The sequence below is a fragment of the Mytilus galloprovincialis genome, chromosome 6 (genome assembly GCF_965363235.1).
Source record: "Mytilus galloprovincialis chromosome 6, xbMytGall1.hap1.1, whole genome shotgun sequence".
Lineage (NCBI taxonomy): Eukaryota > Metazoa > Mollusca > Bivalvia > Mytilida > Mytilidae > Mytilus > Mytilus galloprovincialis.
Genome location: NC_134843.1, coordinates 14,851,429 through 14,917,441, shown reverse-complemented (window position 1 = coordinate 14,917,441; position 66,013 = coordinate 14,851,429). Strand labels below are relative to the sequence as shown.

The 66,013-nt window shown below is 33.3% G+C and overlaps 2 protein-coding genes across 7 annotated transcripts in view; one reads left to right on the top strand and one right to left on the bottom strand.

Moving 5' to 3' along the window:
• Positions 1-1,370, bottom strand: part of LOC143079025 (cytochrome P450 2D20-like) — an 11,369-nt gene extending 9,999 nt beyond the window's left edge. The window contains exon 1 of the mRNA XM_076254134.1: positions 1,224-1,370. The gene's annotated coding sequence lies outside the window, so the exon portion shown is untranslated. The remainder of the gene's footprint in view (positions 1-1,223) is intronic.
• A 35,748-nt stretch (positions 1,371-37,118) lies between these two features.
• On the top strand, positions 37,119-62,156 carry LOC143079023 (muscle-specific protein 20-like). 6 transcript variants are annotated; one of them, XM_076254128.1, is made up of 6 exons: positions 37,119-37,408; positions 38,551-38,612; positions 42,235-42,365; positions 43,336-43,438; positions 44,392-44,529; positions 60,368-62,156. In XM_076254128.1, the coding sequence occupies exons 2-6, from the start codon at positions 38,607-38,609 to the stop codon at positions 61,427-61,429; spliced, it is 1,440 nt and encodes a 479-aa protein (XP_076110243.1). In that variant the 5' UTR covers positions 37,119-37,408; positions 38,551-38,606; the 3' UTR covers positions 61,430-62,156. The 6 variants fall into 6 exon arrangements, with proteins under 6 accessions (XP_076110243.1, XP_076110241.1, XP_076110240.1 ...); XM_076254126.1 differs by having other exon boundaries at positions 38,547-38,612; XM_076254125.1 differs by lacking the exon at positions 38,551-38,612 and adding an exon at positions 39,121-39,204 and having other exon boundaries at positions 37,120-37,408.
• The last annotated feature ends 3,857 nt before the right edge of the window (positions 62,157-66,013 follow it).

The following is a 66,013-nucleotide window of genomic DNA, read 5'->3' as shown; positions in this document are numbered from 1 at the left end:
CCCGTATAGAACTGTCAGGTATAGAACTGTCAGGATCAGTTCTACGTAGAACTGTCTAAATCAGTTCTAGGTAGAACTGACAAAATCAGTTTTAGGTAAGAACGGTACTAACTAGAACTGTCTAAAAGGTTACAGGATGACAGTTCTACTCACTGTCATAAAACAGCTGTCCTGACAGATTCTGACAGATTTGATGAGAGGTTAGAAGTGATCTCCACTGTATATATTTAGCTAATTCATATACACAGGGATCTTCCTGCAGTCTTTCGAATACAAACAAAGTAAAAGACCAAAATATTCATTCTGTAATAGTAACTCGACAACTTGACCTGCAAGCTAACTTATGGATGTCGAAATCTACCGATCGTTACTAATTGTTAAACAATCAACACAGGATCATGGAACATGTGACAAATAAGTGAGATGATAGAGCGAGATGTATTTGTTAATTATGTTTCCAACGTTTTCAAATTCATTAACTAAAGGTGTTCCCTTGATTTTGCTATGTGCGATTGCCAATTTTCGAGCGATAGTGTCATGGTTATAGTTTATACCAATCTAATTAAAAACCGATATCTCATTGCTCCCGTGTTCTGATATGTCGCGTGGAAAATGGGAATTTATACTGCATACGGAAAAGCTGTCGGCGAATAATAAAACGGGAAGACAATAATTCAATAGCAGTACATGAAGACTAATCAAATAAAGAATGTCTTCTTATGGGATGATTTAAGCACTATAGATTACTGAAATGTTATGTTGATCTCTCGATGTTTATTTTAGACAACATACCAGTGGCACATCCAGAAATGTTAGGGGGCCTATTGACTGCAGAAGATGTGCCCGCTCCAGTCATGCTTCAGTTATGACCTATATATTAAACCAAATGTTTCCAGCTAAAAAAAAGGGGGCGGGCTAAATCCGCCTTTGCATAGACACTTTTGTTAGATAAATGTCTACTGTCTCAGTGGTATAATTTACCATCCCCTTTCCACACGAATAAATTTTCGCTGAAGTGGATTCCCTGCTTTCTTCGCGATGTAATATTACAACAAACCTTAGAAAAAAGTGACTCCGGACGAATCGAAAAAAAGTGTATGTTGTTTTTGTTTTTGTTTTTGTTGTTTCATAAAAGTTGTTATATTAAAAATGCCAAAACCTTGAAGTATTTCGCTCTATTAGTATAGTACTACATATAAATATATGGTTTAAAGAATGCATACCCTTTTAGTTGTCTGAAAGTGATATTCCCTTCTCTGCGATATCACTAGATTAAACAAATTTTTAAGACGTTCGAGACAATGCCTTCTACTAATATAGTTGGATTGATCTGTAAACTGCAATATACAAAATATCCAAATCATATAACCATCGTAGTTCACGGTAGCTGAAACACTTATACACAATTGATATTATGTAACACAGGAAGAAGGTTATCAAAGTTGTAAGATATGTCAGATATGTTATTTTTATTGTCGATTGTCGACTGTTTTAAATTATTTGAAGTTAACGTCATATTATATTTCAAATGTGGCAAAAACAATAAACAGTATACAGGATGGTGATGGGAGCCACCACTTGGGTGGCATCTCCAGTAAACAAGTATAAATTGTAATGTTTTATTCTATTCAAACATATGTACTCCCATCGATTTCTGATTCACCATGAATTTGCCCCCAAATACAAGTGGTTTTAAAGTTTAGAGAGATGAAACAACTTTTTTAAATATGCACTGGGATGGCTGAGTTGAACTAAGTTTCTATCCTTGACTTTCAGTGTATGGTTTTCTTCCTTGTATACTTGAAAAATCTTTAAGTAATAATCTTGCCGAGTTTCATTACCAAAATCCAAGGGGATTTGAAGTTTGAGATCGGAAATGGTTTGTACATATGCACAATGGTGCACGAATAAGTTGAACTAATAGTTTTTGGCCATGACCTTCACTTGAGGGGGTTTTTCCTAGTACCCCAGCCAGGATTCAAGTGGATGTATATAAATATGCCAAGTTGCTTTACAAATTCCAAAGAAGTTTAAAATTTAAGCACGGAAGCGATTTGTGGCGGACGGATGAATGAATACACTAGGATTATCTTGTTTGTCCATACATCGAGCCTGTCTTCCTTGTTCGTATACTAGGCTGACTAATAAAAAATAAAAAAGAAGATGTGGTATGATTGCCAATAAGACAACTCTTCAAAAGAGATAAAATGACACAAAAATTAACAATTTAGGTCACCGTAGGACCTTCAACAATGAACAAAGCCCATACGCATAGTCAGCTATAAAAGGCCCCGAACTGACAATGTAAAACAATTTAACGAAAAACAAATATGTAATTACAGGCTTCTGACTTTGGACACTCACAAACATATAGTATGTCGCGGGGTTAAACATGTTAGCGGGACCCTAACCCTCCTTTTAAACTGGGAGAGTGGTGTTACAGTACAACATAAGAACGAACTATAAAAATTAATGAAAGAGGCTTAAGTCATCAGATGGATACAAATATAAATACTACACAGAGTGGACGTGACAGCGTACTTGTATATCCCAACAACAAAAAGACAATAAGTACAGATCTGAGAGTACTCGAACTTATTAACAGCTAGTTCAAAGCCCAATACAACTAATAAAACAAATCATGCAGCTAATAGATATAGGACGATGTGGTGTGAGTGCCAATGAGACAACTCTCTCATCCAAATAACAATTTAAAAAAAGAAAACCATTATAGCTAAGACTAAATTTGCTTTGCTTGTCTTTACCCTTAAATCAGCCACTTTACATATAAAAAAAATGAGGAAGTCGATTGCCAATGAAACAACTCTCCACAAGATACCAAATGACACAGAAATTAATAGGTCACTGTACGGCCCTCAACAATGAACAAAGCCAATACCGCATAGTCAGCTATAAAAGGCCCCGAAATGACAATGTAAAACTATAACTTGACCTGAAACATTTGTACACAACTTTTGAAAATTTTAAATCATAATAAGCATACTGTACTATGTCAAGTGGACATTTAGACATTAAAATAGTTCCATACAACCAAATATAGAAAAAACTATTGCATTTGGTATCTGAGATTTCGCCTAAACCACGAACGCTTAACCTTGTTCAATGATCCATAAAATGAGGCCATGGTCAAGTGAAAACTGTTTTCCTAATTTTGGGCGCACATCATATTTGTTTGGTGCGAACAGTATATCATATTGTGCGCACAATATATTTAAAATGTGCGCACAAAATATTTAAACTGTGTGCACAATATATTATTTTGTGCGCATAATATATTTAAGTTGTGCGCACAATATATTATTTTGTGCGCACAATTTGTTCAAGTTGTGCGTACAATATTTTTCTTTTCTTTGCATGTCCCTAGCGGGGCTCCGTATAAATTTCACAGTATCCTATAAAAAAATTCTGAAATCAGAACCACTGCACTAAGAATTGATTGTTAATTCATTCTACATAATTAGTGACACTCCACACAACAGAACATTATACTGCTATGTAAAGCCAAGGATTTCTATAGTAAATCTTGCCATTGAAGTATTATATTTTTTTTATTCTCATAGTCTGACTAAACAAATCAGTGTTTACTTATCTCATTATTTTAAATATTGATCTCATACAGTTTTATAATTAAAACTTAACACGCTTCGTGAAACACCAATTATCTTGTTAGCTATACTTATCTTTTTGTATTTGATTATTATTTAAAAAATGCATTTATTAAGATTACTTTATACGGGGGATAATAACCAAAATGCACTTTTTATCTTGAAAACAAATAAAAATCCAATACCGCATAGTCAGCTATAAAAGGCCGTACATATCTTTTTTTCTTGTCTGATATTTCTTTCTTTTTAATAGCCCTTAATCGAACTGATTTTGGAAACGATGTCGTTATTATTGTCTTTTTAGCTTGAAAACAAATAAAAAATAAATTTCTACTAGGAGTATACTAGTAATTATAGATGCAATACAAGGAAACTTTAAGTATCACGTTATTTTAACTAAACCATCATTATTTGTTTACTTTTATCCCCTTTTGATTTATGTAGTATACCGTAGTATAACGAAATCAGAGATGTATATGAGACACATCTCAATCCAAGTCACAATTTGTAAAATTTAAATCATTTAAGGTCAAAGTATGACGTTCAACACGGAGCTTTGGCTCACACCGAAAAGCAAGCTATAAAGGACCCCAAAAATGACTAGTGTAAAACCATTCAAACAGGAAAACCAACGGTCTAATCTATATAAAAAACGAGAACCACTATAGCTTATGAAGCACATCATCACACAACAACCACCGAACAACATGTTATCTTGTTCATATCTTACAAAAGATACTCTCATTTGAGCGCAATCACCCTAAAAAGAGAGTGACAATCTACTTACTTAAATTTGTTCGAAAATCTTGCCTTGCTGATCATTTTTGAAATTTAAAGCTTCTATTTTTTATCATATAAAAGCAAAGCGAAAAACATGGTAAAAATTAACATTAAAGGACAACATTTACAATAAGGAGCCGTCGGACAATTTCCTCCTTTAAGTTATTGTAGATCTGATCGTGTCTTTCTGATTATTTTTAGTTGTTCAAGTTTCTTTCTTATCTATTAATTAAGATTTTATTATACAAGACAAAAAACGAAAAAAAAGTGAAAACGTCTTTAAACCTTTGGTAATTTGCAATTGAAAGTTTCTCTGTAACTATCATTTTTTTAAGATAATAGGCAAACATGATGAAAAATGGTAAAATTAAGCCACATCATCTTTCAGTTTTATATTTACTGTAGGATTTGTCACTCGTGCTGTGTGGATGCAGTAGAATGCGTCGCCGTGCCTATAGTGTACGCCCTTATACTTTTACAGTTCGGGTGTTTTGCTTGGACGTGAAAGAGCAGTCTACATATTCATTATATTATGTTTGTGTCATTTGGTCTTTGCTCAGATTTGTCTCATTGGCAATCATACCACAACTTCTTATTTTTATATTCTAAATATTAGACAAAATTTACTTTTAACACCTATGTTCTATTTTAAGCCATGTCGGCATCTTGGTTGGCAGGCAGGGTCATCAGACACATTTTATTTAAACTATAGATACTGTACCTTAATGATGATTGTTGTCAAGTTTGGATAAATTTGGAGCATTTGTTTCTTCAGAGATGATTTTTTGAAGAGTTCATGAACGACGACGACGGAAGACAGACAATAGACGCCAGACCTTGAAGTTATAAAACTTTCGAGTCAGTTTCTTGTACTCATACCCCAAAATCAACCAATCAAAATGCTGGATTTCATGTTTCAAGCATGATTTTTGTCGTCCGAGTACTGAGCAAAGTTTTATGACTTCAACCCCAGGTAATGAGAAAAGCTTACTTGGCCCTTTGGACCAGACGATCTTTCATACACGAAAAGAAAAGAAAAAGACGACCAATTATAACAGTGTTTGATTCACTGTCAGGGTCAAAATCGAAATGTTACTGTAACCTAAAGTGTTTTATCATATATTCTATATAGCACGATGATATACTTCCACTTGACCTTCATTGCCAAATGGTTAATCAGATTTGAGGTGTACTAAAAAGGGCACAGATGAATTTTATGACGTCACATTAAAAGCACATTAAAAGTCTACCTTGTAAAAATTTTAAGTAGTACAAAAAATTTTGAATAAGCATACGCTCATGGTACACATTCCTAAGGAGATGACACAGATTTTATTCTGGACATATATTCGAAAACAATAATCATAAAGATGTTATGATTTTTAAGCTACTTAAGTGCAAAGATTACAATTTTTGTCAAAGCTTGAACCAAAGGGACTTCTTAAACAAAATGAAATAATATGTATCTGAAAGGCTATACAATGCTTGATTACAGACAGATACATTTGTGGTCTAATATATGTTTAATTTGGCAGAATTTTGAGTACAATGAATATTTTGTTCAACCTTGGGGTTCATTCAGGATTTTTTTTTATCCGGAATTGTCTTGAATTGGTTGCATGGTAAACTATAACGGATCATTGTGATACGCGATTTACCTCTTCGTGCAAGAAATAGCTATATATAGATAACAGGCCTAAGCCATAAGAGAGTGCAATTTATATTCGTTATATCTGGATATGAAACTAATATTATAGACTTTGAAATTCGTTTTTATAGATTTAAGTTGTTGTTAAATGTTTTAATGCGATGTAAATTCGTAACACGAATTTTCTCAATTTTGTAAAAATAAATTAATATCTCTGATACAATAGACATGTATAATTCTTCTACTACATGTACCAATTGAAATCTAATCATATAACGTAAAAGAGAGAGAGAGGTCCATTGCGAAATATTTTTTATAGATGTTGAATACAGAACAAATACAAATGACAAGATCAGAATGGATAGTAACTTCCTCCTATGACAACAACATACTTACTGTCTTTCCCTTTCCTGTAATTAGTAAAGTCCTTGACCTCATCCGGAGTTGTAAATAAAATATATATATTTTTTCATAATTTGTCCTTATGTTATTTTTGGTAATATCACTGTCAAAGGTTAAGGTGTTTTCGGGGGGGGGGGGGGGTTAATTCAATTGATTTCCGCCTTTTTTGTATCTTGTTTATTGTTTCAAAAACAAATCAGGTTGATGGTTTTTGTCATATCAGGGCTTATTATATTAAGCTTGTATAGCTTATTATGATATATAGGTTTTGCTCATTGTTAAAAGCTAAACAGTACCCTCTATTTCTGTCTCGTAATTTTGCTGCTGGTGGAAAGTTGTCTTATTATCATTAATACCACATCTCCTTATTTTAGTATAGATATAAAAATAGGCTACCTAGTTATGTTTTTCATTTATCGCTTCTTTATCACATGTATTTATTTTTTTAGCATGAATCTGTTTCTTATGTTTACAAACTATGCCTTTTTAATTTCGTTGACCCTTAATTAGTCATTGGAAATTGATAATTGATAAACATGTACAATGGATTTAGTGAGTAACTTTACAAAACAAAAAAACAAAAAACAAAAATAAGAAAACAACGCACAACCATTAGCAACTAAAACCCCCCAAAAAGTTCAAAGACCGAGCAGAAACATGATTTCAAGGTCACATTGAACATGTTGAACCCTCCTTGAGTTTTCAAGCTACTACGCAGTTCTCGACGCAGTTTGGTAAATGATCCAATACAGAATCCAATTAGTTTAGGAAACGTATCGTCAAGGTAAATAAGAAATATACAATTTGGCTAATCTCCTTGTTATAATCTAACAGCCTCACACAATACTTTCTATTAATAAATACACATCTCGACATTAATAGAAACTACTATACAAATTAACAGACAATAAGGTATGCATGCTACAAGAGTTGAATAGTTGCAATTTAGAAAGATTTTAAACAATTAAAAAACTAAGGGCAAATACTGTTTTTCCGTTTTTCTCTTTCTTATCATAATCATTAAGCTAATGACATGATACTGAACTAGATTGATGTTAAGTGGATACATTATTCGATTCTTTAAAAAAAAAATATTTGTTTCAGAAATGAAGAGGAAAAGCTCGGCATGTGCCTGCTCCATTTTCACGAGTCTGTAATTCAGGGGTTGTCTTTTGTTTTTGTAAATCATATCTGTCGTGGAGAGTTGTCTCATTTGCAATCATACCACAACTTCGTATTTTTATATTATCTAATTTCGCAACATCTATTTGACGTACAGACAAAACCTTGCAGCATTCTTGATATTAAATCATCTTGTCGCCGAGGATCTTAGACACCGTTTACGATTTAAGAAGATTCCACCAGATCCATAGATATTATAAAATGATCGGTCTTTTAAACAATCGATTTTTCTTCAAATGTAAAAAAAAAATCGAATCATTGATCGCGTTTTAGTGAAATTGATATATTCATATGTGAGGTTAGTAATAGGGATCACCGATATCGTGCACAACGTCGATACCTTCATGAAATCGATCTGGGTATAAAGTAAATGCAATCTGGATTGGGTTCAATATCGTAACGGCTACGTAGTGGTACGTAGATTTTGACTATTGAACGCGTAGCTACTTACTAATTGTTACATAAATATTGATAGCAGCTACGTAGCCGCAACGATATTGAACTCAACCCTGGTCTGTTTAAACTCGATCAAAATAAAGATATAAGGTTCAATGTCATACAAATGTAAACTGGGTCATATTTTAAAGACTTTAATGGGTGGTTTTTGTGATAATCACATCAACACTTTTATAAATATCAGATTTAATCTTTAAAAGTAATTATTCCACTTATCTATATTGAGATTTATTCGTTTTAATAAATGTCATCGTTAATATGATATATCTACCAGTTATATACTATTCGAAATTGAATAACTGGAGTAATATTCTGTAATTAAAATGAAAAGTTGCGGTACACAACTTGTTCTTATTTTAGTATTATGGTTAAATGCAATTGCGACAGAACTGCCTGAAAATGCAGTACTAAAACTGACGCCGGGTGTTGTAATTACTGTTGGCGAGTACATTGGAGTGGGGAGTGTTGTTGGTATAGTTCAAGTCAACTCCGAGGATGGGTCAGTGATATGTTCCACGGGCAACGAGAAATTCTCATTTGTTAGAGTTACATCCAATCATTACAAGATAACACCCGAGTTCCACTTGATAGAGAAAGTAGAAGTTCACACGTCGTAGTTGTAGCATGTGAGGATCAGTTAACACCCCCTTTCTAATTCGGTCAGTGTGACAGTTACAGTGGGGGATGAAAACGCTCCTAAGATCTCCTTAGTTCGAGACATTGAGTTATGACTTCACGATAAAAGAAGGAACTGCAGTTGCAGTGGCGGATACAGGGGGTCCGGGGGTTGGAACCCCCCTTTTTTTGGACGATTAATGCATTTGAATGGGAACATGAGATTGGACTCCCCCCCCCTTTTGTCCTGGGTTGGGACCCCCCTTTTTAAAATGGCTAGATCCGCCCCTGAGTTGGTACCTTTATATTCAATGCCGTTGCTACTGACCTTGATATAAAAGAAAAAGGGGAGATTAGTTATTGCATATCGCCACCAAATAGTGGATTCAGAATTGATCCCGTATCTGGGGAGGTTTTTACTTAAGAACTAAATGCTTCTTTTTGTAACTTCATTGGGGTGTAAAAGCGTTGGAACCCCCCTTTTTTGGACGATCAAAACATTTGAATGGGAACGTGTGGTTGGAAACCCCCCCTTTTGTCCTTGGTTGGGACCCCCCTTTTTAAAATGGCTGGATCCGCCCCTGGGTTGGTACCTTTATAGTCAATGCCGTAGCTACTGACCTTGATATAAAAGAAAACGGGGAGATTAGTTATTTTATATCGCCACCAAATAGTGGATTCAGAATTGATCCCGTATCTGGGGAGGTTTTTACTTATTGGGATGTAAAAGCGTTGACCGAAGTACATTTTGTATGAAGCGCGGAAAAGCGCTTCATTCTAAAAAATGTGCGCACGGGCAACACTTTTACAGCCCTATGAAGTTACAAAATGAAGCATTCAATGCTTAAAATTACATTTTTTAGCTATGATCATGAAAACAAGAATTTTATATTTTTTTTTAGTTTAATTCACCAGTGCACTTTATTGAGGGTCCACGTGTTATCATGAATGATAAGTTTTATTGAGTGATGCAATTGCTTAAGGAATATCACGTGATCTGCAGTAAGCCAATCAGAATAAAGTATTATAATGAAGCATACATCTAATGTAATCATTACAGTAGGACAAGACAGGGAACAAATGTCGCAAGTTACATTTGACGTTATTGCTCAGGATGGCGGTATTCCCACGATGAGGACAACTGCTTCTGTTACCATAAATATAACTGACATAAATGACAACTCCCCAGTTTTTCCAGTGCCCGATTTTTTCAGATTTTATGTTTCAAAACGTTCTCCAGTTGGAACTATCATTGGATACGTATTTGCGTTTGATGTCGACGAAGGTCCCAATGGCCACGTGACTTACTCTTATTCACAAAAAGGAGGAAATCTATTCATTGTAGATTCAAATGGCTCGATACAAACCAGTGCCAAGATAAACAAAGTGGTAGGAGACCAGTTTAATCTGGTAATTGTGACTTCAGACCATGGTGAACCTTCACTCTCCACGCAAGCGATTGTGAAAATTTTGGTTTTTGACACCAGTGATTGATACAAGATATTCCCTTTACAAACATTAGTCATATATCTTTATATGGAAAAAACTAACGATGTAGTTCTAGTGCCATTGCATTTTTTTTTGTCTTCTTGGCGAGTCAAATTTATTAGTAGTGTCAAAATTTATTTGACAATTTTATCAACGTTACCTTTATTAATTCACAATCAAACTGTACTATATATTGCATCTGCAACTAGGCTGAATTTCTTTTTTTCAAATAATTTGAGCATTTTTTTTTAGCAAAACTCTTTGTCCCAGGTCAAGTGGAGGGTTGACACCTTCAAACTAGTTTGACTCGCTACATTCTGTATATAATTATATGTGCCTGTCCCAAGTCAGGAGCCTGTTATTTAGTAGTTGTCCTTTGTTGTTGCGTATCCTGGCTATTTGTATTTCGTACATAATTTTGTATACATGTAAATTAGGCCGTTAGTTTTCTCGTTTGATTTGTTTTTCATTTGACATTTTGGGCCTTATAAAGCTGACTATGCTGCATGGGCTTGCAATGGTGAAGGCCGTACAATGACCATTATTTGTTATGCCCCACCTACATAGTAGAGGGGCATTATATTTTCTGGTCTGTGGGTCCGTTGTACCATTTGTTTATCCGTCCGTCCGTTCGTCTGCTTCAGGTTAAGGTTTTTGGTCAAGGTAGTTTTTGATGAAGTTGAAGTCCAATCAACTTGAAAGTTAGTACACATGTTTCCCATGATATGATCTTTCTAATTTTTATGCCAAATTAAGTCTTGACCCCAATTTTACGGTCCACTGAACATAGAAAATGATAGTGTGAAGTTTAGGTTAAAGTTTTGGTTAAAGTTTTTGGTCAAGGTAGTTTTTGGTGAAGTTGAAGTCGCAGCAACTTGAAACTTAGTACACATGTTCCCTATGATATGATCTTTCTAATTTTAATTCCAAATTAAAATTTTGACCCCAATTTCACGGTCCACTGAACATCGAAAATGATAGTGCGAGTGGGACATCCGTGTACTATGGACACATTCTTGTTATTTCATGTGTCATAAAGTCTCCTGTGTAGAGTTGTCTCATCGACAGTCATACCATTATTTTTTTCATATGGCAGATGGTGTCTGCATGGATTGGTCCAACCGACTCCTTTGTCAATTTCAAGTATATATATAACCCTTCTCCTAACCTGGTGTATGAGAGGCCGATCATGTCAAAAACCCGATAAAGTAACGCGTTAAAATTTAACGCGATAAAATCACATTTAACGCGATAAATACAGTTTTAACGCGTTAAAAGAAGATTTTAACGCGAAAAGAAATCAATATATTTAACGCGTTAAACTTTGCAATTATCAAGTTTGGGATTTATCCCGTAGTTGAAAATAGACGTTTATCGCGATAAAATGTCCGTCGCACTGGCCACATGTGTCATAATAAATCACATTAACGCGTTAAATTCAACACAATAACGTTGCTACGATACATTATTTTAACGCGTTAAAACATCATTTAACGCGTTAAAATGTCATTTAACGTGTTAAAATATCATTTAACGCGTTAAAACTTCATTTTACGCGTTAAAACTTCACTTAACGCGTTAAAAACATCGTTTAACGCGATAAAACATCGTTTCACACGACAAAACATCGTTGGTTGGAGTTAAGGAATAATGTTGCTAACGAATACTATGATCTGTTCGCAGTTTTTGGAGTAGCGTGTTGTCCTGGACATTTCAGACGAGGAGGATAATGAAGATATTACATTTCGTCTTCCTCTCACGATTAAACCATTCTCCTTAACAAACCAGATTTCAAAATACTGAAAACCATACATGTTCTAATGTCCTATTTGTAACAGGTATCTTGAACAACATACTATCAAAAACAAGTGCTGCAAACAAATGAAAACATACCACCACAAACACAAGAAGATGACACCAATGAAGACGATAACAATTTAGCACAATCAGTAATGAATTACAGCCTTCACTGTATAGTCTTGGCTCACACTGAACAGCAAGGTACAAAGAGCCTTGAAAAGACTAGTGTAAAATCATTCAAACAGGAAAGCCAACTGTCTAATATATAAACACAAATGGAAACACTTATGAAGCACATCAAAAAACGACAACTACGGTACCAGGTACCTGACTTAGGACAGGTGCAAACAAATGCAGTGGGTTTAAACGTTTAAATAGGCACTAACACCTATCCAACTTGAAACAATAGTGTAATATCACAACGTAGAAAGACACACTTTAAAATATCAACTGAAATGGTTTTACTCAATCAAATGACATAATAAAACAAGAATGTGTCCAAAGTACACGGATGCCCCACTCCCACTATCATTTTCCATGTTCAGTGGACCGTGAAATTGGATAAAAAATATAATTAGGCATTAAAATTAGAAAGATAATATCATAGGGAACATGTGTACTAACTTTCAAGTTGATTGGACTTCAACTTCATCAAAAACTACCTTGACCAAAAACTTTAACCTGAAACATGCACTTTCATTTTCTATGTTCAGTGGACCGTGAAATTGGGGTCAAAAATTTAATTTGGCTTTAAAATTAGAAAGATCATATCATAAGGAACATGTGTACTAAGTTTCAAGTTGATTGGACTTCAACTTCATCAAAAACTACCTTGACCAAAAACTTTAACCTGAAGCGGGACAGACGGACGAACGAACGGACGAACGAACGGTACGACAGACGGACGAACGGACACACAGACCAGAAAACATAATGCCCCTCTACTATCATAGGTGGGGCATAAAAACTAATGAAGATACACTGAACTAATAAATGTGATCTATGACTCCATGTAAATACAAAATAAAACAATGGGGTTAGAGTCAAACAATATCAGAAAGAAAATCATAACCTTGAAAAAAATTCAGGACTAATAACGGACGGACAGAGAGACAGTGTCTTTCAGCCTTTACAGGTAGGGCATTGATAATAGCGCCCATTTTAGGGGGATAAATAATCTGTTCTGATCTCCGTACATGCCATATTACAAAACAACGCAGTATTTAGAGGTTAACATGTCGAAAATGAAAAATTGCGCGGCGAAAAAAAACCCGACTTAGTAAGTAGTAAAAATAAAGAATAACATCCTCCTTCCACAATGGATATCAAATGGTCATCCTCTTACTTTTGGCACAGATTCATTACATTATTGGGCATGCCTTACTAGATGCTCGATGCACGCTCTTAAGGGCCTCTTGTTTTAAATATGTTCACACACGATTGCTAGCTGATAAATTCATAATAGATACCAGGATTGAAAATTTTGTATTTGCGCTAAACGAACGTTTCGTCTACATAAGACTCATCAATGACGCTCGAATGAAAAAATGAATAAAAAAGCCTCGGTTATCTGACTGATAGCCGTGTAACAATATCCGATTGTAATGTTTAACTGAGGCATGGTCGATAGATATAGTAAAGATATGTCATGTATTCACCATCTGCAGAAAAAAAACTTCACCTGTAGAGACTTATGTAAGTATACGTCAAACTACCTATGGTAAACCATAATGTTAGATACAGACATCACTTAATGCAAAAAGACGAAGTAAAGTATCTGAAAAACCTGACATATAAATAAAAATGTATTCAAGACGAAGCGTAAAGACAGGTTGACAAATGTAAATCTAAATAGCCTTTTAATTAGCATGATCAGTCAATATATGTATAGACATATGTAAAGTAAGCTTTAATTAAATCAAACATTGCTTAATTAAAACACGTAACAGTAGCTTTTAACGCTGTAAAATTGCAGTTTACGTGTTAAAGATGCATTTAACGCGTTAAAGTAGTGTTTAACGCACTAAAACAGTTTTTAACCTGTTAAAATAACGTTTAACGCGTTAAAATTGCATTTAACGCGTTAACATTGCATTTAACGCGTTAACATTGCATTTAACGCGTTAAAGTTGCATTATACGCGTTAAAAGTGCATTTAACGCGTTAAAGCTGCTTTTAACGCGTTAAAGTTGCATTTTACGCGTTAAAGTTGCATTCAACGCGTTAAAGTTGCATTTAACGCGTTAAAGTTGCATTTTACGCGTTAAAAGTGCATTTAACGCGTTAAAGCTGCTTTTAACGCGTTAAAGTTGCATTTTACGCGTTAAAGTTGCATTTTACGCGTTAAAGCTGCTTTTAACGCGTTAAAGTTGCATTTTACGCGTTAAAGTGGCATTTTACGCGTTAAAAGTGCATTTAACGTATTAAAGCTGCAAATAGCAATGTAAATTGTCAGACATTTCGGGATTAATATGAATGTTGAATGCTTTTCTCAAAGTTTTACTATAACGTAACTATTTTTGATTGAACACATCGAAAGAAGACGAGTAAAAGGGTTTTGCTCAATCGTTGCTAATTATCCATAATTCTTATATCACTTGCATATCTGTAAATACTCGAATTGGATTGGTTGTGAAGAATCTCTTAGTTTGGCCAGCCGCCAATAGTTCAGTTCGACTTCGTTGTAAACCAGGATACCATATCCCCCTTTTAAACCTCTGCTGACAAACTCGTATGCGTCTAAGATATAAGTGCTATGAATCATTTTAAAAGAAATAAGTACCTCTACCTCTACCTCTGGTGTGGAGAATCTCTTAGTTTGGCCAGCCGGCAATAGTTCATTTCGAATTTGTGATATACCAGGGTACTCACCTTACCCTTTCCTGACTAACTCGTACGGGTCTAGGGGATAAGTGCTATGGGCCATTTTAGAGGCAATAATATGAACTGGTAATGTTGAGATTAATGACTCTGATTGGTCTCCGTAATTTTGAAGAATTATATGTCATTGAAATAGTAATTGACAGTTTTTATTTTTCTGTTGTTTTTATTTCTTCAATTAACTATGTTTCTTGTTTTTCTGATCAGTTTAAATGCAACATACTATCGTATGTATTGTATGTTTTAGTTTCATGATTGGACTATATTTGTAAGACAACGAACATATTATGGAAGGCCCCTTATCATATGATAATTAATTCTCTCTAATTCCTAAATTTCTATATTAATCATCTTTTTTATTTATTGTAGTTGATTCATTGATTCAATAATCACAAAATTTTAATAAGAACGGTTCTTTTCTTTATTTGTTTGTTGTAATGTCAAGTTAAATTTCTATATTTAATCATATTTTTTTTAATTTGTTATTGCTTCAGTTTACATTATTTCTCTTATAACAGAATGTTAATAGACCATTACTTTGTTTTTATATTTATGGAAGCATTAACATTGTTTTTATTACATTTACAATGTTGTTTAAAGACGCAGACCTTGCAGAAGACCCAAAGTTGATTAAGTAAACGCGGACCTTGAAGAAGACACCCATTGACATGTCTGTTTGAAGCAATATCAAATATAAGTAAGAACGTTATTTAATCATAATGATCGTTCATAGTTTCTTACAACACTTCTTCGAACGCAAGTCATCTCATGAATATTATTGACGGCTCATGAATATTCTTGAAGGCTGGCCTCATGAATATTAACGCTGGCTGCTATCGACGGCTAGCTTCACACTAGTGGAAAATCATCAAAATTAGCAGATATTTTTACATTATCAAGATTTTCTATTTTGTTGGTCAACAGAACTTTTTTTTAAATTGATATACGAATCCATCGGTGCAAAGAAAGTCCCTAGCAACCGTGCTAGTTTTTACGATACTCCATGTTGTTTTTTTGGCCGGAAAATTGCAAGTTTGTAATTAAATTTACCGCAAATGAAAGAAAGTTACCGTAGATTTTATTCTTTTCTATATATAAGGGGTTTCCACACCTTTTTTAATGCTTGCATGGATTGTAACTTTTTTAAGAATCAGTTTGTCCCGGTTAACACAGTGTTGTCAAAATGAACTGATTGGTTTTACTATTAGGATCGGTATACACCTCGTTTTCCATCTTACTTCTGCATGTTTGTATTTAAAGAAGTAGACCTATTTTCTAAATATATTCATCTTCGTCATATCTGCATTGTGTTATTTTGAGGATTTGCACACAATCATTAGTCAGGTTTACACACATGCTCGTAACGCAACTCTGCTGAAAAATATTTAATTTTACAAAATTTCCCGTCGCGATCACTTTCCCTTTTCTTTAACTAATGACAAAGAATGATGTAATGTTTGCTGAATGGAGTTTCAGTAACATAAGAAAATATTTATTTGTTCCATGCATTATTGGTTAAAATCTACATACACGGATGTAAATAACTTTAACTATTTCCGATCGGTTCTTATACATCCGTGGCTTTCAAATGTTCGGCCTTTAAATTAGTGTATCTTTATCAAGGTTAATCCAGAAAAAGCGCTTCGGACGCTTGAAATTTAAAACGTGTTGATTTCATTTAATCTTCAGATTTTTTTAGGCCGTAATGAGGTTAAAAAGAAGAACTTCCTAATACATTTTAACAAAATAGAAGAGATCAGAGTAGCTGGTATAACTTCCCGTCGCAGATATTTCATACATATCCAAGATGAAAACATACACCTGATAAAGATGCTTTTAACGCATTTAAGAAGCTTAACGCGTTTAATAAAATTTTATCTCGTTAAAGATGCTTAAAGAAGCTTGACGCGTTTGATAAGATTTCAACGCGTTAAAGTTGCTTTTAACGCGTTAAAGTTACATTTAACGCGTTAAAGTTGCTTTTAACGCGTTAAAGATATTTTTAACGCGTTAAATATGCTTCAGACGCATTAAAGATGTTTTAACGCGTTAAATATGCTTTTAACGCGTTAAAGATGCTTTTAACGCGTTAAAGATGCTTTTAACGCGTTAAAGATGCTTTTAACCACCTTTGCGTTTAATAAGCTTTTGGGGAAAAGTTGTACTTGGGTGAGAATTTAGAATAAATATCAGATATTCGGAATTTCTGCTTTTTTCCTACGATACAGTGTACAATTGTTTTTCATGTACTCCTAAAACTTCAATAGCTCATTAAAGGTCATTTACTACAGGATTGAACACATTTTCTCTCACAAGCTTCGATTATGTTCACAGAATTGAGAATGGAAATGGGGAATGTGTCAAAGAGACAACAACCCGACAAAAGCCGAAGGCCACCAATGGAGGAGTTGGTCGCCATATTGACCTTCTAAAATCATCTTTCTATAATGCAACAGAATCTAAAATGAAATAACACTACTCTGAAAAAACTCATTTTGATAATGAGATTTTTTTCGAATTTGAAGATCTTTCTCTGGATTGTTTTCATTCGTATGACGTCGTGTTTACCATGATGGCGTAAATTCGCCTTATCATTCACGAAATTTCGCCGAATTTCATCTTAATTTTAATTTTATACATTTCTATCTAGTTCTTTGAAAATCGGCATTAGAATAGAACTAACTGTTATGTATCAAATTTTTAACCTCAATTAGCTGCAAATCCTGGGATTCCTGCATGTATGAGTAACGCAGGAATAAATCACAGTGAAGGTTACAAAACTAATTCCGGAAACATGGTTCATCAAAGTGTAAACCATAAGAAAAAATATAATTGACCAATCCAAACGTTTATAGATAGATATGCAATTCATGTAAAAAATTATGAACTTATGTCAATTTTCGATGTATTTTTTTTTTGCTTTAAACTAGTGTTGTCAAATCGTTCGCTTTTGCCTAACCGGTTAGTCGGATAATCGTTCGACCGATTAACCGGTTAACCGGTAGTTTTAAGTTGATGTTTGAAGGCCTTATCTATAGTACCCTACACATAGATATCATGAAGAAGATGTGGTATGAGTGTCAATGTGAAGTCATACATTTACGTTTTTATAACACGACGAATTGAAGTTTGTCCTTGGGTATTATAAAGGCTTGTCTGTGAAGATTCCTGGCAAAGTTTGACTTTTATTATAATCAAATACGCCATATCAACTACGGCGTTTTTACTAACTTCCTGATTGAAAAATAAAAAAAAACTTTCTTTATTTCGCAGAATTTAATATGTCTGAAACCGATAATTCTTTCAGTGTCTCTTGTCTCCGAAAATAATGTGGAGTGTTTCAATTTGAAATCATTAAGCCTGTTACTCGCACTATCAAGTATACATTGATTACATTCACATTGGTTTGCATTGCACAATTTGTGAGTAAGCATTTCGTTTGAAGTATGACAAAGCGGCCTTGCTTGACGGAGATTGCACATTCAGATTTAGGTCTACGCAATGTAAGAACAAAAGTGAATTAATGAAGTTAATCTTAAAATTTAATCGTATTACTAATTTATAGTTACTGTTAAAAAAATCATGTATACTAATTATGTTTCCTTAAGATCTTGCCACGAGCGGAGAGACAAGTTCTAATTAATTTTATATTTTTGGATTAACAATACCAATCAATATACTGGACAATAGATCTGTCAAATTAATCAACACGACGACAATTTTAAAAGAAAACATAACTATTTAATGATTTCAAATACAAATTTATATTAAATCTATAAAAATTTAAAAAAAAAGTCCGGTTAACCGGTGAGCGTTTTTGGTATTCGGTATTCGGTCGTTCAAACGGTTAACCGTTTACAATTCTACTTTAAACCCAAATAATAGTAATGCAAAAATACGGTAAAAGTTCGAGCCAGCCTTTTCCCGCCATTTTTTCAAGCTCAAGTTTCTCGAAAAGGAGCCCCATCATCTATAAATATTTAGATTATGTTGTTCCTTAACTGGTACTATTTCAATTCCAACATTTGATATTTTGGCGCTCCATAGACATAGAAATGTTGCGGACGAGGGAGAAGACACTTGTATTTTGTAAGGAGTGCATTAATGAATTGATAGATTTAATTTCTATCTAATGAAAAAGGCAATTAAAGTTACCATTAAAGACAATAGTTGATAGTTGGCGCTCCATACTGATCGAAAACGCGGACGTAAAAGAAGACCTACATTTTAAAAAGTTAACAAACAAAAGTAATGCATTGTTTTATTGTTTAGTTTCTTTTGATTAGACCATTTGCGACATAAATATCTAAACAATGCAATGAAATAAAATAGAGGGAATAACTGACTGATATCAGATAAGGGTTCATATACATAGCCAGGGGGGTCGGGAGGTTCGGACGACCCCCCCCCTTTTGAAACCAACTAAGGACTGGTTTTTTTTCACACAACTAAATGGAGAGCAATGCAATCAGGTTGCGAGTGTAAATCTCTTAATCAATCTCAAAACGCGTTAAATAAGTGTTTAACGCGTTAAAGTAACTTTTAACGCGTTAAAGTAACTTTTAACGCGTTAAAATAGTTTTATGCGCGTTCCAGTATCTTTCAACGCGTTAAATAAGATTTTAACGCGCTAAAGTTACTTTTATCGCGTTAAAGTTGCCTTTAACGCGTTAAAGTTGCCTTTAACGCGTTAAAGTTGCTTTTAACGCGTTAAAGTTGCTTTTAACGCGTTAAAGTTGCATTTAACGCGTTAATGAAGCTTCTACGTATGTGTGCTGCTAATCTCATTGACAACATTATCGCGTTAATTGACGAAGATTTGACACATCCGGCCATTTCATTTATTAGGTTTCGAGTAAAATCTGACGTCTTAAAACTTAGTCAAGGCGAAAGTTGAAAGGTTTTCTGTCATTTTTTGTAGTGAAATTGCTTAACGCGTTAAATTATCAATTAACGCGTTAAAAATTATTTTAACGCGTTTAAACTACATTTATCGCGTTAAATGTCATTTTATCGCCTTAAATGTTAACGCGTTACTTTATCGGGTTTTTGACATGAACGGCCTTTCATACTGGTGTAACGTGTAACCGGGCGGGGACGTTTAGATATTTTTATCCTCGGGTTCGTACCAGTTTCCTGGGATTTGAAAAGCAATTCAAAAGTTCTAAAGTCAATAAAAAGTTTACACTATCACTATCAAATATGAAACAAATACTATACTACATAAAACGAATTCCAACACCTATCAACCTAACCCGAACTTGTTGAATTGAAAACTGTTTAAAACACTTTCAGTCTAATACTGTTTAAAACTAACTGTTTGAAACTATAGTCTGAAACCTAAATGTATCGAACTGGTTTGAAGCATAAATGTATGAAACTGGTCTGAAACATAAATGTATGGAACGGGTCTGAAACATAAATGTATGAAACTGGTCTGACGGTTTGGAACTATTGTCTGAAACCTGAATGTTTGGAACTGGTCTGAAACATAAATGTTTGGAACTGGTCTGAAACCTAAATGTTTGGAACTAGTCTGAAACCTAAATGTTTGGAACTAGTCTGAGACCTAAATGTTTGGAACTGGTCTGAAACCGAAATGTTTGGAACTAGTTTGAAACCTAAATGTTTGGAACTAGTCTGAGACCTAAATGTTTGAAACTGGTCTGAAACCGAAATGTTTGGAACTAGTTTGAAACCTAAATGTTTGGAACTATTCTGAGACCTAAATGTTTGAAACTGGTCTGAAACCGAAATGTTTGGAACTAGTTTGAAATCGAAATGTATCAAACGGGCTGAAACCTGAATAAAACGAATGTATGGAAACTATTCAAACTGTTGTAAACTTTCGACGTATGAAACTTTATTAAAATATATTTATGTAACTGTTGGAACAGGGTAGCACTAAGGTATGGTTTAACAGCAAACACTCACTGCAATAGTGAGAGATGTGGAACGCAAAACCTTAGCACTAACCCTGTTTATACAACTTCTACGGAACCGAAACTATTTATATTTTCTCAACAGGTTTCAAACACTCCACTTTGTTTGACAAATCCTGCTTCTCGTCTTCAAATATTAACGGTCCTACCTTTCCAGTCTTCTTCTATCAACGTCTCTGATAAGAATGACAATTTACACTGAATAGCTACCTACTATTTATACTTCTAACGCGGACCTCGAAGAGAGCACCCTAGTAACAACTGTACAGGTAAAGCGTCTGATAGCAACCAAGGATAAAGGGATGATTTTAGATACAGTTTTCAACGATAATAAGATGATATGGGAAACTCATAGAGATATCGGAAAATATATAACTGTAGAACTATTATTATATTCTTAAACAGTAAATTCGTAACACTACCCACGCCTCTGATTTCATGCGTCCTCGCATGAGTTTACAATTTTGTACTGAGTAAATCAAAACACAATCAAAACCGTTCTCGTTAACACTAGCTGACACCATGCCAAGGTCCTACTTTAAACCTCAATGTATCCACTCATTCCGCAGAATATCTCTCCCAGCAACTGTTTGTACACTGAGGGTTATACCATGATAACCAACTAATGGCTTTCCTACAACAATCTGTCGACAAGCGTCAGACCTAGGGGTACCTTAGCCTACTCACAGTTCCGGGGTTCCTGTCAGCCTCTTTCGACTTGCATGTTCTTTCTGTTTTGTTTGTTAAGTTTCTATTTTCAAAATATCCTACTTTAATTCACATTTGTACAAGCAACTGAATACTGAACTTAAATTAAATTTTGACCAGATAAACCGTTTCAAATTTTCTATTTTGAATACCACTTGAAAAGTTGTGTTACCAAAAACCGGTTTAAAACAATTTTGCCTCACAACAGGCCACTTATGGACCCCTCAATAAGAGTTGTTGTAAAGGGTTCTTTAACGTGCACAAGACGTGGTACTTCCTGAACACGGGACCTCGGATTTATCGTCCCCATCCGACGGACGGACATATGCATTTATAAACAACAGAAATAAAACAAACAAAAGCATGTTTTATGATACAGTTTTAATATATATGATACTTCCTGCATCAATAAACAGACATTAATTTCTTAAACCAACCAAACTGTCTCATGCTCCTCAACTTTTTCTATCTGGTGACCGTTCTCAACATACTTTGTTATGATCCTAACCATTTTGCTTTCTTTTACTACGTTAGTTTGTGTGGCTTGTTGTTTTGTAACAAACTTCTGTCTTTTAGGATATTCCACTTCTTCACTTACTTCTTTCTCAATATTGTCCCCTCGCATGAAGGAGTGACACTTTCTCTTTGTTGGTGCCAACACTAGTAATGGGGCACACCTTTTCCTTACTGTAGGGCCACTGTTTTCGTCTTTCGGCGTTTGATATACCTTCTTAGTTTCTTTCTTTTGTGACGTGTCTTCTTCAGAATATACCGTACAATGATAAACCGCTTCCTTCTCTTCATCCTTATCATTGACTGATCCGTCTGTGCCTGGTTCACTATAGTATGCTTTCAGTTTAGAATCCTGCCCATCGCTATATGCATCATCCGGATTATTTACACTGCTAATGTCATCCGAAATATCTTCTATCAGGTTTTCAGGATCAGACTGATCAAAATCATCTTGTCCTCTTTCTGTAACACCAACCTTCTTTTCAACAACTTTGTTACTCCTTTTAATAGTCTCAATTCTGTGAATGTTTTTCGTGTGTCTTTTTAGATACTCCTGCTTCTTAAAAACTGTTTCACAGTCTTCACATCTGATCTCAGACTTTCCTTCTACACAGAGAAGTAAATTAGTTTTACCTTTTGCAACAAGAGCCCTACCTACTATTGCTTGGTCAGTTCTCTTATAGTCATCTCTAGGTTGAACAAGTTCTGTTTTAAATGAGTCAGGAACTTCATTGAATATAACTCCATTTAAAACAATCTCACGTCTAGGGTGTGTGTTGATAGTTTCTGATACTGCAACCCTATCACAGCCTATGTGACCTTGGACATAGAATCTAACTTCATGTCCCTTAATAGTTAAAGTCCCCTTGTATATATTTATGTTAGCTTCATGTGTTCTCAAGAAATCTAACCCTAGTATACAATCTACATTAATGTCAGCAACTATGGCAGCGCTTATACATTTGAACGTATCAGTTTCAATTTCAAGTTCAGTTTTGCCTGACACATGCAACGAATGTCCACTAGCTGTAAGTAAATCCCTTTCAGTTGGAGTTAAATAAGGCATATTTGACATTTTCTTAAATATTTTAGTGGAGATAACTGTAACTGTAGCTCCAGTATCTATCAACAAATCTGTGATAATTCCGTTTACTTTTGCTTTCAGAAACATACCTGCATCAGGAAATAGTTTATGAACTCCCACTTTTCCCGGTGTCGTATCTGAATTTTCATAGTTTTGGTTAGTATATTTTGTTTTAGGTTTGTTCTGATATCTAGGGTTCTGATAATTGTATTGAAAGTTTGGATAAGCAGGACAGTTAAATGCTCTGTGGCCTACCTCGTCACAAGCATAACACCTAAATGAACAGGGCTGCGGGGCACCACCCTGCTTCCTCCCTTTATTGTTTTGTTTCAAGTCTTTCATTTCTTTTTGCAACTCTATTAATGTCTCTGACATGGTTTTCAAAAGCTGACTTGTCATGTTGTCAGCACTATTTTCAGACGCAGTTCGTAAAAACCCCTGACCTTCAATCCACTTGCTTTCAGCTTTGTTAAAAGCCTCAAGCTCAACTGCATGTCTGATAGCGTCATTTAAATCAGAAGGTCTTGCCTGCTTTATTCGGAGCCTCATATCCGAATCTATTAACGAGTCTATGAACTGTTCTTTTGCCAAAGTCTCCCGCACTTCGTTTGGTGCAGTTGCATACGCAAGGTTAGTTAACCTTCTTATGTCTTGGCCTAACTCAGGCAAGGTCTCTACAGCTCTCTGGTGTCTCTCTCTGAGCTGTGTTCTGTACAATTCAGTTTGGTTAGACGGAGAAAAACGCTCTTCTAATGCCTTAACCAATTCTTTGAAATCTTGTCTCGACTCCTGGGTTAAGTTTCCCAAAACACCTTGAGCCTGACCCCTGAGAGAAACGGCCAAATACAAACCTTTCTCTTTGTCTGTCCAATTATTAATTTGGGAACATGCATCAAAATGTGACCTAAAGTCAAGCCAAGGGCCTTTCCCATCATAGGTAGCAGTCTTAACTATGTTTTTATTTTTGTATCCATCCAAAGGATAGGATTGTTTATCTTCACAAGACTCGGTATCACGAGTTAAACCAGTTTTACTTGCTCTTTTTGTGACAAATTTGTCACTAATTGGGAATTGTAATTGTTTAGTAAAATGTTTCGAACTCTGTTTTTCCGCAGCAGGTGTTGATGTTTCAAACCTGACTGAAGATCTCGGTCGGGCTCCTAAACCGCCTCCATTTACACTACTACTTACATTTTTTTCATAAATCGGGGAGTTTGTTTGTTTTGACAATTGTTCGGGACGCCTGACTGAACCTATCCCCGAATCACTATGTCTAAACACTGTTCGGGGTGTATCAACCTGGGAAATTGATCTGTCTTTAACATGCCGATATTTTTCTAATTCGGCAGTTAAAATATCTATTTCCTGACTTAACTGTTCCTCAGTTAAACTTATGTCAGGATCATATAAAACACTATCTTTCCTATGTGAATTCATGATAAAATACAATTTATATGTACAAAATACGCTTGAGAAATGCTAGACAAATCCCACCGCTAAGCCACCATTTGTAACGTGTAACCGGGCGGGGACGTTTAGATATTTTTATCCTCGGGTTCGTACCAGTTTCCTGGGATTTGAAAAGCAATTCAAAAGTTCTAAAGTCAATAAAAAGTTTACACTATCACTATCAAATATGAAACAAATACTATACTACATAAAACGAATTCCAACACCTATCAACCTAACCCGAACTTGTTGAATTGAAAACTGTTTAAAACACTTTCAGTCTAATACTGTTTAAAACTAACTGTTTGAAACTATAGTCTGAAACCTAAATGTATCGAACTGGTTTGAAGCATAAATGTATGAAACTGGTCTGAAACATAAATGTATGGAACGGGTCTGAAACATAAATGTATGAAACTGGTCTGACGGTTTGGAACTATTGTCTGAAACCTGAATGTTTGGAACTGGTCTGAAACATAAATGTTTGGAACTGGTCTGAAACCTAAATGTTTGGAACTAGTCTGAAACCTAAATGTTTGGAACTAGTCTGAGACCTAAATGTTTGGAACTGGTCTGAAACCGAAATGTTTGGAACTAGTTTGAAACCTAAATGTTTGGAACTAGTCTGAGACCTAAATGTTTGAAACTGGTCTGAAACCGAAATGTTTGGAACTAGTTTGAAACCTAAATGTTTGGAACTAGTCTGAGACCTAAATGTTTGAAACTGGTCTGAAACCGAAATGTTTGGAACTAGTTTGAAATCGAAATGTATCAAACGGGCTGAAACCTGAATAAAACGAATGTATGGAAACTATTCAAACTGTTGTAAACTTTCGACGTATGAAACTTTATTAAAATATATTTATGTAACTGTTGGAACAGGGTAGCACTAAGGTATGGTTTGACAGCAAACACTCACTGCAATAGTGAGAGATGTGGAACGCAAAACCTTAGCACTAACCCTGTTTATACAACTTCTACGGAACCGAAACTATTTATATTTTCTCAACAGGTTTCAAACACTCCACTTTGTTTGACAAATCCTGCTTCTCGTCTTCAAATATTAACGGTCCTACCTTTCCAGTCTTCTTCTATCAACGTCTCTGATAAGAATGACAATTTACACTGAATAGCTACCTACTATTTATACTTCTAACGCGGACCTCGAAGAGAGCACCCTAGTAACAACTGTACAGGTAAAGCGTCTGATAGCAACCAAGGATAAAGGGATGATTTTAGATACAGTTTTCAACGATAATAAGATGATATGGGAAACTCATAGAGATATCGGAAAATATATAACTGTAGAACTATTATTATATTCTTAAACAGTAAATTCGTAACACTGGTATAGTGATGTAACAGTACAATGTACAACATAAGAACAAACTATAAATATCAGTTAAAAAGGGCTCAACCCGTCAGATGGAAACAAAGCAGAAACACAACTAACAAAAACACAGATCGGGCGTTGCAAGGCATTTATACACCACCACATCAAAAAGACACCAAGTACAGATATGAGGGTACACGCAGTAAGTAAGCAGCTAGTTCAACAACAAAAATAACTTTTAAAAAACGCATGCATAGAAGAACTAAATAGCAGTCAATACACATCCAACATTCAACGGATTTAGTACGTATTAAGCGTCATTTAAAATTCAGAGAAAAGCATGACCTTGAGCAATGCCAAGATACAGGTATCGACAAATTGTAGAGCAATGCATGTTCATTTGTTCACAACAATGCATGGTAGTAATGCTGCGTTCACACATACTTCGAATTCGATTCGCATAAACTAATTCGAATTAGTTTAATTCGCATTCGAAACGTTTTACGTCCGAACGTAAATTCTAATTCGAATTGCAATGCGCGTCAAATTTGCTTTACTGTCCCTGTCCCAACGACGTTAACTTTTAATTCGTATTAACAAAAACACATTTCTAATGCGAATTGGATAATGCGAATTAGCCTATTCGAATCAATTGGAATTAAAAAGGAAGAGTGCGTGAACGCGATTAGCGAATTCGATTCGCATTCGATTCAAATTCAATTCGAACTAAATGTACGTGTGAACGAGACATTAATGTACATGTAAAAAGGTGTGAACTGGGCATAAGTTTGATTTACCTTTTGGGAGATTGTAACTATTATATGCAGTCCTTTATGCTGAGTTCACACGTAGTTCGAATTCGATTCGCATTGAATAATTCGAATTAGTTTAACTCGCATTCGAAAGGTTTTACATCCTAACGTCAATTCTAATTCAAATTATTATATTCAATTAAAACAACAGAACACTAAAACAAAATCTTTGTGGATTGATTCTGGTGCTATTTATTTGAAACAATAATATCTGTAAATGGCATTCAATAAAATAATGTCAGAAGGAACTTAAGTTTGTAATATGTATAATATGGAGGATACAACCCCAAGAGGTGTAATTATTGTGATATTTTAACAAATTATTATTAAGAGCAACACACCCTAAAAAATAAAAGAAATATATTTTTTTTTCATTTTAATAAAAAGTGACATGTACAATATTTGAAAAGTTGAACTTTTTCCATGATATGATATAGTGTGGCATCGGAAAGGAAGTTCTGATTAGTTTTGCAACTGTCGTTTATTACAATTTGTTCATTCGTCAAAAATATAAAATGGACTTACAAACAATTTAATGGCACGTGGAGATTTCCAGCGTTAAACTTTAACCTCAAGCGTTTAATCAAATCTACAATATCAAGTTCTTATCTTTATATAGTAAGTGTTTACCTACGTTTTGTATTATTTGATAAAAGGTGGATTATAAATATTTTTAAACTCTAAACAAAGATATTTCTGTAATTCGGTAACTGGTTTAAAAATATTGATGTGACAGCACGGAGACTAAACATCTTTCACGACAGATAAAAACAGCTGTTATACAAGGTACAATTGTACATCATGTAATATGTTACAATACCATGTAAAGCCGACTAATGTAAGGCTCTATCTAATAGCCTATAAAATAAAGATTACCAATGAGACAACTTTTCACCAGAGACAAAATGACATAGCACATGCTAGAAATTAACAAGTAAACAAATGGTATAGAGAACTGGGCACATTGCAGGAGGTGTTTCCACCTTGCCACAGAAGCAGGGGTTGACATCCCGCTGATGCGATAGTGAATCAGCCATTTTGTAAAAACCAAAATACTTTTGAGATTGTGAGAACATATCAGTAGCTTTAGTAATGTTCTAAAATCCCTGAAATTGTTAGGAATTTTATAAAACATTTCTAGGGATTGTGTAATATTCCTGATTAATTGTTTAAAAAAATCTCAGTCATATTTAAACAATATTTTAGTGTTAATCAATAGAAACAAGCAGAAGGATTGCATATGTTTTAAATATATCTTTGCCAAGAGTAATATAAAATGCATCAACAGTGAACTTCACCTAGGAATTACATTTCAGCGGAGGAATGTCTCTTTGTGAATCATAATGTTTGGTATGGTCACAATAGTTTAAGCAATCGGCGGATTTTTAAGTATATTTTGCATATTTAAGCATCACTAAAATGGAAAATATAAGAAAAAAAAACCCAAGTAGATATAAAACCGGGGATAATGAACTCTTTTAGCAAAAGAAGGATCATCGGAATCAGTGTTCAATGCATTCACATTTTTGGATTTCGCTCCCGCTACTCTTGCAATTTGTGGTGGTACATGTTTTTCCAACCCAAATGATTCACAACAAAATGTATTTCAATATATATGAAGAACATTTACACTAACAAGTTTAAACTCTCTTTTCTAACACATATTACCAATAAAAACCACCAAATACAGTAATTATGATTAAAAGAGATGTTTAATAGTAACTCAAATTAATCGAACGGTCATTATTTTTACATGACATAGTATGGATGGTTTAACACAAGTACCTGTATTATTTATAGTTGTATTGAAAGAATAGCAATAGTACATACACAAGTTTTTTTACAAAGGTGGTCTAAAAGAAGGACAATTGTTATAGCTGTTACAGTACCCACATATATTATGGTCATATTTCTAATTTAACTGTTAACAAAACTTTGAATGTTTGAAATACTAAGGCTTTACTACCTCAGTGATAGATTAACTAAGCTGTATTTGGCAAAACTTTAAGGAATTGTTTGGTCCTCAATGCTCTTCAACTTTGTACTTTATTTTGGCCTTTTAAACATTTTTTTTTTCTTTGAGCGTCACTGATGAGTTTTTTAAGACGAAATGCGGGTCGTGTGGCACAAATACAAAACTTTCAATCCTGGTATCTATGACCAGTATAACCATAGATGGCCATTACCAAGTAGAACATATTAACTAATGGAGGGAAACTAAATGAATGTTACGTTACACATTTCACATTTTTCTGGCAAAGGGAAGACAACTGCAATGCAAAATAAAATTAAGTTCAATTCTAATAGAAATTGAGACTATTCATAGAGGATCTGGAAGGGACTTTATATATTCCTTAATTTATTAGGTTATTTTTCATTATTGTTTCTTATTTTCTTTTTGCCTGTTATTCTTTATTTTTCTATATCTTACATCCAATTATTCTGGTTCTTTTTTATTTGCTTATATTTGTCCTATGCCGCTATTTTCCTTTATTCTATATTCCCCCCTCTATTCTGTAAACCGTAAAACTAGAGCCTCATATATGGCAAATTATATATCATATTCTGTGCATACCGAACACATTAATATGAAAAAAAAAGTTCAAAGGGTTTTAGTATATTAGTAAACAATTCTAACAAACGTCGAATACCTTTGTGAACCAAATCTTTCGGAATTTAATGTGAGCCGAAATTATATTATGTTGTTTGTTGGAAAAAAATGAAAGATAATATGAGTTTTAAGTTAAACGAGTGTTCAGAGACACCGTATACACAGATTTAGCTATGATCTTATTTGTAATCATTTCGTATAAAAGTTGATTTATAAATAAATATTCTATGCTTTACAATTTTCTATTGCCAAAATCTTCTTCATCATTGTTAAGGTACATCGTTGTATATACTTTTTACATATACATGTATACATTTGTATATATAGTTTTAATACAGTTTTGATTGTTTTATCAAATTGTTGTATCTTTCATCTAAAATGAAATTGAAATTTGCTAGAAATTTTTCAAAACACGAAACATTTCCAAGTCTTCTTCAATACTTCTGTTAGCATTTTTCAACCAACGAATTATCAATGTATTTTGAAAATATTTTCAAAGGATTTTGCATAATAGACTGTAATTGTCAAATGAAAATTCTCTTTTCTTTCATTCTGACATTTAAAAAACACAAATAAACAAACAGAAACTAGTATCGGGTTGGTTATTTAAAAAGACGCACGCAGTCCAGAGGTGCAGTCCGACTCAGCAGGAGTTCAAACGAGACGAGTTTTTCCCAATCATGTACTTTCTAATATACTTAATGGGTAAATGAAATATGGGTAATCGACTATGGCTTTCAATACAATATTCCATAACAGTTTTAACACAATTAATATATAAATAAAAAATTAAGAGTTGCATCACGAGCGCAGGATACGCTCGTTGACCTTTTTGCTCGTCTCTCATGATACGTTAAATGCATTTATAAGTAAGTAAGTAAGTAAGTAATTTTTATTGGTTTAAAATCCAAAATTACAGGATTAATACCAAGACAATACAAATTTGTTATACACAAACATACAAACATATATTATATAAATAACACATAGCTGAGAGGGTGATAGAGCAGATTGGTACCCCGAGAAAACATTGTCAACCGCGGCGAAGCCAAGGTTGACAATGCTTTTTCAAGGGGTACCAATCTGCTCTATCACCCTCTCAGCTATGTGTTATTTAATTTATTATACTGAACGTCCTACCATTTTTGTCTTTTACAGATTAATTTTATTTCAAAAGGATTTTCTATGACGTCACGTACATAACAACGTTACGAGTGTTAGAAATAAACAACAAGATGGTTTATTTTTTTTCATTTTGACAGTTAAATAATAAAATTTGATCCAGAACGTAAAACTTAAGCATTGACTTTGTATTCATCTACTTGATGTAAATTCAATCCATTGTCCTTTAAATTGTCGATTTTTGATTGGTTTAGACGAGAGGGTAACATTCAAAAAAATTGTCACCCTCTCAGCTATGTGATAGAGTAAAATGACACCCTCGTATTAGCCAATCAAAATATGGCATTTTAACGTGAAGTATAATAAATATATATATCATACCAATTTCATAAACATTATATGAGGAGGTGGTACCACAAAGTTATTTAGTACTTAATAAAGCATTTCTAGAAATGTACATGTCGCTTATAAATTTAACAATAATTCTAATTATATCAGTCTCAACACACGTATATAAAAATTTAAATCTTGCTTCATTAGTCATATTTAAAAAAAAAAGGGAACTATTTCACTAATTTTGGAAAACAGTTGGTCTCTAATTATATTTAGTTTTGTACATTTTAAAGTGAAATGAAATTCATCTTCAACTTCTAAGAGGCACAAAGGACAAATTCTTTCTTCTACAGGGGTTTTAGTGTGACGCCCTTGTTCAATTCTAAGAACACTATTACTAATCCGAATTTTAGCAAAATGCCCTATTACTTTTCTGTCTATATTTAACAATAAATAGGTTTCCAATTTATAATTTTCTTTAAGCTGTCTATATGTTCTCAGCTTATTACCATGTACTGATTTATTATCACAAAATATATTTTCTTTCCAATAATTAAGATATCTATCATTAAGTTTGGTATGAATTGCATATAATAAACGCCTTTTTGAAATAGTATCATGATTTTTCCAGACATGTGAAAAATTTAATGTAGCAAGTAACTGTTCAATCTTTTTAGCAAATCCATTGGTTAATTGCAGGTTGGAACAATATACATCTTTTAGTAAACAATTGTTATCAGATTTGATCACATGCAACCAGAAGCCAATTGACAGTTTTAAAGCTTCTATAAAAACTGGATACATACCAAGTTCAGCTAGTACTGCTAAATTGACAGCTGATTTATTTACTCCAATTAAAGTTTTTGCGAATTTAATTTGGACTTTGATGGTAGCCAATGACCAATATTTTGACTCTAGATTTGTAATATCTTTTATCATATACAGAGACCAAACTTCACTACAGTAAAGAAGTATAGGTTTAACACAAGCATCAAAAAGCTTTAAGTGAGGTAATACATTGATATCTTCAGAAAATAACAGTTTTCTAATACAAAATATAGCTTTTGAGGCTTTTTTACAAAGAAGTCTCACTGCTTCTGTAAAACTACCAGATGATTTTCTAGAAATACTGTGAGCACTTCTCAAAAGACCCCCCTCAAACAAAACACAGTGGTACAATATGTAGTACTACCCAATGACAAAAAACCGACAATTGTTTCATTGAATAAAGTTCCCGCAATGCATAACTCCCAAAGTCATCAAAAGCTAAAACAAAACGAAAGGGAGCTTTTTTCAATAGATATTAACAAGCTAACAAATTTTCATGGAAACTACTCTTAGCAATTTTGAGTTATTATTAATAGTTAAAGTACTGGAAAATCACACATTTTTACATGAATAAAATCCCATGACTCAGAAACATAAAATCTTAAATAATATAAAATAAAACTGAATGGGAGTTTACGTCAATAGATATGAACAGTTCAATAAAGTTTCAGGAATTTTAAGATTAAAAATAACAACCTATTTATTATTGTTATCGGACATAATCTTTATTTAATTTTGAATAATAAATGCAGTCGCATATATCTTTGAAATAATTCTTTTATAGGGATAATACATGTATACAGTGGTCTTAATTGTTCTTTGTAAAGATTGTCACTTTGTTCCCCTCTAAAATTTTATTTTAGGGGGGGGGGTAATTGGGTCGTTGAGTTGTACTATTCCTCACATCTCTCTTTATGCATAATTTAACGGAATTCCGATACATATTATAACGTGGTTACTTTTTAATGCATATATGAGGCAGATAGGAAGCTGTAATTTTCAAGAAATCTAAACCGTTTGATGTTCGTTATCTTTCTCTTATCATTTCATAGCGCTGCCTGTATCGTTAATCTGGATCATACTAGTTCTACTGAAAACAGCTGATTGATTTTATCATAGTGTACATAGTTCATCCCAGATGCTGTTACAGTATGGTTAACAGGATTAGAGGTGTACCGATCGTGTGTGTAAATATATTACTAAATACTTTCAATACATTCCATATGTTTATTATTAAGTGTTGTGACGTAACACGCTGATTTGTATGGTTTGCAGGCAATTGATCAAAATTCTTCATTGCTCAATCATTTGTACACACCTACAGGCTAATGTAAAAGTGTAAATATTGCTGTTATAATGACTTAAAATGGACAAAGTATGTTAAGGCATGGTAGTCATTTTAATCATCAATTAAGTAATGAAATAATATTTACGTCATGTTAAATGCATACGAGTAGAAAACAGAGAAGAACGAAAGAAAGAATGAATGAAAAATTCTCAGTGACTAAGATAACCAAAAGTATATATAGATAATGTTTACAATGAACGGTAGTACTAACAGGCCACCTATAATCAATCATTCCATCATTTTTGTAGGACATCAACCTTTATTTATTATTCGATATCTGTAGGGTAATATAGTTTAGCTCTTCTTTTCTGAGTATTTTTACAATGCATAGAAACGCGTCATAATTCAAATTTCAGATCATCGGGGTGCCTTGTGTCATCTGAAATGGCAAACGCCTGTACCAAGCCAGAATATGATGGTTGTTATACATTCATTTGCTATTATAGAACATGAACTTGGTGGATTAAACCTGGTTTTATAGCTAGCTAAACCTCTGCATTTGTACGACAGTCGCTTAAAATTCCATTATATTGACAACGATATGTGAACAAAACAAACAGACATAACAAGTAACTTTGAAATGTCAAAAATAAAGGAACAGCGGTCAACATTGTATAATAATCTTAATCACTATGAAAACACACAAATGTGTTGCAAAGTAACAGAAAAGGCATATAGACAAAGCACCGGGCATAACCAAAAACGGAAGACGGGAATAAAAAAAAATATACCGTAACACAATAATACCATGACATGTACAAGTACATACAGTGCCACGTACTATGTAACAATGAAACACAAAAGGGCATATAGACAAAGCACATTAACAAAAAAAAAAAGAGAGACAAGAATACAAAGCCCCATCAGTGGCCATCGGCTGTTGTCTGCTCTTTGGTCGGGTTGTTGTCACTTTGACAAATTCCCCAGTTCTATTCTCAATTTGATATAAATTATATCAGAACACAAGGAGGGATGCATAAGTACAGAGCCATATCAAATGGATATCACCAAAAAAGCAGACTATAAACAGTAAACGTAACAATTATAAAGGCAAACAAAAGAATACTATTGCACGTTGTAATAGTTGTAATACCACATCCTTTACATGTATCTTATGAAAATACATTACAATGTGATGGAGATACACAGTTTATATATATGACAAATATCTCATGCATTTACGATAATGGTATTTAACTGCACCCGTGAAATAAAAATAAAAAATGTAAATAGTTCCAGATTCTAATTATTTAAACAGTAACATTGTCTTATAGTTCATCTTTAAATATCTCAACTTGATCATATACCATGAAGTTAAAAAGAGAGACCTATTCCCAAGGTTCAATCATTGTATAGTAAGTGTCCCTTCCTCGGCCAACGAGTTTGTCATATTTTTGTCCAAGAGTGAAATTCGAGAGTTGGTTTGTTCTTTTAATCGGTTTACATCTATAACCTTTGTTCTATCTCTCGATTACAGTGTATATTGTGTATACAATATGACAGTGTATATTGTGTATACAATATGACAGTGTATATTATGTATACAATATGACAGTGTATATTATGTATACAATATGACAGTGTATATTATGTATACAATATGACAGTGTATATTATGTATACAATATGTGATTCTTTTCCATTAAAGGCCGATTTATACTGAAATCCTAGAATTAATTTATTTATTGAACAAGTTTTTTTTTTTGCATGATGTTCTCTGAACCATTTGAGTATACAGTGGCCGATGTGAAAGGAAGGCATTTTTAATATGAGAATATCAAAACAGTACAAAGGCCAGTTGAAGGACGCCTCCGGGTGCGGGAATTTCTCGCTACATTGAAGACCTGTTGGTGACCTTCTGCTGTTGTGTTTTTTTCTATGGTCGGGTTGTTGTCTCTTTGGCACATTCCCCATTTCCATTCTCAATTTTAACATGAAATATTTAGAGTTATTTACCGTCTATTGCGATAGCTTAGCTTAGAAGAAAAAGAATTTTGATAGTGACTTTCAAAGATACGTATTTGACATTTGAATAGTAAATGAAATTTCCACTGATTTGACAAATTCGTCATTTTTTGGGATTACAACCTTCCCGTTTCTATGATAGCTTTTAAAAATGAGCATCTGAGTTTTTCTATATAGATCGTCTCACACGACTACAAACTTAGATTAATTAAATAGGTTTCTAAACGAAATTCCTGTTTGTATCACAAATAAAGTGCACCTTTTGGTCTTTTATAAGCATAACACCAATAAATAACACCACACCAAAGAATGCTCACAATAACCAAAAGTATTATTATTTAATAAATTACTTGATATACTGAATCGAGTTAAAGAACCAAGCCGTCATACACTCTAATATCGGTGGCTGGCGGTTTTCTTAGTTTAGATCTCGAGCAATTCCCGTTTATTTATACAGTATTTTAACCCATAAAAATTTAAAAAAAATATATATCGTTTCATTAAAATACCACATACAGGCTATGAGAAAAAATATCCGGAGATATAGAAAACCTTATGCAGATTTGTAAGATGCAGTTTCTAAATTGGTATTATGTAGATATTAAAGTGAAAAATAAAGAACATCCAAAAACTGGCCCCCTCCCATACAATAAATGATATTAGTATATAATAGACTTAAACCATACAAAAAAAAAATAACAGATAACACAATATTATCAAATAATTTTAGAAGAGTCGTTTATAGGAAGTTTTTACTTTGAACGATTTTATTTTATTAATTGAGCGATTGTTTTCTTGATTTCATGAGGTATATGATGTTAATCCATTTCGAAATTTCTCTTGTCAAGGTAGATTTTTTTTTATATAAAGGACTGATACAATTCTGATGCAAGTCCTTCAAGTCGTTTATTTTCAGCTTGTTTATTTCCAGAGTGCATATAGTCTGTATGTGTACATATGAAAAGTGGAATGAGTGTCAATGAGACAACTCTCCATCAAGTCACAATTTGTAAAGTAAACCATTATAGGTCAAAGTGCGGTCTTCAAAATGGAGCTTTGTCTCAAGCCGAACAACAAGCTATAAAGGGTCCCAACAATGCTCGTTTTATTAATTACAGGAAATAATGTCTCATTTGGTAGACAGACTCGTCTATATCGTAACTTGTGAATCTTCTAACAGTCAGAGACAAGTTGTATTTAAAACTAACAATGGTTAACAGCAAAAATATAAAACACACCTTTTTAATTTCCTTTGGTGTTATCTACATTTGAATATTAATTGAAATATGAATGACATCGATATTGCCTTAACACCTTAATTTATTTGAAAACCAATATTCCTGTAATGATTTCCGTCTTAAAAATATCCTGTAGCAATTACAAATTGAAAAGGCTTATAATTATATGTAAGGTAAAAATAATTGATTTGATTTGGTAAAAAGGCTACATGGCGTTGTCAGTTTGTTTTCGATCTATGAGTTTAACTGTCCCTTCGGTATCTTTCGCCACTCTTCTATTCAACGCAAATCTTAAATAATTATTGTTTACTCGTAAAATTTGTTTTCTTAAATAAATATAGACAAAAATGTATATATATATATTACTAATAGAGAAATATATGTGAAGCATGAAATCCGATTCAAAAGCATTGCAAGTAAATAGCTGATTATCTGCATTTGAAAGGTACAATGTATTTAAAAGTTTTGAAGCAAACAAAACATCGCTATTTCAAAAATTCCAAAGCAGTGAAATGATGTTGTTTAGCGTGTGTGTTATCTATAGCGAACAATCTCTTCACATCGTAGTTTTCTTCAATAGATACATAATTACATCTATAGCGAGAAAAATTTAATCAACCAACGATGATTCCTTGTATCTCGATGTGCACCTGTTTTGTATAATTAGATATAATCACTCCCGATGCCATACATTTGCAAAGTGTGTGCGTGTGTGCAACAAACAAGAAACTATTTTTTCTACATATTTTCGTGTTTTACGGAGTTCTTCATCCCTTTATACCAAAGTGCAAGAAGGAATAGGAACTGAAGAACTCTCCATTGATGAAATGTATTGGTGCTTTTGATTGGTTATCGAAGAAGCTTTAAGTTGCTATGGAACCATTACCCAACATGTGATTATTCGCTGTCCTTATATGGCAAAGGCATGCGCGTATTGAAATACGATAGCAAAGAGTGTAGGGTTTTTTGATGTACATAGCCCATACATGCCCGTTGTTGTAATTTGTATTATTCCTTTCAGCCTTTTCACCACTCGTATTTGAACGGCGTCAGAAGCAAGGTCGGGGGACTCTCAGCTTACTTAAGAAAATTGTTCCATTCGTCTGAGTGCCGTTTGTTGTAACTTGGAATAAGTAGATTACCTTCTCCAAATTTCTGTGTAGATTTTAGTTTTATAAAAACATATAAATCATAATGGCTGATAGAGTGAAACCTATGGGAATGGACCGTGCCCTCATCAGTAAGGTAAGATAGCATCATTTAGGTTTGTAAGATATGTAGTTTTGTTTAATATTAATATGTGCGCAATTAATTTGCTTAATTTTGAGGTTTTACTGTATATGTTTAAACTGCATTGGACTGTTTACTGCGATACTTAAAATCTAGAGAGTGAATTAATGTTTTGCTGTGATTTTAAATGTTGTATTCATGGATTTGTTATGTAAGCGAAAAACAAACATCAAACACCAAACTTTCATCCTATTCAGTGTAAGAAAAGCAGACATTTTATGCGTATAAATGTGAATATATTTGAGGACAAATGAATCATTACCAAGAAGTTTTTTCGTCGTTTTAATCAAATGGAATATCATTATAGCATAATAATAAGGAAACTTGATTTATAACATGCTTTGCAAATTCCAAAAGGAAACTGAGAACGATTTCGACTAAGCGTATTTTGATGATTAAGACAATCTATATCAGGGAAAGTGAAGCAACTTGATACCTATGTATGACGTAGTCAAGGTTAATACCTTTGCTGATGTCTATAAATAGAATCACTCTCAGAGAACCTCATCAGCAAATATGTGTAGGATTAATAATCAGAATTCCTAGTGCGCCGATCTAAAGTATGATCATATCATTCTTCATCATTGAACACATTCCTTAAGCCGCTTTACTTTTAAACACAGACAATGATCAGATAACGATGTAAGATATACATGATATATAACCATTTTACATCAAAATGACAAAGCACCTGTTTAGACTGCGGAAGTTACTTCGCAATATCAAATTTGACAGCGGCACGTGAGCGCCACACGACAAAACACTTAGCTATCTACCATATTTACATTCCCCATTATTTCATATACAAATCTTGAACAAATGACTTAAGAGTGACATACAAAGTACATGCATATTAGACCGTGAAATAAAGTACAAGTATATTTCATTTTCACATTTGATCAAAACCAGATTTTAAAGCAATCAAAGAAAATACACAAAATGTGCATGTACATTGCTTATATGTAGTATTTTTTGCACGGGTTCGTGTGTTGTACTTGTACTTTAGCGCTGGGGTAATATACATGTACTTTTGTACAAATGCACGGCTTATTGCTTTATTCGTTTTATGTTTACTACCGTGTTATTTTGTCAGTCAGGCAAGACTAAAGCCGAGTTAAAAAATGAGCTGAAATGGAGATTAATAATTGCAAAAATGGAGGTAATATATACCGGGAGTTGTCCTCTGACCGAAATAGAACAAAGAACGATAACCTGCCCTTCAAAATTTCTTTCCAGAAACACACTTTTACATCCTGTGAATGAAGACCAAGATGAGCGTATGATCCTTAGTTTTACCCTTTTTAATTACAGTCAAAAACTTCTCTATAATTAAGATGTGATATGTTCCATGCATTATTTATAGAAACGATTTATAATTTATTGTTTCACTCTGAACTCTTTTACAACCCGTCTACAAATCTTAGTTTGTATGAACCTACTTTTAAATAGACAACATATAATTATAGAATATATATCAAACCAATCCTTCCTTTTTACTATATATGGAAAAGAACGTTCGAGTCCAAAAGAAATTCACAACCGGAAGTACCGTTTGACCAAGCATTTACTCTTTTGGAATATGAGTTTACATATTTGTGTGTGGTTATACTAATAGAAGTGTGATTTATTTGCATGCTTGGTTTTAACTAATACACTTTGTGTGACAGGAAGCATCATCGCCATCCAAAGTCAACAGCTTCCGAAGTGCACCGCTCAGGCGGCAACCATCTGCTGACAATCCTTACAAACGGGTATATAACGCATGCGCACATAGACATAGAGCGAAATTTTAGCAGCTACATGTACCGTTTATAGAAATTTGACACAATTAAGGAGTAGAACATAGAAAACATTGAAGCTTTACAGAAAACACATCAATGTACAGTGATGGCACGCAAAAAGATCAAGAATCATGGTAGCTGTTCAAATAGTTCCATAACACTATAGCTACAAATAAACACTAATTCAGAGCATGCATTAACTTTAAATAAATAAACCAAGTATATTTTTCATATAATACTAAAAACCATCATAAGAAGCCTTGAAGAACTGTGATGTTAGAACACAAGTAGATTATTATTTTACAAAGGGAAAAGGGGGGTTTATGTTAAGAAACTTGAAATAATGCAAAAAGAGCTTTGAAGAAACTATGATGTTACAATAGATTTAAAGTAGCTTATACTTTTAAAAGCCAAAAAAAAAGGGGGGGGGGGCAAGGTAAGACTGTATTATTTGATCCCTTTAATCGATCTACTGGCTTTTCTTGGACGGTTTCTTTTCATGAATATTTCTTCCAGCCACAATCTTTAAATTAATTTTGATATATAATTTTGATAATGGGTTTCCGAGAGAAGATTTTAGTAAATCTTATGTCTAAATATTTTACTAAAACTACATTGGTTTTTTTATCTAAGATCTTATTCTACAGTTTCAGTTTCTGCAAAATACTAATTGTATCTGATTAGCAGTGTACTATTAATGGGAATTGCATTAGGAAATATAAGATAGAGCCAAATACCAAAATCATGAGTCATATAAACAAAACACACAGATGTTTACCTCGTCTCAAGCTTTAAGTTATTTTTGATAGAATGCTTAATAGATATATTTTACTGTCAGTGCCTGCATGATACCTGATAATATAAAGATATAATTTTACAACAACGATACCATCGTATTATATTCTCAACTTCAATTCATACAAATTTTGTTTCTCAAAAATTTTTTAAGAAATAAAAATAAACGTTCTTGTGTTACAAACATAAATTTTATATGATTATTAAATTGTTTCTACAATTAGACAAACTAAATGAATTCAAATAAACACAATAAAATACACAAGTGGGGTTAGATGCAACAAGAAGAATTTGAGAAAACATGTAGTAGAATATCTAGAGTTAAGAGTACCACTAAGGATACCTATATAGTCAATCATTCAATAGGGGTGGTTTTCAGCTTCAAAGATAGATGCTAGTAATATCTACATCGATCATTAACTAGAAACATATTCTTGAACAAAAAGTTATCAAATTTGATTAACACTATACATCAAGTGTACGTCAACAGTTTTCAGTAGCATTCTGACCTTTCCTTTATATATAAGTATCTTTATCATGAACTTTTATCAGAGTGCAGGTTTAAGCTACACAATATTGTATACTGTTATCGGCAGAAAGTAAACGATATACTTCCCACAAACTTGATAAGTTGCCAGAGCTACCAGTCAACCCTAATAAAGCTTCCGCCTCATAACATACCGTTGCTTCATCAGTTCTGTAGCCGTAGTTTCGAATAAGCATTAATGTCTGTTACATAATGTTACTATTTTGGTAAAATGTAAAAACACAAAATGGGAAAATAAAGACACTTAATGAGTACACAGTAAACATAACTTTCAATACATTTGAATAGTTTGCCTGATGTTCCAGGTGACTGTTAACTATCTGAAGCAATTAAAACAGAAAGCACCTAAAACACGTAAAACAATGAACAGTTAGTTACTTCATTCTGGTGGATACATGTATTTGTCTCATTGGGAATCATACCAAATCTTCTTTTCATTTTTATACCAATAATTGATAAAACATTATCTACACTTCAAACTACATTGTTTCTTCAATTATTTTTTTATTGACTTGTAAGTTATTTTAAAAGATGGAATACGTTTCATTATTCTAAACACATGAACATGCAATGTGTGCATTTTACAGAATTCCTAGTTTTTAAAAACGAAAACGAATCTGTTCATGGCTTTCGAGTGACGTTTCTCGTAACTGTTTTTGTAATATATGGCTATTGGTTTTAATAGCAATATGAAATATCTATTAAATATAAGATTGTATACTGGTATATAAATGAAAACGTAGGATAGAAAATATCTATAAGACAGGGGCGGACCCAGCCATTAAAAAAAAAAAGGGGGATCCAACCATATATCCCCATTCAAAAGCATTGGTCTTCATAAAAAAGGTGTTTCGGACCCTGTGGATCAGCCAATGTATATAACATTTTAAAAATATATATTCTCATGTAAACGTAGTGTTCAGTGGCGGATCCAGCCATTTAAAAAAAGGGGGGGGGGTTTCAACTATATGTTCCCATTCAAATCATTGATTGGCCAAAAAAAATTATTTTATTCTATGTAAATACTTGCAATTGTTGCGTTATCACAACTAACAAAATTATTTCCACTTTAAAATACTAGTAGGAATAGAAATAAAAAAAATGTTTCTTTTAATTTAAACAATATGATTTTAAAAAGGCAGAAATGACAACAATACATGTATTATAGAAATACAGGGGTTACGAATTAAAAAAAAAAAATCTTCTCAGTTTGCTAGACTTACTAACACATAATTATAAGCTGCAAATCAACGAACCCCAATATTTAAAACAAATCCTATAGAACTGATTCATCTGAAATGATACCTGCGTCTTTCACTATATGTGCAATTCTAAACTATATAATGTATATATGCATGCTATGAAGCACTTCAACACTTAATACACTATCTAACAATACAAGTCAATTGATGGTAATTAATATATTTGAAGTGCTAAGTAATGTGAAAAAATCTTGTGAACTACTAAAAATCTAATTACTTATATATAGATGCTGCAATTTCGATATTTATTTTTACAATTCAATAGAAATAAGTTCCAGTTTCTGTTTGTTTGCATTTCAGTTTTAAATATTAACGTAACATTGATGTTTAACTATATATAAACTTTTTGACAGTTTGACTCGGTTTATTTTAAAATACTTATGCTACTATTTTCAGATGGGCGCCAAGTATGACTCAGGACTTGAGTATGAAGTCCGAGGATGGATTAAAGCATTGATTGGAGAAGACATCGGAGAAGGTCCAAGTAATGTTGAGAAAAGTTTGAGGGACGGTGTTATTCTTTGCACGTAAGTTTTTTTTTAGCTGTCTTAACAAACATATTGGGACGTAAGAACGGCAATGCTAAATTAAAAATTGTTCCATCACTCATTACAAGTGCTTTACGTGTAAGTGAGACATGTTAAATAAGTAGAACGTAAAGGTGTGTGCACGTCTTAGGAAATAAAATACAAACACACTTGTTTGTGACAGGAAGCGTCTCAAAGATTCCTTAAAAACACATTCAGTTTGAACACTCGGGGTTTATAGGAAAGGTTTTGAATGATTTGTAGCACGTTTGAACACATATTTTCGGAGATTAGAGGAAAGGTTGGAATGATTTGTAGCACGTTTGAACACATATTTTCGGAGATTAAAGGAAAGGTTGGAATTATTTGTAGCACGTTTGAACACATATTTTCAGAGATTATAGGAAAGGTTGGAATGATTTGTAGCACGTTTGAACACATATTTTCAGAGATTATAGGAAAGGTTGGAATTATTTGTAGCACGTTTGAACACATATTTTCAGAGATTAAAGGAAAGGTTGGAATTATTTGTAGCACAATATTGAGGAAGCATTTAGTCGGTTAATGTCAGCCTCTAGTTTCTATATAATGTTTTGTGGACTTTTTCTTTCGTCATATTTCTTTTTTTGTCATAGCGATATCAGTTCGTCTTCGATTTACATGTTTTGAATGTGCTCTCCTTGGTATGATCTTCTAGTCTCTTTTGCGAAGAGTTATCTATGCTCATGTATTGAACTGTTATAGTATACATTTATAACGGTAATCATTAAAAGTTATTGAATATTTTCTCAAAATCTCCGACTGTTAAAAAACAATTCAGTATTAAGCAATGCAATGCCAAACAAATCATCATTGATGTGTCTGACAAATTATTATAATGCTAAAATTATTAAATCTCATATTGCTATTATAAATTATAAATTAGCAATGACCATGTTTAAACTAAAATAAAATTGATCTTTTTTTATAGCTTAATGAAGAAGGTAATCGAAGGAACCCCATCTGAGAGTCTCCCAGCAGCTTGCTCCAAAACAGATTTAAAACCATCATCAAGCGAATTGCCTTTCAAACAGGTAACATTATTGTAATAATAAAACGTTAACAAATGTAGTTTACCAGATGAGCTGTTGAATGAAATCATGAGTCTATTTCATTTAATGTTTGCCGGCTGAACAAGCCTGTATACGGTCTACTGACTGAACACATACCTCGATTCTACAGACTAATCTAAGACATCTGTTCTTTAGACTGACCTCAAGACTATTGACTACCCTTTTGTCATTAAACTGCCAACTATCATCAGGCTTCGAGATTATTGGAGAAAAAGTTGACAATGTTTTAACAGGATATTTTTCATTATCAATTGTAAAAGAAAACTAGAAACTTGAAAATATTGAAAGATGAATTATTGGTTCATGTCTGCTTAAATATCATTTCATGTCAATGAAGAAGAATAGTTAACGCTATAGAAAAACAAACACACACTTTAACTGTATACTAGTAGTTACTGAAACTTGCTAACTGCTATAAAATAACATTTCGATGAAAGATAGTTCTTGATTTTTATGGATTTTTACACGATGTTCTAGACTAGCTTATTGATGTTTCTTTGTCTTTCTCTGAAAAACAGAATATTATTTATACCTTACGTATAGAAGTTGTAGAGGTATAATGTTTCTGTCCCATACGTCGGTTCGTCCGTCTGTAATCATTTTGTTTTTGCTGGGTTGGTGTCTTTTTAAATTTTTTTTTATATCAGATCCACCTCAAATATAGCTAGTTACCACTCATACATTTATTCGGTGAGTTCTATAATTAGAAAAAAATATTAAATTGGGATTTTTTTTCGAAAGAGGAACTGACAACTGCAGAAAATATTCAGAAATATGATTGTATTTAATCGTATTTTAATCCTTTTTCTGGTCATGTTACAACAGATGAACAACCCCCTTTTTTTTAAAATTAAACCGCCAATTGTGTTTATTAATATTTAAAATATACTAAAGCTTGTTTCCCTTTATTTTAGATGGAAAATATTGAAAAGTTTTTAAAGGCAGCACACAAATACGGAGTACCTAACACAAGTTTATTCCAAACAGTAGAATTATACGAAGCTAGAAATCTCCCAATGGTTTTAGCAACTATCTCACACGTAGGCACAGAGGTAAGCACATATATATTTTATATTATAACGTAAAATCAGATTAATGATGTGCATGATGATTTACAGATAATTTTTTCTTCTCTTTACTCTCTTTAATGTCTTAATGTCTTGAAAAGCTAGTTTGATGAAAATTGAGACTAAAGCTCTCTTAATGCTTACGTATAACTCTGCATGTACATGTATATGTCACTGTTTGTATGTTGTTTTGTAGAAATAATAAAACTGTGTTGTTGTTTTTTTTTTTATGTTAACTGCAAATCCATTGAGATGCAAAACAAGTTGAGATAAGCATTATGGCAGACCGTACGGTGGCATTAAATTGCTCCCTTCGACGTCATTAATCTCTGTGTGATAGTTGTCTCATTGGCAGTTATAGCACAGCTCCTTATTTTTATATTGTAAAGAGAAAAAAAAACCAAAACAGATCCTTACTTTAGGAAGTACAATTATATTTTTAATACGGTAGCTCTGCCTTTTCCATTTACTTTGTCAGAAATATTTTTGCAGTTTTCACAAACTCAAGTAATTATGAACAATAAATAATTATACTCGTTGTAATAGAATTGCTGTTTGTAGTTTTGATTTTTTTTAAAATGTGTATGTTTGTTGTAATATAACAATGCATCCATGTAGTGTTGTGAGAAAAAAAAATACATGAAGATAATTTGCTTGATTAGATGTGCATATTTAATTGCTTATGTATATTTTATGTTTTGTCTGACAATGCTATGACTTGCTTGTTTTCGCTGTAGTAACAAAGTTTACGCATCACGCTTAAAGGCTCAGCTTTTTGTTGACTGTAGCATCCAAGTGAAAGGTTTTGCGAAAGCGATTTCATCGGGACTATTCAGTAAGTCTATACTAATTAATGACATTTCTTTTCTAGAAAACTAACTTGCAATTAATACAATAATATAAAAAAAGACATTATCATGTATATCATTCTTTCATTCAGTTTTATAGCACTTTCTTTTAGCGGCATTTATTCATACTTTGAATTTTAAAAAAATTAAAAAAAGAAACCATCATAACTGATTCATACATATATAATTGTATGTATGAAATAGCTACAACAAAATAATTTTTATAATTGTTTTTATTTGATAATTCTGATAATAGTTAGAACAAAAAAGTTCCAAATATCATTAAAGAATTGTTTCAGTTGCCTAGGAAAATAATTTCTGAAAAACAATAAACAAGATCAAAAGTTCTTGTTTAATATCATTTGAAAAAGAACATCAACATTAATTCAATTCATAGGATTAAATCCAAACAATGAGCAAATAACTACAAACGCTTTAACATAGTATGAAATAACTTTGCACGCATCTAAATATATTTAATTAGAAATGAAAAATAGTTCATAAATAAAATTCGTTTCCATGGCAACTGAAGTGGGGATGTCTATCGTCGGTCCCCTTATTAAGTCCCTCCTCTTAATTAAATATTTCATGAAACCCGATGAGATCATATTTGATGTGCTAGTACGCGATGCTTTTGTGTTGCTAACTCCATAACATCATTCAAAAGTCATGAAATGACAAGAAACTTTTGTTGTTTCTTGTAGGCCCAAAGACATAACTACCAGGGACCGACGATAGGCTCAAAACCAACAGAAAAACATAGAGTCCAATTTTCGTATGAGCAACTTAAGCAAAGCCACGGCACAATTGGCCTTCAGAGCGGTACAAACAAATTTGCAACACAAAAGGGCATGAGAATAGGATCCGTTCGTCATATATCCGACATCAAAGTAGAAGACCTTGACAAAGAAGGAAACACTTTATTAACACTTCAAGCTGGTACAAACAGATTCGCTAGCCAAAAGGGAATGACCGGTTTCGGAGCTGTTAGACACATAGCCGATATCAGGGCTGATGAGTTTGACAAAGACGGCGAAAACATAATCACACTGCAAGCTGGAACAAACAAATTTGCAAGTCAGAAAGGTATGACCGGATTTGGAGCTGTCCGTCACGTGTCAGATATCAGAGCCGATGATTTCGATCCACAAACCGCGTCACACATTGGTCTTCAAGCCGGATCAAACCAGTTTGCGTCACAGAAGGGAATGACATCAATGGGAGCTGTACGTCATATTTGCGACATCCGAGCTGATGACCTTGATAGAGAAGCTCAATCAGTAATTCCACTGCAGTACGGTACAAACAGGGGTTCCAGCCAGAAAGGAATGACAAGCTTTGGGAGTCAGAGGCATATTGCAGACATCAAAGTGTCAGATTTAGCAGAAGACATGAAACGTCAAGATTTAAATATGACACCAAAGGAATACCAAGAATTCCGTCAACAAATGGAAGCAACGGAACAAAAGACCGATGAACCACAATACGAATAGAATCACCTCAGACTATCTCATCGCTCAGTGACATTCAAAAGACCTTTAAACGACGTCGTTTTAAATTGAGAAATGCATGGAACAAAATTTCAAGACCTATAATTATGTCCATGCCTGTGGTAAAAAGTTCATATCATTGAGAAAAATATATAAATTTTTATTTTTTATATTTTTATCAATCAAATCTTAGACTCTTCTTTTTCTGTCGCTTGTCTTCGCTTGCTCCCCTCGGATTGTTGTGCTTTTCTCGGCAGGCCTGCAAAGCGGATATCCGGACCCGCACAGTCTTTCATCTGTCAAAGATGTGAAAAAAACTTCTTACATTGATGGATACCTAAATGACTATTTTTGTACTGTATTATATAGGATAAACTTTTAACAAATTATTTATTACTCTGTACGTACATGGTAAAACATTGTAAAAATCTTGCTATGTTGTGATCGAATAAAATGTTATAATTTTACAAGTTCCTAGTAAAACAATATATTTAAGAATACAGAAACCGTAGTCAATGCATCCCTACCGATACTCCTAGTCTAAGGGGTTTCATGCATTTGTTGTTGGTCGTTATTCTTGTATGTCTAGAATGCATATTTGAAAATGGAATTCGATTTTATATATTCTGCAAAATTGCAAATGCACACTTACCAGATTGAATATAGCAATCATTCGATAAATATGTATCTAATTATGAAGTAACAAATAATTATCGAATATCTTTATTTGAAACAGAAAAAGTAAAATATGTTTATGTATTAAAAATTCTGAAATTGCGCTTTATGATTTAAATGGCTTCATACATTTCATCATTCGTCCCCTTGGCTTAAGAACAAGATCGATATTTCATTGCATGGCGAACAAAAAAACTAAATAAGTCGTAATTTCCCTTACATAAAATTAAAAAATAACCATTTTTCTTAGTTAAATTCGGTAATTGTCGCCAACTTTTAACCATTAACCTCTCGATCTCTTATACAAATGAAAAGAATCAGTAAAATATTTGGCCAAAATTGAAGAAGATATAGTTTAGATAAAACAGCTTATTCTCGAATTTTGAACCTCCTCTTATTTTTAAGGCACCACCCTTTTATCGACACAGAAATAAAGCATCTCAGTAAAATATTGTTTATATTTGAATTACAATATGGTGCATCAGCAACGGTCTCAATGGGCATGTTTCGCATACTTTAATAAAAGAAGGTATTAGGAAAGTTAATGAAGGTACAAGAATACAAACTGAAAGAAGTCGACAATGATCATACAAATATTTGAAATGGTTTCTGTGAAATACGTTGCTTAGGAAGTTAAGAAACAATTCTTTTTAGCAGTAGGAGTTACTTTACTGTGTGTCATGAGTCATCGAACATATTCTTGACGATTTGATATGAATATCGTTCAAGTAAAAGCTAATTAATAAAAAAAACGCAGACTTAAGCAAAAAGACTCTGAGGTTGGCAGCTTGACCTGTTTATGTAAGCAGGCAACATTAAATTTGGTGCTTGTCATATTGGTCTATGGAAGAATAAAACTAACCTTATTGTATTCGTGTCATTCCCTAATTATCTTTTGATGAATCTTCTGTACAATCTTGACTGCGATTATTATAATGAATGAGTACTACACTTGTAAGCAAGGGCAATTTACTAATCCATTTTCTAATGGCATAATCAGTGGATTTTACTTATCAATTCCTTGAAACTTAACATGATGGGTGTCACATTTGGAGCAAAATATGTTGAGCTCTACTGGGACACCTGAACCATCGTTCATAAAACTCAGTACTCTGAAGTACAACATGTGTGCTCGAAACAGCAAATCCAGTAATTTGATTGGTTGAATTCTGAGTTTGAAAACGATAATCCTACTTCAAACTTTAAAGATCGCAAGGCAAGAGATCAACCTGGTTTTTGAAGTGTAGTGATTATTTGACTTGTTTGTCTATTCGTCGTTCTATTTTTTCGGCCATGATTTTGTCTGTCTCTTTTATAAATTCGTATTGAATATACTTTTTGTATCAACCGTCTCCCTATAGATCTCAATAATACATGATAATAACGCATATTTGGTCTATGGAAATATATTCAGTAAAAAAAAAAACAAGAACACCTTTTGTCAAAACATACCTTTTGATCAAAATGTCTGTATCTCGAGTAGTTCACATCGTCAATTCTCAATTCACATATTGCCACACTGTGTAGGTTCTTGCAGATGGTTAAAGATTCTTGGTTGAAGGACCCCTAATATCACCTGGTCACACAGTGTAGCCTCTTGTTCGTGGTCGAAAACTCTTGATTTACATCTGGCGGCCACACAGTGTACGTCTTTGTCCATGACTAAATGTAATCGATTAACTTCTTTTCATATAGTGTAGGTCCATATAGAATATAGGGACATCGGTGGACGACTGGTATAAACTAAAAAATAGACTAGTCAAACTTGTCAACACTGTGATTGTGAGTTCCATTCCTGCACGCGACAGGTGCTTTCGACTGAAATCTTCATTGACTATGATTGTTATGTTTCCTTACGAAGGTCGGTATTTCTCTCTGGGGTCTTTCGGCTTGGTAGGTTAACGGACAGAAAGTTACAGGACAAAAAGTCACAGGATATAAAATCACAAATTCTATAGGACAAAAAGTCACAGGTAAAAAAGTTGCAAACAATATTTTGACTATTGTTTAAATATATTTTGAAATATTTTCCTTTTTATAACATATATTCATTTTAAGTTTAGGAAATTGCTCATAAACCTTTGGTTTGAATTTTAATCATGCAAAGGATATATTTATTGGCAAAATGAAGCCATTTAAATACTAAGCGACTTTGACATTTTGTATTCATAATTATTGATATTTATTGTATAAATGTTAATTACAAAGTGGCTTCAAATATAAAACTTCAAGAAAAATAAAAATATATTTTCAAAATCAGTGTATTTCTGTTCAAAGAAAAATAATCTCAAAACTGAATTGTGACTTTCTGTCCTACATTCTTCGCCTTCCTCCACCAATAAAAAAAGTCGAGTAAAGTTCGACTCATTTTTACAGTTTGTTCTTATGCTCACAAATATTTTCAACCACCACATTCTATCTGTGCCTGACCTGGTTGCCGTTTATTGTTGTCTGTCATATTTGTTTTTTTACCTTTATTGTTTAATCATACTCAGGTCGTTGGTAATTGTTAGATTGTTACACATTTCGCTATTTATTTATATTTATAAGGTATTGATTTGTCTCATTTTACATAAAAAGTCGATAAATTTGGTTTTCATTTCACGAAATAACTACAGAATTTCTGCAGTTTATTTTTTTACTTGCACCTATTGTTATTTGAATGCAAAGTTGGTTTTTTTTGCTTCAATTTAAATCAAAATTCATTATCAACTAGTCATTTTGCGTTTTACTGCAGGGTTATTTTCTTATCTTACTGCCGGACAGTTATTTCTTGACCTTTTATCATACCTAGTGATCATGAAACCTTTAGTTTATATATAAATGTAGGGGTATTGTTTTAAACGATATCGTGAACAGCTTCTTTTGTTTGCTACTGCAACAAAGAACACAGTGCAACTATATTTGAAGAAAACCACGATTTGCTTACCGTTTCTCATAGAATTTACCAATGTTGGCTTGAATAAACTCGAGTAAAGTTACAGATATGGAACTATATATGGATGTTACCTGCCAATATTGACGCACGTTGGATACCACAAACATCGCTGCGACCAACGTTGTAATCTAGTTATTCCCGAGAAACAAAACCTGGAGGACCTAACTTCGATCATGGTGTAAATTATTCTATAGCAGCAGTATTATACCACTATGGGCTTCTTGTGTTTTACAGCAGTTTCATACCATGGTAAGAAGGAATGAATTTTCCAGTCTTGTCTAGGCTACAAATTATTGACCTACCATACAATAATTATCTCATACTGAAAAGTATTCAAAACACAAATAAAAATCTACAAATTTGTATTATTAAGTTAAGCATTTCTTAAGTCTTGAAAATAAAATATTATTGAAAATATAATAAACATTAAGTTTCATCTATTTATACTAAAGATGTTAATACAACATCTGATTTTTATTAACTTTTTCCAGTACTACTTTTGTCTCTCTATCTTTTTACAAATTCGTTTGAAGTAAAATTAAGTTCATGCACCTTTTAAAAAAAAATTCTGAAGTTCGTCTGTAAAACGTTTGGGAAGAAACCAAACACAAACAATGTATTCCAGTAGTTTATTTTGTTTCTTTATTATATAGTTCATTCTACATATTATTAACAGTGTGGCTTTCCTTTCATTGCATGGCTTTAATGTTGACTAAACCACTGAACAACAACCAAGACCGAAAATAAACGAAAAATTAAAATTATAGAAATTCGTAAAACTTAGGATGGAAAATAAGGTCACTTATATTTGATTGTACCGCCTGAGGCACGTGAGTCCTAAAGATTTCTTTTATTTTTGGGTTTCTTTTTGCGTGTTATCAATTCAGTTTATGAATTTGATGAAATTGTTTGTTATATATATTTTCAATACGTGTTCTGTACTATTGAATAAAATTATACACATACGAAAAACTTTAATGTCAAAATTCAACATAAAGGATAGCCTCGATTAAATGAGTGCCTTTTGTATTTGTAGGCCCAAAGATTGAACTTTAATGGTGAAACAATCGGCTCTAAGCCAACAGTAAAACATGACGTCAATTTTTCATACGAACAACTCAAACAGAGCTGTGGACTCATCGGGCTCCAGAGCGGTACAAACAAATTCGCCTCACAAAAAGGCATGAGAATTGGTGCAGTACGTCATATTGCTGACATCAGGGCTGATAAATTCGACAAAGAGTCCGAAGGGCAGATATCTCTTCAGTCTGGAACAAATAAATTTGCCAGTCAGAAGGGAATGACATCAATGGGAGCTGTCAGACATATTTGCGATATTAGAGCTGATCAGTATGACCCAGAGAGTAACAAAGAGATCAATCTACAAAGTGGTACTAACAAGTTCGACAGTCAGTGTGGCATGAGAGGATTTGGCGCAATCCGTCATATATCTGATGTCAAGGTCAACGAATTAGATAGGGAAGGTTCGGCCGTTCTTAGACCAGATATGGGATACTCCGGCGGAGACAGTCAAAAGGGAATGACATGCTTTGGAGCTCAGCGTCATGTAACAAATATTAAGACCACCGATCTTGCTGAAGAATGGGCAGAAAAGTATGGAAAGCCTACAACTCCAAGAGTACAACAACAAGAAGAGATCCCCGAAGAAGACAACGAATAAACATTAAAATGAACTGGTCAAATGAAGTTGTAAATATAAATGTTTTAATTTTATTTCTTTAAAAAGGGGGTGGTGAAATCTTCAAATAAACTGCAAATCCTTTCGCATAAATTTTGAACCACTTAGATGCTTGCTTATTCCATAGAAATGAAAGAGAAAGATAAAATGATTATAATTTCGTAGGCATTTTCTTCAAAATATTTAAAAAAAGCGACAAGATTGAAAAATCCTTATATTTTTTACGAGGATCATTATACTAGAACATGATTTCATAATTATTTTTTGGGTTGCGAAATAACAGGATGTATGGATGAAAAATAAAGATGCAAAATAGTTATCCTTAATGACTTTCCTTTTGTTGCACTTATTTTCCGCTCAGAAACACATTTAAATCATGACCTCATTTGAAATGAACAGTATTATGTTACAAATTATATGTATTGTAGTCATGGTTATATTTGAAATCGACTCTCAGAAAAAAAACTTTACACCATTAGCCAACATCTATTTTCCCCATTCGTCTCAACTCGGCCGATTCCGTATGGATAGACAGTAGCGGATTCTATCGAGGATTGTCGAATGCTGTTTTCCCTAGTATGTTGGTCAATTGTTTTACCACACCCCTGTCTCCACGGATAACAAAGAGCCACACATTACTAAAGAATACCGCAATCAAAGGTTCTTTGTTTGTTTTGTTGCGTTTTTCATGTTTTGGATTTTTTTGTCAGATTTTCGGAATCCTCTGGTTTTATTCATTTGAATGCATTAGAAAATTCCTCAACTTTTTCTTTTTATAAATCTTTTACATGTATCATATAGATATATACTAGAGTTATGAAAAGCTTGTTATTTTGAAACTGAGTTGCGAACTTCCTTAATCGTTGCTTCCTTTGATACGGATTGCATGCATTGGATTATTCGATATCGTTCAGAGACATTGTTATTAGTTACACAGTGTTCTAGTGACATAATGCGATATAAACGGGGTCAGTAAATTTCATATTGGATGGGAGCGAAGAACAGTATAAGCTTTTTAAGAGTTAGTCTGCATTTATTTTCAATCTTTTATCATCAGTTTCTAAATTTGTCGTCTGGTCCAAAACATTTCACATTTTTCTTCAACGTCATAGTTTTTTTATACGACCGCAAACATTTTAATTTTTCGTCGTATATTGCTATCACGTTGGCGTCGTCGTCGTCTTGCGTCGTCGTCGTCCGAATACTTTTAGTTTTCGCACTCTAACTTTAGTAAAAGTGAATAGAAATCGATGAAATTTTGACACAAGGTTTATGACCACAAAAGGAAGGTTGGGATTGATTTTAGGAGTTTTGGTCCCAACATTTTAGGAATTAGGGGCCAAAAAGGGCCCAAATAAGCATTTTCTTGGTTTTCGCACAATAACTTTAGTTTAAGTGAATAGAAATCTATGAAATTTTGACACAAGATTTATGACCACAAAAGGAAGGTTGGGATTGATTTTGGGAGTTTTGGTTCCAACAGTTTAGGAATTAGGGGCCAAAAAGGGGCCCAAATAAGCATTATTCTTAGTTTTCGCACCATAACTTAAGTATAAGTAAATAGAAATCTATGAAATTTAAACACAAGGTTTATGACCATAAAAGGAAGGTTGGGTTTGATTTTGGGAGTTTTGGTCCCAACAGTTTAGGAATAAGGGGCCCAAAGGGTCCAAAATTGAACTTTGTTTGATTTCATCAAAAATTGAATAAGTGGGGTTCTTTGATATGTTAAATCTAACTGTGTATGTAGATTCTTAATTTTTGGTCCCGTTTTCAAATTGGTCTACATTAAGGTCCAAAGGGTCCAAAATTAAACCTAGTTTGATTTTAACAAAAATTGAATCCTTGGGGTTCTTTAATATGTTGAATCTAAAAATGTACTTAGATTTTTGATTATTGTCCCAGTTTTTCAAGTTGGTCCAAATCGGGGTTCAAAATTAAACTTTGTTTGATTTCATCAAAAATTGAATAATTTGGGTTCTTTGATATGCCAAATCTAACTGTGTATGTAGATTCTTAATTTTTGGTCCCATTTTCAAATTGGTCTACATTAAAGTCCAAAGGGTCCAAAATTAAACTAAATTTGATTTTAACAAAAATTGAATTCTTGGGCTTTTTTGATATGCTGAATCTAAACATGTACTTAGATTTTTGTTTATGGGCCCAGTTTTCAAATTGGTTCAAATCAGGATCCAAAATTATTATATTAAGTATTGTGCAATAGCAAGAAATTTTCAATTGCACAGTATTCAGCAATAGCAAGAAATCTTAAATTGCACAGTATTGTGCAATAGCAAGAAATTTTCAATTGCTCAGTATTGCGCAATAGCAAGAAATCTTCAATTGCACAGTATTGTGCAATGGCAAATATTTTCAATTGCTCAGTATTGCGCAATAGCCAGAAATAACTTATTGCACAATATTGTGCAATAGCAAGAAATTTTCAATTGATTGGAGTTATCTTTCTTTGTCCAGAATAGTAGTTGAGTCAACTTAAATCATTGTTTTATACAATATACAATGTATATTCACTTTTACTACCAACTGATAAATTAAAACAATCTTTACCATTCAGTGATAACAAGCACCGTTTGTTACATTTTAATATTTTATGATGTATTTAAATGAGTAGTTATTGTTGCAAACTCCATTAGAAATTTGAATTGAGATCAGTTTTGGAAAAAGGGAAAGGGGGATGTGAAAAAAAAATGGGGGGGGGGGGGTTAAATTTTTCTCATTTCAGATTTCATAAATAAAAAGAAAATTTCTTCAAACATTATTTTGAGAGGATTAATATTCAACAGCATAGTGAATTGCTGAAAGGAAAAAAAAGTATTTTAAGTTCATTAGACCACATTCATTCTGTGTCGGAAACCTATGCTGTGTCAACTATTTAATCACAATCCAAATTTAGAGCTGTATCCAGCTTGAATGTTGTGTCCATACTTGCCCCAACCGTTCAGGGTTCAACCTCTGCGGTCGTATAAAGCTGCGCCCTGCGGAGCATCTGGTTTTATAAAGGGACATAGCACTGCTATTGACCTAATACGATATATACGAGGTCAATAAATTTCACATCGGATAATGTGAAGCACAGTTAGCCATTAATGTATTTTCTGCATTAAAATCAATCTTTTATCATAAATCTGTTGTCTGGTAGACACGTTTCATAATTTTTTAACCGTTATGCTGATAAAACTCGCCCACTTATCCAATATTAAATCTACAGGGTCTAAACGTGTTTGCTTAAACCAATAATATATCCAGAAATGTAAAGGATGTAAAATAAATATTACATACATATCGGGACGAACGCATGTAATATGATATCAGTATAGATATGACCCCTTTTTGTAAACTAAATCGCTTAGGCGAGCAGGTCTTTTAACAAGCTAGATCACAAGGTAACAGTCCAAAGAAAGCCATTGCAGATTCCTTCATGAAAGTTACATTGTCGTCTGCGGAGTGTACATGTCCATATACTATGAATGGAGTGTATATTTCATTGTCTAATAAAAGTACTGAAGTACTGAAGTACTGAACATCGGATGACCGCAAGTTTTGGTTGATGGTCACAAGCACTTTTCTCAGAAAAAAAACACAACTCCGGCTATACCTGCAAGTTACGTTCAGGTACAAAGATATTTTTTTCTGAGTAAGGTTCGTTTGTGGATGATGAATAAATGACAGGGAATTCAACCTCACCGTAATATAGGGTTGTTGCATGAATATTGGGGAATATTGTCCCGAGTAGAATTTCATATTGCACGAGCTTGCGAGTGCAATATATGTTCTACGAGGGACAATATTCCCCAATATTCATGCAATAACCCTTTTATTGTATAGTAATATAATATTTGAAAGTATAAATTGGTTTAAACTAAGATTTTGTTGTGATGACGTCATAAATTTTGAGAATTTATTGCACGTTAACTTTTGATTACTTTCTGTGGGAAATATTATATTGCTATGCAATAATAGAACTTATTGCACGCTAACTTTTGGTTACTTTCTGTGGGAAATATTATATTGCTATGCAATAATAAATATTATATTGTCGTGGTATAATCATTTGTTACCAGTAAACTCTGTTATGTGTGATACACTACATTACATTAATATTTGCATAACATATAATTTTCATCCATTTGTATATCATTCTATTCCATAATCTAATGATAGTGCAGTGCAAGTGCATGGTGGACACTCTTCTGATTTAATTAATCTTTCTAATAGATTGGATTTGAGTAGGCTTTCATAAATTTCCGTGATGTGGCAAAACATTATATACTTCCGCATGCGTTAACACAAATTTTTCGGTATTCTTGATTTGTTATTGATATATATATTTTTCACGACAAATATTTTCAAATCATTTATCTATGTTCGTAACTAAATATTTTTATATATATTTATAATTTAATTTTGGATGTAACGCGTCTTCTGAATGGCTGACGTTATTTTGTTATGAGCCCATAGACATAATTTAGTCATGTGACCGTGACGTCATCAGCGTTTTTTCATGGTTTTCTACGGTTGGGCATACGATACAGTTACAGGGAAGGTAATGACGTTGCTAACGTAAAATGTAATTTTCGCGACGTCAAACTATGACATATCGGGAAAAGATGCATTTTTCGACTGATTTTTATCATTCAAACTGAAATAATTTGAAAACGAGTGCATGGACCCCTATTGTTTAAAATAACAATTTGTTTCATTTTGCAAGGAGATTATGTGACCCAAATTTTATAAAACTGTAAATAGCGCAATTTTTTTAATTTTAATAAACATGCAGCAAAAAATGACGTTTTTTCCTCTATTCATAAACATTTGATAAATATAGAGTTATTTCGGAATAAAAATTGCATAATTTTTAATGATAGTTATAAAATACAGAAATTACCGATTATTTAACAAAAACCAATTTGTGTTTATCTTTTAAAGCAAAAAAGTTACGTCGTTCTTTCGAAAAAGAAAATACGGACACAAATCTGAATTTTGAGCAAATATACAAAATTTCGACCTCATTTTACTCAAAAAGTAGCACATGAAGGTATATTTTTTATGACATATTTGATTTAATCAGGTAAAAAATAGCCTATTTGCAAATTTTCATCATCAACTTGTAAATACAGGTTCAAAACTGTATCGTATGCCCTTAAAATGGAATTTAGAATTAAATTATAAGAAATGACTGAAATATTTTTTCTGTCTATTCGAAATAACATAAAAAAATGTGCTGCACACTGTTAAATAACCCGCTATGCGCGTTATTAAGTGTGCACCAAATTTCTTATGTTATTTCTTCATAGACAGAAAAAATATTACAGTCATTCCTTAAATAGATGAAATTAATATATAAAAAGCGGTGAGGAACGTTATTTTGCACTCGATAACATCCGCGTCACACTACGAAAATCGTTCGGTTCTCAGTCAAATACACAAGTCACGTGAATAGAAATGTCTAGAAACAATACACCGGAATGCCCTCACGGTCTTCCGCTTTGTCTAGAACTCCTAGTTTCACGTTATTTTCAGAGATATTATTTTATTCTCCTGCGAGGCTTCTATAATATAATAGAAATTTTCTTTCTAATGAGTGTGCGATTTTTTTTAAAAGCTCTTTTGTTGTTCTGATTCAAAGATCAAATGGTTTCCCACTGTTATTTTTACCTGGTGTCAACAGATATTTATAATGGAAATGTATGCGACTGTCATACAACTGAGAGGTTACGTTAGCTATAAAACCAGGTTTAACCCATTAATTTCTACATAAGGAATTCAATGTACCAAGTTATGAACATGACAGTTGTTATCCATTCGTTTGGTGCGTATCAACTTTTGATTTTGTCATTTATAATTGACTTTCCGTTTTGAATATTTCTAGGAGTTTGGATTTTTTGTTATTTAACTTTTAACCTTCCTAAAAATCGCATTTCACACATAAGGTGTAGTTTCCGGCAAAATACTTTTATTTTGTTTTGAGTTCGTATTTGAAATCTATTACCAACAGGAGTTATGGAGAATAAATCAGTAAACAGCAACCAACACTTTCCCCAACACATACATTCACTAAAGTCGAGCGCACCCTAAAAGGTGTACATGATATGGTCGATGTTTTTATTTGTTTTAACCAATAACTACAATAATAAACTTGTTTTAAGGAAACCAATGCTAGCACTGCATGCAATAAACCTATATCTATATCAGTCATCAAATCGCCAAATATAAGAGAACAATGATAAAGGCTGTGAATGTTCTATAAAATTTCTATATGTTTAGCATTTAAGCAACACAAGGGTACATAATACTTAACAAACCAGGACTCGCCTCCCCGTAGCATGTGTGACACTCACCAGCTTTGAGAGTTTTTGTATGTTATATATTGTTTTACACCAAAACGTTTTCGATAAAACATGTCTTCTTTTTCAAATATTCTATTGATAAGTGGTTGTCTAATAGAAAAAGATTTTCACTTTTATAAAGTAATTACTGAAAATAGAAATATTAATTCTTGATCAAAATGTTATACAACTATTTGATAAGGTTCCAGTTTAGCATATATCTGGGTTATTTCAAATTATAATTAGATAATAGAAAAGTTATTTTCATGTAAATCAGAGGAATTATCTTTGCTGCAATGGAAAAGAGAAGAGATGCATATTGTAGGAAATGCAAATGCACAATGCACTTAATCAATATATGTAACGAAACTTTTAATTGGATGACGTGTTGGGCGTCAACACAATGACTGATGACAAAAATCATTGGCAAGTAAGTTGTACCATTGCAGTCGCTGTTTCCTGAATAGTTCAAATGTTTTATTTTGAATATTTTTAAAGAGAGGCGAACGATATAATACCAGAGGGACATTAAAACTCACAAGTCGAAATTAAAATGACAACGCCATGGCTAAAAACGAAAAACACAAACAATAGTACACAAAACACTACATAGAAACCTAAAGACTGAGAAATACTGGCTTTAGAATATTCCTGAATAACTGTACTATGTGTAAATAATGCTCAGCTTATAATCCAGCATGGATGATTACAACTCTTCAATCCAATTCTGTTATTCCTTAAGTTTATGTTTTAAAGAAGGCGTTGCATAACTATATCATCATTCTACTAAGTTTAGAAAAAGTATGTTTAATACTATGTTATTTGTCAAAAGTTAGATATGCCTGTTTTAATTAAGACAAAAACATACAGAGATTCTCTCTGTACTTCCAATTTATTCCACGATTCCGTTTTTCTAAGAAAGTCATGTGTGGCCCCAAGTGCATGATGACAGCCGATACTATTGTTTATTATTACAAATAAGATCAGTAGTTTTTGACCTGATTTATACATGTACACTTTTTCTTAAGTGTAGTAATAGAACAAAACGTGAGACCACTAGACAAGGAGCTTCCAGTATACATTTGTTTTGGAAATCAGAAGCGGTTAGTTTTTAAGGCCTTTGATTATATGAAAAGAAATAGCCAATTAAACTTTACAAAAACATGTAAATGAACATTAACCGGTTTTTGAGTTTGATTGAAACTTACGACCCCTACCCCTTTTGTAGACAAAGTTGACATAGGGCAGCTTTGTCTGGTGTCATAATTTCCATTTGAGTTTCACGAACATATGTGATGCGAGTATTTGAATTTACACTAAGCATCTTCTTTACCGAATAAATAGAGACCTTATATTCATGGATTGATTGTTCAATGCTTTACGCCCAGTTACATATAATTCATACACATTCAGATCAGGACAAGCTAGACAAATCAATAAGGTAGATACGTCTACCAGGCAGAAAGAGATTGAATGTTTACTGCTATACTCCAATTAGAGAACTGATAGGTAAGAGCAGAACATTTTAGAACCATTAGATACCAGTGAATTCTTCAAAGATTGATTTACAAGCAGACAGCAGAAAACTCTCATCATACGATGCAACGAATTGAAATCCAACTAAGGATTGCTGCTAATTGATAATAACCGCATGCATTCGAAGGTATTTATATTAGCATAGGAGTAAGACTGCCACAGAGGAAATGCCAAGGTGACCAAAAATATATAACCCTGTGTACTATTGGGATTAATGAATCAAGTGCGAGGCCAACAAGCAAATAGCACCCACTTAAAATGTGTAATTATATTTTATTTTTATTTTTCAGGCTCAGCGTCATAATTTCAATGGTATGACAATCGGCAAGAAACCAACAACAAAACATATTGTTAACTTTACAGACGAACAGCTAAAAGCAGGTCAAGGAATCATTGGTCTCCAGGCCGGAACTAACAAATGCGCAAGTCAATCTGGAATGAGAATGGGTGCATCGAGACATATATCCGATATAAAGTCAGATGATATGTCACAAGAAGGGCAAGGTATCATTGGCCTCCAGTCTGGAACCAACAAATGCGCAAGTCAGGCTGGTATGCGAATGGGTGCAACCCGACATATTGCTGATATTCGTGCAGATGACATGACACAAGAAGGTCAAGGGGTCATAGGAATACAATCTGGGTGGAATAAAGGAGCAAGTCAAGCTGGAATGAGAATGGGTGCATCGAGACATATATCAGATATAAAGTCAGATGATATGTCTCAAGAAGGACAGGGTATCATTGGCCTCCAGTCTGGAACCAACAAATTGGCAAGTCAAGCAGGGATGAGTTTCGGTGCTCCTCGTCACGTGTCTGATATGAGGATCGAAGACATGTCACAAGAAGGCCAGGGATTAATTGGTTTACAGTCTGGTAGTAATAAGGGAGCAAGTCAAAAGGGTATGAGCTTTGGAGCAACTCGTCATATTGCTGATATCCGTGCAGATGATATGGACCAATCTGGACAGGGATATATTGGCTTACAGTCCGGAAGTAATCAATTTGCCAGTCAATCAGGCATGCGTATGGGTGGTGTAAGACATATCGCTGACATTAGAGCAGATGACATGAATCAAGAAGGACAGGGGGTGATAGGTCTTCAGTCCGGAAGTAACAAAGGCGCAAGTCAAGCCGGTATGCGCATAGGTACTCCTAGACATATTTCCGACATAAGAGCAGATGATATGGCACAGGAAGGTCAAGGCTACATTAACCTTCAATACGGAAGTAACCAAGGTGCCAGTCAGACTGGAATGAGCTTTGGAGCAGGCAGACAAATTATTAGCGGAGCGGGAGATTTAGCAGAAGAATACTATGGTGGTGAAAATGAGGGCTATACAGATTATTAAACAAATAAAACATGTTGACATATGTTGAGAGATGTTGGTAAAATGGGGTTACAAAACATTTATAAAATCAATTTTACTGAATTAGGTTATATAAGTTGAAGAACTGCTGTATTTCGAGTGCTTGCTCAACGAGCATGCTTAAGTTATACTTTTATCATACACAAATATTCCTTTAAATATTGAAACATACCAATAATACGAATTCATTTTACACATAATCATTTAAATATCAATTTAACAAATTTACATGGGTAATTGTTGATATATGTTTATATTTTTGAACGATTTTTGACCTCTGTACATCTTCTCGAAAGAAAATAATCTGTACATTGCACAATTATAGTACAAAGTAGATAAGCAAATAATCTATACATTGTACAATTCTGGTACAAAGTAGATAAGCAAATAATCTGTGTATCCAAAATAGCTTTATTCAAAGTTTGTCGTGTTCAGCTGCAAACATACACCAGTTCTCTTACATTAAGCAAATAGGACGAACTTATGGGAGCCGGATGCGGCCATTTCGCCTTTTCGTGTTTTCTCCTTTAACTTTGCAAACGCGAAAACGCGAAAAGGGGAAATGGCCGCATCCGGCCACCATACGAACTTCATGATGTCGAGTGTTTCTGGTGGAGGTATAGGAAGAGTGGGAAAGTGAGTAGTTGGCTGTTTCATTGTAAATATTTCATATCGCTTTATAAATTTATTAAAGTAGTCTATTTATAAATAGTTTGTTTTAATCAATATACAGGAGAGGTTATATTATAACTATGGTTTAAAAACATCTTTACACTAAATCATTATGAAGCTAGAGGTGTACTGATTATGATAATAGTCTTAGATCTACCTGAATTTGTATACGGTGTTATTGGATTTGAACTAGCTTTCAGTTAACTGCAAGTACACGCATATATATCTGTACTTTGTGTCTTTCCAGATGTTGTCGTTTGTTGCTGTATATTTGTATGTCGTATTTGTTCTTCGTACATATTTTGTTGATAAATCAGGCAGTTAGTTTTCTAGTTTGAATTGTTTTACATTTGTCACTTCGGGGCCGCTTTCTATCTGGTTGGTTGTTGTTCATTGTTAAAGGCTTTACGGTGACCTAGTGGTGTTATCTTCTTTGGCATTTGGTCTCTGGTGGATAGCTGTCTCATTAGAAATCATACCATATCTTCTTATTTTTATTTTAAGAGAAAATCACAACACAAAAAAATAATTAAAAAGACAAATGGTTACTTAGCAAGATGTTGCTTGGAATATCAATTTGCAAAGACATAGAAATACAACAATTATATCAATTTAACCAGGTATAAAAAAAAGTGTGAAGCCCAAACGAATATTGGAGTGAAAATGTAAGGGTTAAATACCTTACCACATACAATGATAGATAATGCTGGTATTTCATCTCATTATTTGTGACATATGCCGCATGTTGAACAGAATCTGCTCACCGTTGCGGAACACCAGAGATCACCCCTGTATTTGGCGGGGTACGTGTTGCTCAGTCTTTAGTTTTCTATGATGTGTTTTTTATACACTCGTTTTCAGTCTTTTTCGTATTTTTAGCAAACAAGTTGTCAATGTTAGAGTGTTTACATTTGAAGTTGAAATGTCCCTTTTAGTATAAAGGAAAAGGGAGAAACTGTTGATTGTTGGAAACAAGGTGTGAGCCAAACAAACAGAAATAATAGGTAACAATTCTAAAAACTAGTAGAGCAAACTGTCGGTCACAATTCCGGAAAAAGGAGGAGAGAAGTCATTTTCTTTTCAATGGCGCAATCGTGCATTTTAGTTTTGGCGCAAATGGTACTATGTAATTTTAACACAGAAGTCGCAAACGTAACTTTGGAGAACAAAGTTTTGGTGCAAAAGGACGCAATTTTGGCGCAAACTGATTTCTCCAGAACAGTCAACATTGTGTTATAATCTTAATCAATATAAAACAAACAATTATATATATCAACAAAGAAAAACAAAATGAAATGCAGACACTCAGTAGATAAAACACATACGCAAAAATGAAAAACAAGATTAAAAATGACCATAGCACAATAACATAATGGCGGGATGTATGGATACCGTACCACGCCAAAAAAGATATTACAAAAAATGGCCAAAAACAGTAATGTTTCAATAAAGAAGAATGAAAAAAACACTATGACATGTATTATTTGTGAAGTTGATACGAAATATTTAACAACGGATAACACATGGCTATTTTTGTATGCAAACTATTGGAAAATCATTATATTTTCCAATTATGAATGTCGTCATAACATCCCGTGGTCTGGTCACGTTTTTCAAAATTTTGTGGTTTCTTAGGGTACCCAAAAATACCTCCTCATACAGACCATCTTCAACACGAAAAATTGATTATTGCTTTCTGTGTTATTTGTTTAAATTATACTTATCATTTAGCTTAAAACTCAAATGTATCATATAACGAAAGCTGAAAATATTTATATAATTTAAGTATAAGTATTTCATGATTTTAGAAAGACTATTTTTTTAGCTTAAATTAACCACATTTTGAACGAAAGAAAATTTATTGCGTGTTACTTTCACGGGATTTTCAATCTGATTACATCAATTAGACATGGTTCATTTAAGAATTGAATGCTTCTTTTTGTAAATTTATTGGAGTGTAAAAACGTTGACCGAAGTACATTTCATTCTAAAAATGTACGCACGGTCAACGCTTTTACAACCCTATAAAGTTACAAAAAGAAGCATTCAATACTTATAATTACATTTTTTAGTTATGATCATGAAAACACGAATTTTATATATTTTATTATTTAATTCACCTGTGCACTTTATTGTTGGAGCACGTGTTTTCATGAATGAAAAGTTGTATTGAGCAATGCAACTGCTTACGGAATAACACGTGATGTGCAGTTAGTCAATCAGAATAAAATATTATAATGAAACATACATCTAATGTAATTATATGTGTGCCAAATATCTTTCGTGTAATGTTAATCAGTGAGAAGAAATAGCAATTTAAAACACAAATTTAGTGATAATTCTGCCTTGATTTATACACGCCTTTCTCGTGCCGTTAATCGTTTTGTAGCTTACACTATCAGGTCATTTAATTTAACTAGGATAATTGTCAAATAAGGCAATGCCGAGCGTGGCATCCCCTCGTATGTAACATATTGGGGACAAATATGGACACTATATTTGTATATGACACATCACTAACTTTATTTCTTTCTTTTTTTTTTTTTTGCTTGTTGTATGGTCGATTTGTATGTTTTGAATAGTTTAGTTGGTTTGAAGATCGTTGTTTTGTTTTAAGGAATATTTGTTTTGTTGGTTTTTATAACTTTAATTGTTTTTTTTAATTGATAGTTGTGATAATTGTAATATACAAATCAAATTCTTCGGTCACGTTTCAGACCCGGAATATCTATTCCATCAAGCCCTAAATGAAGTAGGAATGAAATACAATGGGATGATGTGTTTTATATGTCAGGGTTCTTCTACTGAATTGCTTTTTAATATGCGACGAAATAGCACAAACAAAAGTTTTATTGGGGCTATGGGAGCACGGAAAGATCATGTATATTTTAGTATATTGCATGATGCTTCAGACCTAGACCATCTTCGTACTGATGATTACAAAATATTTTACCACCATTCTTGCTATAAATCTTACACTAGCAGACACAACTGCAGTTATTTTAAAGCTGAATCAAGTTCTTGTTCGTCTGTAAAAGTGTTTCAGGTCATGTATAGAAGATCGTCAAATTCCTGTCTGGAAAAGTTTTTTTGAGTCAGTGAGAACCAGCAGGCCTTAATCAGATTTCTTGGCGAATCGATTGTTCAGCATCATGGTAGATCAACAGTTACTATGATATATCAGGAAGTCATTAAATAAGCTAGCACTTCCAAAGACCCTGAATCTGCTCAGAAAGAGTATTCAGATTTTAAGAATTGTTTTGTACGCACGATGAAGTAAATACCCGCATAATTTTACATGCTATTCATGTAGACAAAGAGTTCGGTGTGAAAGGAATCAACGGTACTAGGATAATAATAATAAAGTCACAAGATACAGATGTTCTGATCTTATGCGTTCATTACTTACCCTCCATGCAGCATACGCATGAGCTATGGTGTCAAACAGGCACTATCACTTGTACACAAGATTTGTGCCGCTATATACCTGTCCACGAAATATGTAAAAGTCTCGGGTTTGCCATCTGTAACATTCTACCAGCTGCATATGCTGTAACATGATACGATACAACGTCATCCCTGGTTGGGATAAGTAAGCGCACTGTGTCTCAGTATTGAAGGACAACCCAGATGATTTCACCGATTTGTCAAACCTTTCAAAGTGCATGTGCCATCGATGAAACGATAGATGCAGCTCGAGATCTATTTGTTAGTTTGAATGAACTCAAGTCAAAACTCAAAATAGATCATTGTGACTTAAACAAATTGAGCGTAAAAATGGCTAAAAGTGTCTGTTCTATGGTTGGGTTGATGTCTCTTTGACACATTCAACATTTCCATTCTCAATTTTACAATTTAAAATTTCTCCCTTGTCAAACTTTCTCCTTGTGGATC

Coding starts and splice junctions, on each gene's coding strand:
- LOC143079023 (XM_076254125.1), top strand. CDS start 37,358: ATGGCTGATAGAGTGAAACCTATGGGAATGGACCGTGCCCTCATCAGT. Junction 37,409..39,120: donor ACCGTGCCCTCATCAGTAAG/GTAAGATAGCAT, acceptor TTTGTGTGACAG/GAAGCATCATCGCCATCCAA. Junction 43,439..44,391: donor GCGAATTGCCTTTCAAACAG/GTAACATTATTG, acceptor CCTTTATTTTAG/ATGGAAAATATTGAAAAGTT.